At 38.7% G+C, this 72,089-nt stretch overlaps 1 protein-coding gene and 1 pseudogene across 1 annotated transcript; one reads left to right on the top strand and one right to left on the bottom strand.

Moving 5' to 3' along the window:
- The first annotated feature begins 16,076 nt into the window (after positions 1 to 16,076).
- On the top strand, positions 16,077 to 17,244 carry LOC147525641 (uncharacterized). The gene is made up of 3 exons (XM_086580189.1): positions 16,077 to 16,604; positions 16,709 to 16,772; positions 16,865 to 17,244. Exons 1-3 carry the CDS (start codon positions 16,077 to 16,079, stop codon positions 17,242 to 17,244), a joined length of 972 nt encoding a protein of 323 aa, XP_086436315.1.
- Positions 17,245 to 22,055: 4,811 nt separating this feature from the next.
- LOC147525640 (calreticulin-3-like) lies at positions 22,056 to 65,696 on the bottom strand (annotated as a pseudogene).
- Positions 65,697 to 72,089: the final 6,393 nt, after the last annotated feature.

Below are 72,089 nucleotides of genomic sequence, written 5' to 3'. Positions count from 1 at the left end.
TTGATTGGTTAACCATTCCGTTGTTTGTATTGTGTCCGAAAACTGTTTCACAAACTTTGAAGGGCAGTAGAAGGACTTTCATAGCTCCGATTGATCTGATATTTTACAGGCTACTTGATAGACGTCTTAGCAATTTACTGTAAAAATTTCAATTTTTTTGGAGAGTGCGACCCACCCCCTGGGCAAGCAAAAGTTGAGTGCCACTACGCGCCTATCTAGAATTTATAATTAGAGTTTCGTTTGCATATTAATTGTCCTAGAATATATATATATTAACAATTATGGCATATCAATATGTAGACGAGCAATCATGTGATTATTATAAAAACCCTTCACCATGTTCATGCTGTTGTAGTCCTGACCATTGGGCTTCTCATTGCCCATCATATCAAGAGTTTGAGCCTACTATAAGATATAATAATAATTATGAACCGCAATTTTCAAACATTCATAGTAACTCATACAATCAAGAGTTTTCTAGTCATCCAAACTATTCATTGAGTTCCACCAATAACAATCAACCAGCCATTCAACCTCAACCTAACCCATCACAGTACGATATCAACTAGAGTCACTCAAACGCCAATAACTATTACTATCAAGCACCATACCAACTAGAACCACACCACCAAGTTTCCCCTCCGCTAACAACATTTGACAAAACAATGGCCCAAAACAAAATAATACTTCAGAACCTAGAACGGACAAGATTGATGATAACCTCACATAACACAGAACTTTTAACCTTGCCCGAAATCGACACATAAGTAGAACAACCCATTCCCATAACCACACCATTCGACCTAGTTAAGACCCACCCTAAATTTCATGAACTATTACCTACCCATGACCCTCCCATTAACCATTATGTTAACTCCACACCCCACCTGGATGAGAAAATTCTTGAAGATGACTTTTTAGGACTTGTTTTGGATGACCACTCAAATTTGATAGATGCCTCCGAGGAACCTCCCACTGATCCATCTGAATATGAATATAATAATGACACATTAGAAGATATTTATAAAGATGCGACGGAGGAAGAATTTGATAACTATTGTCATTCTCTTAATATGGACCCTCCTGTTGAGCATGTCCAGGCTTTTGAGTTTGCTAACCGCACTCGGCTGGATGATTCCTCGACACATTCGAATGATGCCATTGAGGATACTTATAGTGTTTTAGAAGAAGAGGGTGAGGACATAGAGATTAACAATTCTAATCTAAGGCATGAACAAGTTAATATGCAAGAAAAAGAGGAATTAACTTCTTTAGTGCAATGTGAATCTCAATTTAGTTTGGCAGCTGAGGAAATAACAATGGAAGGAATAGATGACTTTCTTAAAGATAAAGCCACGAACCATAACCTTGTAGATTCAGCCAAGCCAAATGTAGAGTTCTTAAGAGCGTGTGAGGATCCAACAACTGATGAACCACCAACTGACCACCAACCACCTGAGTTACCACCTCCTAAAATCCAACCATCTACCAACACTAAACCATCCATTCACCCACCATTTCAGAGGAACCTCGAATTTGCACTTGAGCCTATTGCCTCAGAGACCCTCTATAATTTTTTCAACCCTCACAGTGATGAGTGTTTGCCTAGCACACACTCCCATGAGTACACCATTCCAGTAATTGAGAGCAAAACTTTGACCGAGTGTGGTGAGAAACCTAGTTTGTCTTATTTTTCCTTATCTGAGCTTCATGAAAGACATCACGATCCACACTTCATTCCCTTCGCACCTAAAGTATCGCTAATTCATCTTTTGGGTCATTCTAACTATTTAAAACAACTACAACATGATGGGTTGCATATGTTCTTTGATAGGATGCATAAGCTTTCATTCCTTCGCTTACATGTTTGCTTCCAATTATACAACATTATTCTGTTTGGGGGTGTTGTTAGTATCATGTTTTTATGCCTAGACCCCCAACTCTTTCGACTATTTGTTTATAGTTGACCACGCATCATCCATTTTGTGCCACCCCGGTTTCTTGTTTGTTTGGGGGTGTGCACAATCTAGGGGAATCTGACTTAAAACGACCCAACATTAAGTCTTGGGAATTCGACTTTAAAAGACCCACGTTTTAAAATATATTTTCAAAAACCTGTTTTCAAAAATTTGTTTGGGGGTGGGGTGTTTGGTTTTTCCATTCTTGATCACTAAACTTCCTATTCTTATCCCTTCCCCATCTCGTAGCTAGATTTCTTGTTGTTTGTTGTTTTGATGTTGTTTTTATTGTTTTTAGTAGTTTGGATATTAAGTTGTTAAATTCAGTAGTTAAATTTGAATTCGTTAGTTAATTGTAATTGAATTTCATTTTTTTAAGTTAAGTGGTTCTTTTCAAATTATGCATTGTTTTTATCGTTAATCCCACCTTCCCGAATTGTTTGTGGGTGGTATTATTTAGCCTAGCATAATTCGTTATATGATCATCTATTGTATACTTTGTTTTGGAGTGAGGATTGAGAATATTGCCAATATGGGCATCGCTATGAATAGATATTGTAGAAGGATGAAATCTCGATGAGTTAGGCAGTTTCTATCCTAAATTCAACCTAAAAGATATTAGGGTTGTTTTAGAATCAAGAATATGAGTTGTTTCCGTTTTCGGTTTTGGAAATTTTATTATTTCCGGCAATTGCCTTCAAGCTTTTTGGCAACTTTCCGATTCGTCGTAGCAATTTACAACCTATAAAAACTGCATTCATTCTACACTCACAACCCCAACTACATCTAACATTCATCTCTCACGTTTCACTCCCACTTTACCTTATTTTTCCTTCGCACTTCGGTATATCAGGTCCCTAAGCGCACTTGCACCCCAGAGGAGCCACCGCTTCTAAGCACCGTTAGAGAAATCCTACCTCGAAGCGACACACGCCTCTTCAGCCAAACTTGAAGCCACCCTGCGCCAAAAAAAACTGGAATTCTAGTTTTCATCCTGAGCGCACCCTGTGCCCATACCAGGCTAAAGGTGAGCGCACCCTGCGCCCAAGTGCCTGGAACTCGAAATTCACCAGAGCGCACCCTGCGCCCAACCCAAGCATAGCTGGAGCGCACCTATGCCCTAGCCCCTACGGGCACCAAAAATTTCTAGTTTTCTGAGGGTTGTTTCAGGATAATTGCAGCTGTTCTAGAGAGTAGTTTTGTGATGACATCCCCTCGTATCATACCGGAGCAGTCTTTTGACGACTTGTTCCAAAGTCACACCTATGGTGCTTGGTTTCGCGAGGTGATCATACAAGCAGGCTGGGAACCACTAATGCTAAGTCCTGATGAACTTTATTCTCCTGCACTTACATCTTATTTTTATGATAATTTTAAGTTCTTTGATAGACTGGAAGTGTTCTCCATCACTGTTGAGGATGAAATGATGGAAATTACTAGGTTTTTCTTAGCCTTTACTCTCGGACTTGCTACGCCCGCTGAAATACAAGACTTATTAGCCTATTTGGTAGATAATACGTACCTCTATAACTACGAGGATTTTCATGAGCATTATGGGGCAGGAATCTTTAGGATAGAGGACCAAGGGGAATATAACGTTGCCCTTAGTAGCCTGTCCATGAACGTGGGCACAGTGATGTTCTTTATAATGCTAAACATATTAGGGGAGTGGCATTTGTCTTCTGCAAATGATGCCACTTGCGACGTTTTCCTTGCTATAGCTGAAGGGACGTCTGCTATATAACTTTCCCAAGACATTAATGTCTAGTTTAGCACCAGCCCAGAACATGAGGCATAAGTATCTTCTTATGCCTGTTTTAGTTTGCCGTATTATGCTATGTTTCTTCCCTATTTTTTGTGCCCGTTACACGGATCGGATTGGGGTCGACACTGTGAGACCCACCAACTCAATTATTCAATCTTTCCATGCAATGACTTGGTCGGGATGGCAGGTGCAACCTCATTTGGTTGCCCCCTACACCCCATCCGACCAAGTGGCGCTAAACAGGTTAGCGATTGTAGATGATACATGGCGTGAAGCCTGGCAAGTTATCATGGCATGGCAGGACGCGCAGGAACCTCATCTCTTTAAAGATGAGTCTGATGAGGAGGAAGAGTAAGCGGGAGTGCAGGTAAGTTTTTAGTTTCAGTTAGTGTCTGTTTATGTCCCAAGCAAGTAATTTCTTATTACCCCATAACGGGTGGAACTCCTATAGAGTTACATCAGTTTTTATTTTCTATATTAGTATGTTATAACCTTGTTTTGCAAATGTTCTAGAATTTTACGCATTTCCATGGTATCTTTCTACCCTTTTTAATTAAATACTTTGAGGACAAAGCATGCTTCTTGTTTGGGGGGGGGGGGGGGCATAGAAACACGTGTAATTAAGGCATCTGTTAGGATATATATATGTATAATATGCACTTGTTTTCTAATAAAATTTCAAAAATTTCAAAAAAAAAAAATAAAAACTTATGCTATACACTTAGGAATATTGGTATTGTTTTCTTTCTCTATGCTCTTAATAATCTAGAAGTCTCACGTAGCTTTTGCATTAGAATAATTTTTAGAAACTTAGGTTAATATGTAGGTAATAATCTTTGCATCTATCAATAAATATATTACATGAGTATCTATGATTGTTAGCAGTAAGTTTCTGAAACCTAGGTTAGAGTACTTATTCTACAAATCCTGTGAGAATATAGCTTAAAGCCTTATATGAGCGAAACATTTGAGAAATGACACAAGGGAGAAGTAAAATCCGGATAGAGAAATCACACGTCCACTTGCTTGATCACTATACCATATCCTAAGCGAGAATTTAGGCCCTCTTTGGATCGATATAGCCAGAAATTCAACCCTTATGAAATTATTTTCCGCTAGTCGCCCTTCTAAGCCTTTCCTTAGCCTTTCATAAACCGCAAATCCTTTAACCTGTTAAGAAAACAAAAAAAAAAATCAGCCTACCCATTTTTCGAATAAGTCTGAGAATAAAGATGAAGAATAGAAAAGAGAAAGACTGTTGAAATCAAGAATTTGTCAGTCGCTTCAAATAAGAAAAGGAAGTTTCCATCCAAAAAAAAGGAAACAAATAAAAGAAAATAAAGTGTTAGAACTTCAAAACAAATAGAATCAAAGGAGTCAAAAGCCAAAGAAAAAGAAAAATATGGCTAAGGATGGAAACAAAATGTAGAAGCGAAAGTAAGGAACAAAGTCTTCTCTAGTTACATAATACGAAGATTCTATTATCTCAGACTTCTTCTTTTTGAATATCCATTTCCTTCCTTCTTAAACCATCTCCTAATCCCTGCAACACCTAATAAAGACCTCTAGCTCAATTAGGAATAGGCTAGTGTGATAGTAAGTGGCAGATGTGTTTGATCGACTCCGGCTTCCTTGTGTGTCATTGAGATTGTAAGGTAAAGTGTGCCCACGCATTAATCGGAGTAAATAAACTTGAGCGGAAAAATCATAGTGGTTTTTGTCTTGACATTTATGTGAGGACCTACTTAAGGACGTTATTCTGAGTTTTCATAAACGGACCTGCTAGTGCATTTCTTAGTATTACTCATTGTATATATGTTTATTATAGATGATTGATTATTATGCATATATTAGCTTAGGTTTCGACTTGATTATTCTGAATTCATTGCTAGTGAGATGTATAGTTAATTTAGAAAATGAATAAGGAAACAATAGTTTTATTTCTTAGTCGTTGTAGTATAGATGAAGTTTGTGAGTACCTTCACTGAAAAACTCTCACGAAGCTATAACTCGTCCACTAGGGAATTCCTAGTGGTTTAAGGCCTTGTTGCATATGGCAAATGCAATCGCACTCAGCGAAACGAGAGTAGTTAGAACTCCATTTTTGGTCACTTATTCTAATTTCTCATATTTGCATGAGGACAAGCAAAATGATGTTTGGGGGTGGTTTGATAATAGCCCAAAATTGTAGTTTTAACCCCTTAATAATCATACTTTTAGACCAATTATGCGAGTAATAAATAAGAGTTAATGCTGATTACATGTTTTTATGTATTTCAGGCAGTAAAGTCAATTATATGCAGAAATGTGCCACTTTGGTGAGATAAAGGAGCAAGGGTTGGTTGCTAAGAAGTTCTATGATAAAGGCCAAGATTCAAGGAGACAAAGCCTTTGTAAATCCCGGTCAAACGCTGAAAAGTCAACACGGGCAGAAATAGTGCACAAGTCGGCAGAACTTCCGAGACCATATCTTTGGACCCAGACCTCGCAATTGGGCCTACCTTATGTCAAAACGACTGGCTCAGAAAGAGCTTTCCAATGGTCCAAACCTTGGCCCAATCAGAGGAGCAAAAGTGGACGAAAAGTCTATTGAAGCCAAATCCAACTGAATAGCCCTTTTTGGACAGAAAGAATTGGGTTTTGGGCTCGACTTTCCGGCCCAAAACATGGCTCCAAGCCCATACACGATTTTTGGATCTGAAGCATATAAAAACAAAAGCTTAGCTCTTTGTTAATGGTAGATAGTTAGACCTAGATTAGAAATTAGATTAGTTAGCCTCCATTAATTAGGTTTAGAACTTAGCTTTAGAATTTCAATTAGTTAATTAATTAGTTTTTTTCATATCTTGCTTTAGATCTAGTTTCATGTTTAATTAATTACTTTAGAACAAAGTAGATTATTAATTTAAATTCATTTTGAATCATTGTTCTTATTGTTCTATTAGATTTGTAAAGTTAATTTTTAATTCAAATCATTACTCTCACCATTGTTCTTTGTGTTTGTTCAATTGAATTTGTTTAAGTCTTGAGAGTTAAGAGTGGAACGATTCCGTACTCGTTATATTGCATGAATATATAAGTGAGAGTAGGAAATAAATAGTTGATACTGTAAGAATAAGATTAGACTAATCTAATTGAGTTTTTACGGGTTATCAACTACTGGGATGAGCCCTACCTTTTTAAGTATTGTGCAGATCAGATTATTCGTCGTTGTATTCCCCAGTGGATATATTATGAGGTTTTATCCTTCTGCCATGACAAAGAGTGTGGTGGCCATTTTAGTGGTATGAAAACGACAACTAAAGTTTTTCAGTGTGGTTTTTATTGGCCTACCCTTTTTAAAGATGCTCAAGTTCATTGCAAGACGTGTGTTCGTTGCCAACAACTTGGGCGTATTACTAAACATAATATGATGCCTTTAAATCCTATTTTGGTGGTAGAAATTTTTGATGTCTGGGGCATTGATTTCATGGATCCTTTTCCTATTTCCCATGGTTTTGTTTATTTTTTTGTTACCGTGGACTATGTTTCCAAATGGATAGAGGTCATCGCTTGCCGTAGCAATGACCATAAGATAGTTGTGTATTTTGTTAAGGAATATATTTTCTATCGTTTTGGCTTTCCTAAAGCCATCATTAGTGATGGGGGAATGCATTTTTACAATAGAGTTGTTGCTTCTTTAGTTAAAAAGTATGGAGTTACCCATAAGGTGGAAACTCCTTATCATCCACAAACTAGTGGCCAGCTAGAAGTCTCTAATAGGGAAATAAAGAAAATATTATAAACAACAGTAAATCCTGATAGGAAAGATTGGTCTAAGCATCTTACTGATGCCTTATGGGCATATCGGACTACTTTTAAAACTCCTATAGGTATGTCTCCCTTTAGACTTGTGTTTGGAAAACTTTGTCACTTGCCCATTAAATTAGAGCACCATGCTATGTGGGCTATAAAAAGCCTTAACTTAAATTATGATGAGGCAGGTGTTAGGCGCAAATTGCAATTAAATGTGCTTGAAGAAATCCATAGCGATTCTTATGATCTCGCGAAAGATTATAAAGCTAACATAAAACGTGTTCATGATAAACAAATTTTGCGTAAGGAGTTTGTGGTTGGTCAGAAGGTCTTGCTTTACAACTCCTATTTGCACATTTTCCCTGGAAAATTAAAAACCCGTTGATCTGGTCCTTTTCTAGTCACTGAAGAACCCTTACAGGGCAATCACCTTATTAAATCCCAAGGACAACAGTACCTTTAAAGTTAATGGCCAACGATTAAAACATTTTCAAGAGTTAATGTCCCCAGATGTGGAGGATGTCCTTTTACAGGACCCTGTCTATGAGGACTGACATTTGTTGTTAGTGTACTTCCTTTCATTTCCATATTTTGGTGAGTGCACCATTCATGTAATCGGGCCCTCCCTTTGGAGTGTGTGGTTGTAAGTACCGGATCCTAAGTCCACGTTTAACATAATTTAAGTTCTCCACTCTTGCATGTTTTCTCGGTTTTTGAGTCATGTTTCTCTATGGTGTGAATTATGTCTTTGTTGCTTTATTGTTTTCCTTTATATTAAAACTTATTCATAAAAAATAGATAATGTTAAAACCATATAAATATGTAATCTAGCAAGTCTCGGGAATCTAACTTTAAAAGACCCACGTGTTTAAACAAATTTTCTAAACCATGTTTTCAAAATTTGTTTTGGGGGTGGGGTGTTGGTCTTTCTATTCTTGTTCGCTCAACTTCCTATTCTTGTTGTTTATGCCGTTTAGTCATATTTTGATTCGGGTTGACACTTATGAATTTAGATTCCTTATGCTCACATAACTTATGTCATGCACACACTTTGAGGCGTTTTCCATTTTCTTATATGTCACCCACTATTAGATTTGAGTTTTTTTTATAGATCATTGGATTGTACTCTCTTTGATGATCGTTTTCATAGCTCATTCGCAAAAATCATACCGTTAACTAATCAGGAATTCTAGTTTTAATTTTACGCGACATAGGACAGAATTGGTATTTCCAAATTTGTTCTAGGCTTGGGCCCAACAAGTTAAACCCACGCGCTTAAACCCCTTCGCGTTCTTCATCTTCTCCCCACCTCCAAGAACAGCATTGAACTAAAAAAAAAAAAAAAAAAAAAAAAAACCAATAAACCACCGCGACCCACTCCAGTTTTTTCAATAGAGTTTCAATTAAACCTCTTCCCCACCTAGCATTTACCCCAAATTTGAATTCCAAACCCCAATGGCTTCTCAAAACCGAAAAATTCTTCCTGAACAAACTTTTGCTTCTAACCAATTTTCACCCTTTTATGATATCGAGATGACTAGTAAGAGGTGGAAAGGGTTGTAATATTCGGTGAATGATTTTTATCACACCGATTTGGTGTTGAGTTTTTATAAGAAGAGGGAGATTGAGGTAGGAAGATTTTTGTGAAAGTTAATGGTAGGAGGAGGGAATTGTGTACAGGGGTGTTGTCTAGGATTCAGGCATTAATGCAAGACGCCTCACACTGACATTGCAAGAATCTCAGTTCAGAGGAATCGAGGCTTTAATGCAAGAGACTGTATTGGAAGGGCAATACAATATGAAATCGCATTGTGTTCGACAATCGTCTCTGTAAACCAACCAGCTTGATGTAGCTCAGTGGGTTGGTTGGAATGTCAGCTGCACTACGAAAGTCAGTGACATTAATTCAAACTGTCTGCACGTTCTCGGGTCTTGCAGGAGAAGAGGTATGATTTTTGCATCCTCGATTTTTTGTTAGCTTAGATTCGATGCTTTGGTAGTAATAATGCACCTTTCCCTACTTTGATTACAAAGATTATGATGCATTGAGGTTGTGTTCCGAAAACTGATAGGATTATGTTGAAGTTGCATGCAAATCCACGGATTTATAAAGACTGTATTCATAGGAAGTGGAAATTGCCTGAGGATAGGGGTGTTGAGATGGAATCGAGTGAGGATGAGGATGAGACATCATGTTTTGATGTCGGAGTTTGGGAAAAGGCTACTACGGATGAAGCTGTGCCTCCCTATTGCATCGTGGCATGCGTTCTCTTAATACCATCTGTGAGGATCTTTGGACTAGGCAAGTTACAATTCATGAGAATTTTGAGAGGATCAGCAATAGTCAACGGGATATATGGGCTAACATGGAGACTCTCGTGCAATGTGAGGATGAGCGTTGGGGAACCATGAATGCATTTATGGACCAACAATGCCGATTCCATGTAGAAGTTATACGATGCTTGCCACCTGTTGGTTCTTCTTCTGATACCTCTGTGAGGTATGAGCGTCGTCGGCGCAGGATGGATGACTCTGGCCCATCATCGTCGCATGGCTAGTTTATTTTTTATTCTTGTTGTGTTAAGACTTGTTTTCTTGATTTTCATAGATTTTGTGTCCGAATTGTTAGTTATGTAGTTAATATTTAGATTCTGTAATTGTTATTTTATTTTAGTTTAATTTGAAGTTATTTTAGTTTCCAGCATATGATATATTTTGTATCATGAATCCCACCCTTTCAACTTGTTTGGGGGTGGAATTATTTATTTAGAAATGCCTCTAATCATATCCATGTATTTTTTTCGAATTATTATTGTCTGCTTGATAATGATTGAATTATGTGAGAATGTTGCTAAATTGGTGTCGCTAGAATTAGCAAGTGTTGTTTGGTGCAACCTCAAGGAGTCATAACTAGATGATTGCTATTTTAATTCCAGTCAAAAAGCTATTGGTTTAGTTTTGGAGCATGCCTCTTGTCTAGTTCTATTTTGGTTTTAGAAATATCTTTTTCTATCATGTTACCTTAACTAGTTGGGAAGCTTGTGGAACTTAGAAACTAGTTCTTTATAAATCCTTGATGAACTCTCAACTTCACATCACACCTCTCACTTTGCATCTCTCACTATGCCTTTGAAATTTCACTTTATAGCACTCATCATACTCGGAGCGCGCACGCCCTCTGTTTTGCCTATACTTTGAGCGCGCACGCCTTACAATCAGTAGACATTGAACTAGGCAAGAGCATGCCCGCGCCCTCCCACAGACAAAATTGAGCGCGCCCGCGCTCTTTACCTCCACAGCCACTTCCAGTTCTAATTTTTTTGTAGGTTCTTCCATGGTTATTTCTAGTAGTTCTAAAGTATTTTGTGTGATATGAAGCCTCCCCAAGTCATACCGGAGCAGTCCTTCAAAGATTTGCTTGGGAGCGAGACCTATAGAGGATGGTTCCGCGAAAGGATCGTGCAGTCAAGATGGCAGAATCTACTGGTAAGCCCTGATGACTCGTATTCACCTAAACTTACTGAATATTTCTATAATATTTCTAAGTTCTTTTATAGACCAGATGGAGAACAAGTGTTCTCTGTCGTAGTTAATGATACGACAATGGATTTCAACAAGTTTTTGGTTGCCTTTGCTGTGAAAATGCCTATGCCTGTTCTTAAAAACTCATGGGGCTATCTGACTAATAATGTATACCTTTATAACTATGAGTACTTTCACAAGACTTATAGGGCAGGAATTTTTCATGTAGAGGATCAAGGGCAATATAACATAGCCCTTGGTAGCCTGTCCCTGAACGTTGGCACTACCATGTTCTTTATCATGATGAATATCTTAGGGGAGTGGCGATTTTCTTCTGCGAATAATGTCGCTGGTGATGTTTTCCTTGCTTTAGTTGAGGGACATTTCTTATATGACATTCCCTAAGTTTTACTGGGTAGTCTAGCATGAGGCATAAGTATCTTCTTATGCCTATTTTAGTTTGCCGCATCATGCGTTTCTTTTTCCCTGATTTTTGTGCCCATTTCACGGATTGGGTTGGGGTTGAAATTATGAGACCCACCAATTGTATTGTTCGTTCATTTCATGTTATGACTTGGCCGAGATGGAGGGTACACCCTCATTGGGTAGCTCCTTACACCCCATCAGACCGAGTAACGCTTGACAGATTAGCACGAGTTGATGATACAAGGAGAAAGGCTTGGCAAGTTATCATGGCGTGGCAAGATGCAAAAGAACCTCGTTTCTATATAGACGAGGAGGGAGACGAGTAAATGTGGGATATGAGGTAAGTTTTTTATTTTTGTTAGTGTTTGTTTACGTCCCAAGCAAGTTCATTCTTGTTAACCCCATAACGGGTGGAACTCATATAGAGTTGTGTCTATTTTTATTTATCTATATTAGTATGTTATAACTTTGTTTTGTAGGTGATCTTTAATTTTCACATATTTTTATGGTATTTCCTACCCTTCTTATTTTAATACTTTGAGGACAAATCATGTTCTTGTCTGGGAGTGGCATAGAAACACGCATAATTTAAGAAACCTATTAGGATAATTCATGTATAATATGCACTTGTTTTATAGTAAAAAAATCATAAATATAAATAAAAAGTTTATGTTATACACTTAGGAATATTGGTATTGTTTCTTTCTCTATGATGATAATAGTCTTGATATTTCACATTAGCTCTTATATTAGAATAGTTTTTAGAAATTCAGGTTAATATGTAGGTAATAAACATTGCATCTTTCTATAAATATATTGTATGAGTATCTATGATTGTTTAGAAGTAAGTTTCTGAAATCTAGGCTAGAGTACTTATTCTACAAATCCTATGAGAATATAGCCTAAAGCCTTATATGAGTGAAATATTTGAGAAATGACACAAGGGAGAAGTAAATTCCGAATAGAGAAATCATACGTCCACTTGCTTGATCACTATATCATATCCTAAACGAGAATTTAGGCCCTCTTTGGATCGATATAGCCAGAAATTCAAACCTATATGAAAATTTTCCGCTATTCTCCCCTCTGAGCTTTTCTTTAGCCTTTCATAAACCGCAAATCCATTACCCTTTTACAAAACAAAATAAAAATAAAAATCGGCCTACCCATTTTTTAATAAGTCTGAGAATAGAGATGAAATGAAGAATAGAAAAGAGAAAGACCTGTAAAACCAAGAATTTGTTAGCTGCTTCAAATAAGAAAATCAAATTTCCATCCAAAGAAAAGAAAAGAAAAATAAAATAAAATAAAAAGTTAGAACTCCAAAAACATAATCAAAGGAGTCAAAAGCCAAAAGAAAAAGAAAAAAATGGCTAAGGATGGAAACAAAGTGTAGAAACAAAGTAAGAACAAGGTTTTATCTAGTTACATAATATGAAGACTTTATTATCTCAGACTTGTTCTTTTTGAATATCTATTTCCTTCCTTCTTAAACCATCTCCTAATCCCCGCAACACCTAATAAAGACCTTTAACTTAATTAGGAATATGTTAGTGTAATAGTAAGTGGCAGATGTGCTTGATCGACTTCAGCTTCCTTGTGTGTCATTGAGATTGTAAGGTAAAGTGTGCCCACTACACACTGGAATGAGCGAAACTTGAGTGGAAAAATCAGAGTGGTTTTTGTCTTGACATATATGTGAGGACCTACTTAAGGACGCTATTCCAAAGTTTCAGAAACGGACCTGTTATTGCATTTCATAGCATAGTTCATTATATATATGTTTATTCGTAGATGATTGATTATTATGCACGTATTAGCTTAGATTTTGACTTGATTATTCTGTATTCATTGCTAGTGAAATGTATAGATATCTGAGAATAAAGTAGGAAACAGTAATTTTATTTCTTAGTCGTTGTAGTATAGATGAAATTTGTCAGTACCTTCTCTGAAAAACTCTCACGAAGCTATAACTCGTCCACTAGGGAATTCATAGTGGTTTAAGGCCTTGTTGCATATAGTCAATGCAATCGCACTCAGCGAAACGAGATTAATTAGAACTCTATTTTTGGTCACTTATTTTAATTTCTCATATTTACTTTAGGACAAGCAAAATGCTGTTTGGGGGTGGTTTGATAAGAGCCCAAAACTGTAGTTTTAACCCCTTAATATCATTACATTTAGATCAATTATGTGTATAATTAATATTAGTTAGTACTGTTTACGTGCGTTTATGTATTTCAGACATTGGAGTCAAATATGTGAAGAAACATGTCACTTTTGCGAGATAAAGGAGCAAAGATTGGTTGCTAAGAAGTTCTATGATTAAAGGCCAAGATTCAAGGAGAAAAAGTCTTTTTAATACCCGGTCAAAGCTAAAAAGTCAAAGTCAACGCGGGCATAAATAGAGCAGAAAAGTCAACAAAACTTCTACAAGCCGTATCTTTGGACTCATACCTTTTAATTGGGCCTATTATATGTCAAAACGACCGGCTCGGAAAGAGATTTCTAACGGTCCAGGCCTTGACCCAATATGAGGAGGAGAAGTAGACGAAAAAGCTATTGCAGTAATATTTAGTTGAGAAACTCTTTTTGGACATATATAATTAGGTTTTGGGCTTGATTTAAAGGCCCAAAACATGGCTCCAAAGCCAATGCATGAAAATATAGACCTAGTCTCTCTTATATAAAGAGGACTAAGGCATAACTCTAAATATCCGTAGACTTAGATAGATATAATTAATTAGAGATAGGTAGTTAGAACTTAGACTTAGTTTTTAGTTTAAACTTAAGTTAGTTATTGTTCTTCAGTATTCGTTAGATTAATAAAAGAAAGTTATTGTTCTTCATTATGTATTCCTCTTATTTATATGTTTATGATAGTCTAATGACTTCTAGCTAAACCTCCATTAGAGGGGTTTGATGAAGCTTGATGAAGACTTGATGTGTTAGTTAGGAATTATTGCTTTTAAGAGTTTCACTCGAGGCTCTGTTTGGTTGTAAGAGATATTGTATTACTTAACTATGATTAGGTGATACAAGTCATGAGATGAAATACTTGTGAGTCTGCCCCTTATCCTGTCACATGTTTTACTTGGCTACTGTTTGGTTGACATTCACACCTCTATACTCATTTTTGATATCATACCAAAAAAAACTAAAAAAAAAAAAATCATAAACAAAATTTGCAAATAAAAACTTAAAAACAAATAAAAACTCATAAACAAATAAAAGGAAAAAACTCTAATTAAATACTGAATACATAAGCACCCAATTGATTTATACAAAAAACATCCTAAAAAAAAAGGAAAATCCCAATTTGATGAATAATGTGAAGATTTAAACACCACTTTTTAGAAAAAAAAATGTTTTAATGTTAGAAAATAAATAAGGCGGAGAGAGAGAAAATACATAAGGTTATGGTTCTATTATTAGGATTCCCATGAAGGAGAGAGAGCGGGGGGGGGGGGGAGGGGAGAGAGAGAGAGAAAGAGAGAGAGAGAGAGAGCATTCTTTATGTGTTTTATTATTATTATTATTTTTTTCTCTCTCATGGATTGAAAACACATTTTAGCGAATCTGGGCTTTTCCTTTGGATTTGCTTATCCACACTTTTGTGTTCCCGTAATTCAAGAGGCTTACTAGAGTATCCACGTTTTAAACAAACCAAACACCTATAGAAGGTAAACATGACTGCCACATCACCAATTCCTGAATGTGGACTCTCTATTCACACTGCCAAACAGAGCCTCTAGTAGTATAGTTGATTCATCATGAGAATGGGTTGGACTTCCTCACATGCTAATTATTAGTTTGCAGAGATTGCCATGAGTAATTAGGAATCAAACACTTAATCTTATTTGATTAGGATTGCAATAATCTACACTAGTATATTAGGAGTACATCAAGTGGATTCAAATCCCCCTAATCTCTTCTCCATATTCACATTTAATATTCATTTATCATAGTATAAGTTAAACATCTTATTTAAGTTCAATTGCCATAGTAGTATAATTTCAAATCATTACTCTCATTCGTTTTGTTAAGATCGATTAAACTAGCGAAAACTTACGTTTAAAGGACTAGGAGTGGAACGAATTCTCTACTCCATATATTGCATGATTCAGGAGAGTAGAACTTTGATAGTTTAGAGTAAATTAGTATGTTTTACTTCTGTTTAAGTTTAATTAATTAAGTAGGAGTAAACGATACTTTTTACTTTTATCACTACATAACCATTGTTTACTAACAAATTCTATGTTTTATTCTTTTGTTAGTATTGTATGTCATAGAATTTCAAAAGAGAGGATTGCCACATGCCCACATTTTGCTTTTTCTACATCCGGATGTCAAGCCAAAAAATGGAATAGATATAGACAAACTATATAATATCAACAGAATTGCCAGACAAAGAAGCAGACCCCTTGCTACATGAAACTATAGTTCGTACAATGATTCATGGACCATGTGGAAACAAGAAAAGGGGTTCTTCGTGCATGAATGATAAGAAAAAATGTTCAAGACATTATCCAAAGGGGTTTTGCAGTGAAACAACATTTGATGAAAAAGGTTTTGTTGTGTATCGAAGGAGAAACAACAAGTGAACTGCTATGGTAAGTGATAAAAACCCTATTGAAATCGACAATGGATGGGTTGCCCCTTACAACCCAGTGCTTAGTAGAGAATTTCAGTGCCACATCAACGTTGAGTATTACAACCGCACACGAATGGTTAAATATTTGTTTGAGTATATAGGAAAAGGACAAGATAGGGCTACAGGCATCATTGAAGAAAATTTGAAATATGATGAAAATAAAAGAAAACCTATCCATGAAGTTGATGAGATCAAGCACTATCTAGACTGTCGTTATGTGTCTGGTTCAGAAGGAAGCTGGAGAATCTTCGAATTTGACATTCAATTCCGATATCCATCTATTGAAAGGATGAGTTTCCATCTTGAAAATGATCAAAATATTATATTTCATGATAATGAAGATACCTTTGAAATTGTTAAAAAAGACAAATCAAAGAGGACTATGTTCACAGAGTGGATGCGCACTAATCAAGCTATTGGGAAAGGAAGACATTTGACGTATGTTGACTTTACATTATTATTTTTGTGGCACAAAGATGATAAGGTTTATACAAAAATGTTTTCTAGCTTCTAAAATAGTTTTTTTTTTTTTTATATATTTGAACTATATTTTAGTCCTGATTTATTACAATTTATTACTTTCTATAGATCTGGACAGAAAGAGAACAGGGACTAAAGATTGGTAGAATATACTATGCACATCCAACACAAGGTGAAAGATTTTACATGCGTATGCTTCTAAATATAGTAAGGGTGCCAAAAGTTTTGAAGACATTATAATAGTGAATGGTAAAACTCATCTAGATTACAAATCAGCATGTAGTGTACTAGGCCTACTACAAGATGACGGTGAATGGAATAAAGCAATTCAAGATGCAGAAAAGTGGTCTAATAGTAACTCATTACGACAATTGTTTGTGATGCTTCTATTATTCTGTGAGGTATCAGATTCGGTTGAATTGTGGAATAAGAATTGGGAGCTACTTTCAGACGACATACTTAGATTACAGCAAGTAAAGCAAGGTAATGATAACCTGACCTTATCTCAAGAAGAGCTCAAAAAATTTACACTTCGTGAAGTTGAAATTCTAATGAATGAAAATGGTCAAACTCTAAAAGAATTTAGTTTTGATATTCCAAAACCAAATGCACTTGAGACTGATACAAGAGGAGTTAAATTATGATTGTACTACTCTCTCCACACAATTTGAGCAGCTTCATCTTGGATTGAATGTTTTGAATGTTGAATAGAGAGAAGTTTTTAATGTTGTCATGAATGCAATTCAGGAAAATACTGGAGGTCTTTACTTTGTATATGGAAGTGGTGGTACGGGGAAGACTTATCTATGGAATACACTAATTACAAGGCTGCGATCATAGTACTTGTTATGGCTTCATCAGGTGTAGCAGCACTTCTTTTACCAGGTGGACGGATTGCTCACTTAAGGTTTAAAATTCCAATTGAACAAGACCACTTCAGCACTTGCAATATTAGTAGAAACACCCACTTGGCATATTTGATTCAAAAAACTAATCTAATCATATGGGATGAAGCACCAATGAGTAAAAAAAATGACTTTGAAGCTATTGATGCCATTTTCAGAGACATAATGTCAGAGACTGATATAAGATTAAAAGATAAACCATTTGGAATTTGGAGGGAAAACAATGGTTTTTGGAGGTGACTTCAGACAAACATTGGTTGTTGAAGAGAAAGGATCAAGAGAAACAATTGTGTCTACTTCAATTAACAGGTCGTATTTATGGCGCCACTTCAGGATTTTTCGACTTACCATAAATATACGTTTGCATAACAAAGACTCTAGCAAATCAGATGTTGAATTCAACAAATGGATACTAGATGTTGGTGATAGAAAACTTCCAAGTCGATCATTGTGTGAAAGTGAAGAACGTAGCTGGGTGAAAATCCCTAATGACCTTATAATTCATTCAGCAGAAGATGGTATAAATGAAATTGTGGAAACTATCTACACAGATTTTTCAAAAAAATATTCTGAAGCTTGCTACTTGATAGATAGGTGCATTCTCACTCCTACAAATTAATCAGCTAACGAAATAAATTCATATGTTCTCTCTTCTGTTCCTGACGAAATACATGAGTTCTTAAGTGCAGACACGTTATGTGTAGCAGATGCTAGGATTGGAAATCAACACATTTTGTATGATACTGAATTCCTAAACACTTTACAGCTGGCATGTATGGCCAATCATTCTTTACAACTAAAAGAAGGTGCTCCTATAATGCTTCTCAGAAACATAAACCAAAGAAAAGGACTATGCAACGGAACAAGACTTATTATCACTACATTGTCAGATATTATGCTTGAAGCTATGATCATTACTGGAAGTAACATAGGAGATCGACATACCATCTCTCGAATTGTGATGAAGTCTGATAAAAAAAAATGGCCTTTTGGATTGCGGTGTGTACAATACCCAATAAAGCTTTGTTATTGCATGACAATTAACAAAAGCCAAGGATAGACACTGACAAGTGTTGGAGTTTACCTAAGAAATTAGGTATTCTCACACGGACAACTATATGTGGCTGTTTCACGTGTAACTTCATGTGGAGGATTGAAGATTTTATTAGATAATAAAGACGGTGATTTGTACGAACATACAAAAAACATAGTCTATCCAAAAGTATTCAACAATCTCCCATGACAAAAAGAAACAGGTAAACAGTACAAACATAAAAGTTTCTTAGCATATATTTAGTTATTTACACTACATACATGGTTATAAATGACAGAAAATTTCTACATGCAGGTGCCTTCATGGATACAAGACAGAAGACAAAGAATTGGAACAAAAAAAAATAGACAAAACAAAGAATAAGAAGGAAAAAAGAAGAAGAAGAAGTAGTGATGGCAGACTTACCTCTAAAACTCTTTATGAACTGATTAATTCACGGTCTTTTGTTTCTCCTGTTTCTTCACATTCCATTCTTTTCTTACTTTACATGTGCTGAATTTTATTTGATCCATCCAGACAGTTACTTCAATAAGCAGCCATTGAATTCTGCTTATGAGCTATAGCCAACAACATTAAATTCAACTTCAAAATGTACAATAGTCGATTGAAAGGCACCTGTGATACCTTGACAGTATTTAGAAAATAAAAATTAGTTGTGGAAAGGTATAATTGTATAGCAGATACTAACAAAATCCGATAACTTCAAACAAAAACATCTATAGTATACTATGATAGTCAGCATTCACAAATATTTCAAATAGATTGATAAACACCCCCCCCCCTATTAACATTTCAGTTTATTTTGTAACTTATCAACCAAGAGGAATTAATTTTATTCACAAATATATTTATGGTGTGTGTGTGTTTTTTTGAAAGTTTTTGAAATGTCTTCTTGAAACATTTTAACTGAATAACAATAACTATCAAATGGACTTTAGCAAATAACAAATATTGAGCCCATTTATCAAAAACAGCCCACGTTTCAATAGTCTAATTTGTTTGTGGGACCAATAATCACAAGTGTACATGTCCACTTCTTAAAGAGTTTTACTTAACTTCTAAGTCTATACATGTACCATAATCAATAGAATCCTAAAATAAATTGTGTGTACCCTACATCATATTTCCAATCCAAAGTGTATTCGGACAAAGGAACAGGTATGGGCCCAGCAGCAGACCTGCCTGGTAGATGTTAAAAACATTGTAGATCATCTAGTTCTTTAATCCGTTAAAGTTTACAACAGGTCCAGGGCCCATCCAGACTACCCAAGTTTGTGGACCCAATCTGTCCTGATCACTCGAATCCAGTTACCCATCCGGACTGCCCAAGTTCATAGACCCAATCTGTCCTGATCACTCAGATGCACTAATACGATCCGCAGAAGCAAGATATCCTAGTGCAATCTGAGAAGATCTTGCACAGGGATAGAATGAAATCTTGGGGACTGATCTTATTTGAGAAGTAGGATCGTACTAGGATTGATGAAGGAAGGCAATATCCGAGAATCACTTTCTTTGTCACCAAGGCAGGAGATTGCTATATATACGGAGGCTTCTGCAGCCTCCAGAACAATGTGTATACCCTACATTATATTTCCAGTCCAAAGTGTACTCGAACCATGGACCGGGTGTGGGACCAGTGGCGAACCAGTCCAGTGGCTGTCGAAATTAACACTTTTGGATCATCTGGTCTTCTAATCCGTCAAAGTTCACAACAAGTCCAGGGTCCATCCGGGTGGCCCAAGTTCATGGATCCAATCCGTTAGGATGATTCTGATCCAGTAACCCGATCCGTGGAAGTGAGAAATCCTAGTGCAATCCGATAAGATCTTGCACAATGATAGAATGAAATCTCGGGGAATGATCCTATTTTAGATAGGATCATACTAGGATTCACCAAGGAAGGCAATCTTCGAGAATCACTTTCTTGGACGCTAAGGCAGGATATTGTTATATATACGAAGGCTTTTGCAGCCTCCAGAACTACGTTTTAAGAGACTTGATCCCAGATTCCTCACTGGGTACGTAGGCAACCAGAATGTTGGTGCAGTCTATCTTCCTCAAAAACCCTAATCCCCATCTCTTTCGAGCTTACGGAAGCACCATCATAACGGGAGTGTCGAGTTAACTTTTTGCCCCGACATTCTTTGGCGCCATCTGTGGGGAACGACCGAGAAGTTCTTATTCTCTACTAGGCCAATTTGGTTCAAACTTCCAGTATGGCGGATTGGATGTTTAGAATCATACCAAAGAAAATCCAGTATAAATTTCAATTACAATCACGAGAGTGTGATGCGCGACAATGCTTTCGAAATTAAAACAAAAATAGCAACGTCAGAAGTTTTATAAGACTGATGGGGAAAGTTCCTGTTGCCATCTAAGGAATCATTGGCATGTAGAGAAGATCTAATGCTCAACCAATACATTATGGAGTTCATTCAAAACGTCAAACATCTATAATATTGTGTCATGGGAAAGCTAAAACCATATATAATCAAATCTTACCTCCAGACATTCAGATAAGTATTCCACTTTTAATTGTTAAGTATTTTCTCACAATTTACTACAATATAAATCTTAGACTATATTATTATGCCACAACTTTCACATACCCATTACATAATAAGTCTTATTCGAGCATTGACATTCATGTCACTCACTTATTTTTCTTCTTCATGCCCGCCACACCATGCGGTTCGAAGTGTTTAGTTCGTAAACTTTCTAATGTGTCAAAGCCTACTTGGGGGCATATTTTTGATGAAATATAGTTCATATGATCTGTTATTATTTGCTAACAAATTACTTGATGTCTCTACTAGCCGGTAACAATTTCATCCAACGTGCAACAGTTTCAATTCTTACACTTATTAAACCCGAGTGGCGAAGGCCATCTTGCACTTCAGTTTTAGCTTGCGTAGTGCAGTTGGCCTATGCCTAGTATCATGGTTGGACAATGCAAACCCAAGGACAATACTGTATCGTTTTTGGTCTGGGTGCGATTGCTTAGGTTACATCAAGCGTCTACCCTTGGTGGTGAAATCTAAGCTACACTCAGATTAATCAAACTAATGTGCCACTTCTGGTTGTCCTTTGGTCTCCACAAGGATCATCTCCTAGAGAATCTTTGCAATGTAACTATGCTTGTTCATCAAGTGACTTAGTTGCATTGATATAGTCGCGGCAATGGTAGACCACCGTCTAATATTTTATGAGGATGGTCACACATTCAACATATCCAACTTATTGACTGAGTTCAAGCACTGTTCAACATGAACACCAAATCTAAACCATGACAAGAATAGTTCAAGCACTGTTACGATAACGGGATAACTCCTCCTTCAGCGCATCAAGCTCCACATCTGGCATTGCAATATCTCTGGCTAAGCTATCATTCTCCTCCTTAAGGCTCTCATAGCGCATGTGGCTAACACCCGTAGCTGCATTCAATATAAATGTTAACATATTAACCCGTTTCTTTACTAATAAATTTTCAAGTTCAGGTGCATTTGTTTACCCAGTCTAAATCCCATTGTAGCGTGTCAATCGCTTCAAGAATCTCCTCAGATGGCGGCACAGGTGACTGCTCTCGGGGCGCATGATCAGGATTTGGAAATTGACGATAGGCAGAGTGGCGGCCACAAGATCCAGATGACGCAGAATTTAATACTTCTATTCCGGTATCAGATACATTGGGGGTTCGCTCTCTATGTGACGCCGAACATCCAATAGATCCACGCGACCTATCTGCAGCAAAGGTCGGTATCATAATACTAATAGGCACTATATCTAAGGGTACTCTCGAAGGCCCACCGCTCCAAACATGAAACCCAGAATCACTGGAACTAGTGGCAGCTGACCCAAAAGCTGGAACAGTATGGGGTGGTGTTTTTCCCAACTGCACACCCTTCCCTCGATCATTTCTGGGGACATCTGGTTCCTCCTCGTCCTCTGAGCTACTAACAATAAGATTCCTCCTGTGCGACGAACCAGGCACTGTTCCTGAAAAGAGAATTAGAGTCAGCTTTTGTTTACGAGTGGCAAAGTAAATTATTCTGAAGAAATGCACTAGTCGCACACCTATGAGTTACATGTGGTAAAGTTATGTCCAAGGGGAGTTCCAGCATTATTTTCAGAATTCAAATGGTTACTGGATGCAACATTAGAACTCACACTTTGGGTGTGCTCCCACGAGTAAACCGGTGGCACATACGATACGTGACAGGTAGCCAGTCTTCGGCGGGGCTTTCCACGCACCTTTGGCGTTACCTCCCTTGCCACGTTAGGAACTCATGCGCCACGGGGAGGGTTACTGCTAAAGGTTGCGCTTCCTGGAGCTCTCGGCACCCCACCAACAGTATGACCGGTACCCACCAGCGTTGGCATTCTATCACGTATCCACCACACCACCTCATCTGTGTATGACAAATCATATGCCATTGGTGGTAGGCTACACAATACATTCAAATGACTCCACATCTCTTTAGTCAATTCCCCTTTATGAGCACGAATCTCATCTACATCTGATCAGGAATGGTAAATTCGGTTATTTGACAACCATACATGATTTTCATTTAAAGGATCATTTTACCTTTAAACGTACAAGGGATAAATTCCTCGTACTCAGGTTGCCTCCAGTTGCTGATTATGTAACATGGTGTGTCCCACCCTTTATGGCTATAGAGAAATCCAGTAAATTCCACCCCCCCCCCCACTTGCGATGTCACCCTACTTATCAACAGAATTATTATCTCTCCCGATGTCGAACAAGCTAATTCATGAAATGATAGACGAACCCCAGAATCACTCACTGGAATTAGTGGCAGATTATCCTAAAGTAGGAACAGTATGGGTTGGTGTTTCTTCCACCTACACACCTTTCCCTCAATAATTTCTGGGGGCATCTGGTTCTTCCTCATCTTTTGCGTCAGGTGAAGAAAAGGTATACCAACTGGATATAGGAGCAAATGTGTATAAAATGCGAGACATCCCTTGCAAGTTTTGAATTCCTTGACTAGCGCAAGACTGTTTAGGGAATGCCTGCTAGAGCTTGAGCTTCTCACCATCTAATGAGGTGCTGCTACACATGTCATTCAGGTACCATCTAATGAGGCGCTGCTTCTCACCATCTAAAAATCCAGCATCTGCTTAGAAAAAGAGAAACTCTTGATCCAAACAAAAGACAATTATTAGGCCCATCACTACTAGAGAAAAGCTCATATACCACTGTTATTTACAGTGGTAAAAAGCCTTTAGCCACTGTTTTCATACTGTGGTAACAACCACCGTGACAAATACTTTTAGCAAAATCGTGGGGAAAAGTACCTTTTAAATACCATTGTTTTGACTAAAACCGTGGTTAATAGTCTGAACAGTGTGCTCTATTCGATGTGAACCGTGGGGAATAGTGATGCTAAATACAACAGTTGGATAAATACTGTGGGATATATAATTTGCTTATACCTCAATTCTTACCAAACCGTGGTTTATAGTCATTTTAAAAAAAAAATAAAAGCTCCTAATTATTTGATTCTAATCATATTCATTCAACCTACAACCTGCCCATTTTCACCATATATATCTGATAAACGATAAAAATGATAGTTTACCTACGAAATGAACGATAAAACTCAAAATGTAAGTAAACGAAAACTTTTTACGATGCTAGATTGCCTATCAAAGTTTTCTACTCTCAATTCTATCGAAATAGAGTGGAGTAACAAATTCGTTCTACTCCTAGTTCTCTAGCATGGAATGTTTTCTATGTCTAATTAATCGGTCTTAAGTCTAATGAGAGCTTTACGAAGAGTGTTATACTACGATACAATATGAAATTGATTATGTTGAATTTAAACTACGAATGCTATGGAAATATGATTGTTTTTTAATCTAGATAAAGAATTAGAGGGGAATTGATTCCACCTCGAATATAACTTAATAACCTAGCATAGATTCTTGTATCTCGATTCTTACGTTCTTACGGCAAGAAATTCGAATTCTAATCCCTAGTGTTCATGGCATTTCTACAAAATACTAACTAGCATGTGAGGTCGTCCACCCATTCTCATGGCGAATCACGACCTTCTAGAGTGGAATAGATTCTACAACGACTCTACACTATACAACTAAGTTTTCATCAAAGCTTCATCAACCCCTCTAATGGAGGTTTTAGCCTTGAGTCATCAACCCATCATTTCCCATTGAATTATAACTACACATCATATTAAAATTCTAACTTAACTAAATTAACTAACAATGTTTCAATCTATTTAAACTACGAAATGATAATCAACAAGAATTAAAACTAGATCTATAAATTGAAATGACAAAAATCGAAATTGACAAAATAACTATTTTATTTATCTAATCAATCAAGAACAATGATTAAAAGACTTAATCTAAAACAAGAATTGAAAATGGAACTAAACTTAATTAATCTACTGAAAACTAGATCTAGAATTAATCTCTATTTTTAGGTCTAACTAGCTACCATTAATAAAGAGCTAAGCTTTTGTTTTTATATGTCTAGATCCAAAAATCGTGCATGGGCTTGGAGCCATGTTTTGGGCCAGAGAATCTGGCCCAAAACCCAATTCTTTCAGTCCAAAAAGGCCTCTTCAGCTGCAGTTGGCTTCAACAGATTTTTCGTCTACTTCTGCTCTTCTGATTGGGTCAAGTCTTAGACCATTGGAAAGCTCTTTCCGAGCCGGTCGTTTTGACATAAGGTAGGACCAATTCCAAGGTCTGAGTCCAAATATACGGCTTTCGGAAGTTCTGCGGACTTTGAGTGCTGTTTCTGCCCGCGTCGACTTTTCAGCTTTTGACCGGGCTTTAGAAAGGCTTTGTCTTCTTGAATCTTGGCCTTTGATCACAGAACTCCTTACCAACCAACCTTTGCTCCTTTATCTCGCTAAAGTGGCACATTTCTGCACATAATGGACTTTGACGCCTGAAATACATAAAAACACGTAATCAGTATTAACTCTTAATTATTACTCACATAATTGGTCTAAAAGTATGATGGTTAAGGGGTTAAAACTACAGTTTTGGGCTCTTATCAAACCACCCCAAACAGCATTTTGCTTGTCCTCAAGCTGAGGTGCGATTGCATTGACCATATGCAACAAGGCCTTAAACCACTAGGGAATTCCCTAGTGGACGAGTTATAGCCTCGTAAGAGTTTTCCAGAGAAGGTACTCACAAACTTCATCTATACTACAATGACTAAGAAATAGGACTATTGTTTCCTCATTCATGTCTCAACTATCTATACATCTCACTAGAAATTGAATAAGAATAACCAAGTCAAAACCTAAACTAATATATGCATAATAATCAATCATCTATGATACAAATATATATACTATGAGTAATACTATGAAATGCCTAGCAGGTTCGTTTCTGAAAACTCGGAATAGTGTCCTTAAGTAGGTCCTCACATAAATGTCAAGACAAAAACCACTCTGATTTTTCCGCTCAAGTTTTGCTACTCCAGTATGCAGTGGGCACACTTTACCTTACAATCTCAATGACACACAAGGAAGCCGGAGTCGATCAAACACATCTGCCACTTACTATCACACTAACCTATTCCTAATTGTGCTAGAGGTCTTTATTAGGTGTTGCGGGGAGTAGGAGATGGTTTAAGAAGGAAGGAAATGGATATTCAAAAGGACAAGTCTGAGATAGTAGAGTCTTCATATTATGTAACTTAGAGAAAACCTTGTTATTTACTTTTGCTTCTACACTTTGTTTCCATCCTTAGCCATATTTTTTTTCTTTTTCTTTGGCTTTTAACTCCTTTTATTCTATTTTTTCGGAGTTTTTATTTTATTTCTATTTTTCTTTTTCTTTTCTTTGGATGGAAACTTCTTTTCTGAAGCAATTAACTAACTTTTGTTTACACCGGTTTTTCTCTTCTTCTTTCTTCCTCATCCTATTCTCAGACTTATTCTAAATTGGGTAGGTTGATTTTTTAATTTTTATTTTTTTTGTTTTTGTAACAGGGTAAAGGATTTGTGGGTTATGAAAGGCTAAAGAAAGGCTCAGAGGGGCGACTAGCGGAAAATAATTCATAGGTTTGAATTTCTGGCTATATCGATCCAAAGAGGTCCTAAATTCTCACTTAGGATATGGCATAGTGATCAAGCAAGTGGACGTGTGATTTCTCTATCCGGATTTTATTTCTCCCTTGTGTCATTTCTCAAATGTTTCGCTCATAAAAGGCTTTAGGTTATATTCTCACAGGATTTGTAGAATAAGTACTCTAGCCTAGATTTCATAAACTTACTGCTAACAGTCATAGATACTCATGTAATATATTTATAGATAGATGCAAAGACTATTACCTACATATTAACCTAAGTTTCTAACAATTATTCTGATGCAAAAGCTACGTGAGACTTCTAGATTGTTAAGAGCATAGAGAAAGAAAACAATACCAATATTCCTAAGTGTATAGCATAAACTTATTTATTTATATTTTTGAAAATTTTAACTTGAAAACAAATGCATATTATACATATCTATATCCTAACAGATGCCTTAATTACACGTGTTTCTATGCCCCCAAACAAGAAGCATGCTTTGTCCTCAAAGCATTTAAATAAAGAGGGTAGAAAAATACCATGGAAACGCGTGTGAAATGCGGAACATCGACAAAACAAGGTTAGAACATACTAATATAGGAAATAAAAATCTCGACGAACTCTATAAGAGTTCCACCCATTATGGGGTTAACAGAATTAAATTGCTTGGGACATAAGCAGACAATAACAAAACTTAAAAACTTACCTTATCTCCCGCTTAAATATCCTCCTCCTCATTAAAGAGATGAGGTTCCTTCACATCCTGCCAGTCCATTATAACTTGCCAAGCTTGCCGCCATTTATCATCTACTAATGCTAACTTGTTAAGTGTTATTATGTCTGATGGGATGTACGGGGCAACCAAATGAGGCTGCACCTGCCATCCCGGCGAAGTCATTATTCGCAATGAGCGAACCACCCAATTGGTGGGTCTCATGACTTCAACCATTTTCCAATCTGTAAATTGTGCACAGAATACAGATAAACAACTACGCATGATGCGGCTTACCAAAACAGGCATAAGAAGATACTTACGCCTCATGCTTTGGGCTCTCTTAAGACTAGCGACTAAAACTTGGGGAATGTCATATCGGCGATGTCCCTCAGCTAAAGCGAGGAAAATGTCACCAGCAGTACTGTTTGCATAAATGAACTGCCATTCCCCCAAAATATTCATCAGGATGAATAACATGGTGGTGCCTACCTTTAGGGAAAGGCTACCAAGGGCAATGCTAGATCGCCCCTGGTCCATTACTCGAAATACCCCTCCCCCATAATACTCATGGAAATATGTATAATCATAAAGGTATGCATTATCGGTCATATATGCCCATGTGTGAACAGGATCAGGTATTGGTAATCCTTAAACTAAAGCGACCACATTTTTATTGAATTTATGTGTCGTGTCATCGACTACGACGGAGAATTCCTGTTCTCCATCCTGATTACAATAGAATTTAACGTGGTTGTAGAAATAAGCAGTAAGCTGTGGTGAATATGAATCGTCATCACTTACCAGTAGATGACGCCATCCTAATCGCGTAGGATCCCGTAGCCGAAACCAATGTCCATAGGTCTCGGTTCCGAACACGTCTTCGAAAGACTAGTCAGGTATGACTATAGGAGATGTCATCTCAACGACTCTTTGAACAGTTCCAAAAATCCTAGAATAACCCTCAGAAAATTGGAATTTCCGTGTTTACAGATGGCGGCGGGTGCTTCGCTTTGGCGTGTCGCTCGTTGGTTTTGGAATTACGGTGTTTTTGAAGCGAAGTCAAAGGCGCTCAAGGAGAGGGCTGGTCGGCCTCGAGTAAACTTTTTGAAAGTGTAATGCGCAGCGCTGGCGCTCATAAATCCCTGAAAACGAAGTTAAGAGGAAAAAGAAGGAAAAGCTTGGAGTGAAAGGTGCGGGATGATAGTGGGGTGTAGTGTGGTTTGTTAGTGTAGAATGAAGGGAGTTTAAATAGGTTCTGAGCTTCCAAAACGAATCGGCAAGTTCCCAAATTGTTTTAAGGCAATTTCCGGAAATAGAAAAATTCCAAACCCGAAAACGGAAACAAACCATCTTCTTGATTTTCTAAAAATCCTGGTATCTTTCATACTGGATTTAGAATAGTAACTTCTAAACTCTCCTAGATTTTATGCTACCACCACACAAATCATAGATATGCCGATATCGGCCAAATTCTCAACCTTTCCTCCAAGACAACTTTACTGCCAGATGATCATATAGCTAATTATGCTCGGTATAAATATTACCACCCCAAACAAATTCGGGAATGTGGGATTAATGATAAAACAAGCGTAACTTCGAAAATAACCAATTATATTAAAACTAAAATTTAAAACCAAACAACATAAAACAAACACCTTAATATTTAAATTTAACAACTGAATTAAAATCCAACTAATAAAACAAAATCATGAAATCACAGTGAACACAACTGATGGTGAACACCTAGTTATGTGATGAAGATGGACCCTGAGATGGAGATTGGCCCTGGGATAGAGAATGGCTTGAACCATCTGTCATTCGGCGACGACGCTCATGCCTTTCAGACTCGGCTAAAATAGAATCCTCCACGGGTGGCATGCGTCATAGCATCTCTATTCGGAACAAGCGCTGTGCTTCCATCTCGATCGAAATCGCATCTTGGGCTTGGTGATCTTTGGTGGATAGTCTCCAAGTTAGACAAGATATCGTCCTGACCCCTTTCGAGCATTTCAAGTCTCGTCTCAAGGTTCGTTTGCTTATTTCGAACTACAATCTGTCTATCTCGGATATTTTCACAAATACCATAAACGCAACGCAAGGCAGTTTGCAACAATTGTATACGTTCTAAATTAGAATTACAACTATATAATGCATCGTCATCCAGACATGTCATATCCTCCCTTTCATCCTCTGACTCCACCACCTTTCCTTCAGACAACGGCCAAGTCTCTTGGATGCAATCCATTATAGATACTTGCATTAAAATGCAATTTGATCTTAATAGGAGCATTTTTTTGCGGCGACTCTAAAGGAGAGCATGATCTTAGTGATCAATACGGGGAAGAGGCCAAGCTCTTTCCCACTCCTCTAATCACATTAAACATTAAATCGAGGATGCAGAAATTATACTTATTTGTTTTCAAAATCCAGAGAACGTGCAGACATTGCAGACCGATATCATTGACTTTGTCTTTCAGGGGCGTTCCTACCAATCCACCGAGCTCTGACCCGGTTGATTGGTTCTCAGGGTTGACTGGCGGACACAATGAGATGTCGGATTATATTCACCCTCCACGACAGTATCTTTCATCAAAGCAGGAACTCCAGTATACTGGGATTCCTGAATGGTCATTTCTATGTTGCTTTCAGGCGTAATTCCTAACAGCTCAGCCAACAACTGTCTCGTTACTTCCCTCCTCGTTCCTGCTGCCTTAATGAAAATCCTATTCCCCTCCAATTCTCGCTTCTTATAAAACTGTTCTACCAAATCATAGTGATAGAATTCCTCAGTCGAGTACCACAGTCCATTCCAATCCCTCCTTATCATCTCCGCGTCGTAAAATGGTGCGAAGCTGTCGGCAGCAAATGCGTGCTCCGGCAAAATTCTTTGTCGTAGCGCCATTGAAGTTTCTGAGACAACTAATGGTTTGTAGACGGTGGGGGAGGCGAGTTTGATGTAAAACAACCACAGATATGGTGGTGGAGGTGGTGGCGGTGGTGGGTACTTGAATTGGTGGCTGTTTTCGGAGTTGGGGTTGTGGTGGTAATGGTTTGGAGAAGATTTCAAGTGGATTGAATTGCTTGGCATAGGTGTAGTTAGGTTTCCTTTTCTCTTTTTTTTTTTTATTTTTTATTTTGGTGTTTAAGGTTTGTTTTAAACCTTGGTAACCGGCAGGATTGGAAAAGGAAACAACTCTGTGTTTTTGGGAAGGAAGGAGACGCACAGACGTGCGTGCGGTTTGGGCCCAAGCCCAATTTGAATTCCGAAATTTTCCGATTTTTCGCGCAATTTCAAATTAAAATTGCCGCTTTGTTACTGGCCCGATTTTGGTGAATGAGTTATGGAAATGATCAAGAGAGAATTTCCAATCCAATGATCCATAAAACACTCAATTCCAACCATAGGTGACGTATAAGAAGGTGAAAAAACGCCTCGAAGTGCATGTGTGACGTAAGTTATGCGAACGAAGGAGATCTAAGTTTTAGATAACGTCAACCCAAATGAACTACACTACTGGGCCTAAGCAACACAAATGGGAAGTTCGAGCAATCCGGATGGAAAGGCCGACTACCCACCCCCAAACAAATTTTTAAACACATAATTTGTTCTAACGTGGGTCGTTTAAAGTTAGATTCCCAAGACTTGTTGGATTGCTATTTCTACAATTTAGAAATTTTTTTTTATTAGTTTATTATAAGAAAAACGAAAAAAAATAAATACATACTTCACTCCATAGAGGAACATGACTCAAAACCCGAGAAAACATGCAAAAGTGGAAAATGTGAATTATGTTAACTGTGGACTTAGGATCCAGTACTTACAGCCACACACTCCATAGGGAGGGCCTGGTTACTGAATGGTGCACTTACCATTATATGGAAATGAAAGGAAGTGCACCAAATGACAAAGGTCAATCCTCATAGACAGGGTCCTGTAAAAGGACTTCCTCTACATCAGGAGACAGAAGTTCGTGAAAATGTTTTAACCGTTGACCATTAACTCGAAAGGTACTGTTGTCCATGGGATTTACCAAGGTGATTGCCCCGTAAGGGGTGACATCAGTAACCAGAAAAGGACCAAACCAACGGGTTTTTAGTTTCCCTGGGAAAATATGTAGACGGGAGTTGTAAAGCAAGACCTTTTGACCGACCACAAACTCTTTGTGCAAGATTTGCTTATCATGAACACGTTTCATGTTAGCTTTATAATCATTCGCGAGATCGTAAGAATCGCTACGGATTTCTTCAAGCTCATTCAATAGCAACTTGCGTTTGACACCTGCCTCATCAATATTGAAGTTAAGGCTTTTTATAGCCCACAGAGCACGGTGCTCTAATTCAATAGGCAAATGACATGGTTTCCCAAATACAAGTCTAAAGGGAGACATACCTATAAGAGTTTTGAAAGTAGTTCTATACGCCCATAAGGCATCCGATAGACGTTTCGACCAGTCTTTCCTCTCAGGGTTTATAGTTGTTTCTAAAATCTTTTGGATTTCCCTATTAGAAACTTCTACTTGTCCTCTAGTTTGTGGATGATAAGGAGTTGCTACTTTGTGTGTAACTCCGTACTTTTTCACTAGGGATGCAACAACTCTGTTGCAAAAATGTGTTCCACCATTACTAATGATGGCTTTAGGAATGCCAAACCGACAGAAAATATATTCTTTAATAAAAAAATACAACGGTCTTATGGTCATTGCTACGGCAAGCTAGGGCCTCTATCCATTTAGACACGTAGTCCACGACAACTAGAATATAAATGAAACTGTGGGAAACAGGGAAGGGACCCATGAAATCAATACCCCAAACGTCAAAAATTTCTACTATCAAGATTGGATTTAATGGCATCATATTACGCTTCGTGATTCGCCCAAGTTGTTGGCAACCAATACACGTCTTGCAATGCACTTGGGCATCCTTAAAAAGGGTAGGCCAATAAAATCCACATTGAAGAACTTTAGCGGCTGTTTTCATCCCACTAAAATGGCCACCACATTCTTTGTCATGGCAGAACGATAGAACTTCATTATATTCCCACTGGGGAATACAACGACGAATAATCTGATCCGCACAATACTTAAAAAGGTAGGGCTCATCCCAGTAGTATAACTTAACTCTGGCCAAGAACTTCTTACGTTCATTTCTTGACCAATTATAAGGCATAACATCAGCCGCTAAATAATTTACAATGTCAGCATACCATGGTGCTGAAAAAATAGCATACAGATGCTCATCAGGAAAAGAGTTCGGTATGGACTCAGAATCACTATTATCGTCGTTTGTAAGTCTAGATAAGTGGTATGCAACTACGTTTTCGACCCTTCTTTTGTCTTTTATTTCTAATGTAAACTCTTGCAGGAGAAGGATCCATCGGATTAATCTCTGCTTAGCATCCTTCTTTACAAGAAGGTACTTAAGGGCTGCATGGTCCGTGTAAACTAAAGTTTTAGAACCAACCAAATAAGGACGAAACTTATCTAAAGCATAAATGACGGCTAAAAATTCTTTTTCGATAGTTGAATAATTCCGTTGAGCATCGTTTAAGGTTTTACTAGCATAATAAATAACAGTGGACTTATTATCTAGTTTTTGTCCCAAGATTGCACCAACTGCATAGTCACTAGCATCACACATGAGTTCGAAAGGTTTAGACCAATCAGGAGGCTGTATAATTGGTGCAGAGATTAGGGCGGCTTTTAAAGTTTTAAAAGCCTACTTACAGTTAAAATTAAAATCAAAGATTGCATCTTTCAAAAGCATATTAGTTAAAGGCCTAGCTATTTTCAAAAAGTCTTTAATAAACCGCCTATAAAAACCTGCATGGCCTAGAAAGGCTCTAATATCACAGACAGTCCGTGGTTTAGGTAGAGTCGCTATCTTATCTAGTTTGGCCTTATCTACTTTGATGCCATCACTAGATACAATGTGACCTAGTACTATGCCCTTTTTCACCATGAAATGACACTTTTCCCAGTTTAAAACGAGGCTCTTTTCTTCACACCGTGTCAAAACCTTAGACGGGTTAGACAAAATGATCGTGAAGGAATCTCCATAGATAGAAAAATCATCCATGAAAACTTCCATAAAAAGCTCTACCATGTCACTAAATATATGAAGCATACATTTGGAAGGTACCGGGAGCATTACAAAGGCCAAAAGGCATTCGTTTATAGGCATACGTTTCAAAGGGACATGTGAAGGTAGTCTTTTCTTGGTCATCAATATCAATAATAATCTGAAAATAGCTTAAGTAGCCATCCGAGAAAAAATAAAAGCATGACCAAAGGCGTTCGAGCATTTGATCTATAAAAGGTAAAGGAAAGTGATCCTTTCGTGTCATAGCATTTAAACATCTGTAATCAATACAGATCCTCCATTTCATAGGACCTTGTGTGACAACATAGTCACCCTTTCCGTTACGTACCATGGTAACTCCCGATTTCTTAGGAACTACATGAATGGGGCTTACCCATTCGCTATCAGAGATTGGGTATATGATACCCACATCGAGTAATCGTAAGACTTCTTCCCTAACCACCTCTTTCATGGCAGGGTTCAAGCGACGCTGAGGTTCGTGAGAACTCTTGCGTTATCCTCCAAATGGATACGATGAGTGCAAACATTAGGGTCAATTCCCTTAATGTCGGCTAGGGACCAACCAATCGCAGAGCGATGTTCCCTAATCACCCGGATTAAACATGTCTCTTCATCCCTAGATAACAGAGAAGATATAATTACCGGATGACTACCATCCGGATCAAGTTGAATATATTTTAAGTCCGGGGGAAGAGGTTTAAGCACTGGGGTGGAAGGAAAATCATTAGATGTTTCGTCTGGGTCCTCATTTTGTATAATGAATACTTGCTTAGGTAGCAAGTCTTCATAATCAGTATATGGAGCAACCGAAGGGTCTACAATTTGTGTAGACTCAAGGATGGTGTTGACTTCCTCTAAGTAGGAGTCATTTACAAAATCTGAAGTTTCAAAAGAAAGGAATTTGTACATATTGTTTTCGGGAAACGTGTTGTTAAAATAATCTTGAGCTAAGCTCTCGATCATGCTAACCTCCCCATCTATAGATGAATCTGGTAACTGTTTCATCATTTTAAAACATTTACCTCAACAAAGAAGATGGCCAAAAGATAAGGACATCTTACCATCGCGGCAATTTATAAAGCCGTGGCGTTGGCGATGTGGCCAAGAAGGGGCCCTAAGATGATCGGTACAGTCGTTAGCGACTTACGTATCGAGGATAACAAAATCAGCGAGGATAGTAGAAATCCTGAACCTTAACAAGCACGTTTTCCACTACACCCTTAGGATACTTAATTGACCTGTCCGCTAATTGCAATGTTATTTTTGTAGGTTGCATTTCCTGTAGACCTATTTGTTTATACAAATAATATGGGAGTAAGTTAACACTCGCCCCCAGGTCTAATAACGCGGTCATCGTGTGGGAATCTCCTGAGGTGCATTTTACAGTAGGACGACCAGGGTCCTTGTACTTAACAATTCCATTATTTTCGGATAAAGTTGGGAACTGTTAAGTTAGAAAGATGTCTTTAGGTATGTTCGTCTTACGCCTAGTGTGCACAACTCTTTAAGAAACTTAGCGTGGTTAGGTAGCTTTTTAATAGCTTCGAGAAAAGGAAGGTTTATCGTTAGATTCTTGAAAACGTTCCTAATCTCCTCAAAGTTTGTATCCCTGGTTAGCATGGCTAATTTTTTAGGGAACGGTGGTTTCGCTCTATATTTCGCGTATGGCTCGACTTGATGTGTAACCTTGGCTTTTCGGTTTCCTAGGTTGTGGTTTAACCGGTACCCTCGGTGGTGGTTGGCTCTTGGGTTTCTATTTCGTATCTAGTTCGATATCCGGTGTAGGAGAATGATGGGGTAACTATAGGCATAGTTACTTTGTTATCAACCACACTTTCAGAGCGGAGAGTGGTGATGGCATTTAGGTCACCTACGATTGTAGTTTCGTACTAGTATTACCGTTTACCTCAAAGGTCGCGGTTTGCCGTTTTAGGGTTTGGTATCGCTTTGTCCGGAAACACGCCTTTTGGTTGGGCTTTCTCTTGGGCTAACTGTTGTATGCCCCGATTTATGGATTGTAAGATCTATTGGTTTGATTGAGTCATTGATTGGAAAAGTTGTTGGGTAACTTTTGTATAAAGCGTCGTCGATCCGGTTGTGTAGGTGTAGTAGTCACAGGTGGTGCGACTGGAACTATCTGTCGTTGATTATTTATGGGTGGGTTGTGATAGTTACTATTGTTAACCGGAACTATACCTCTATTGGTATTATAACTATTATAATTACCCTGACCTTGTGCTAGACCTTGTCATGGTTGCGCTTGGTTGTTATAATTATTATAATTTCCCTGACTTTGTCCCTGTCCTTGCCTAGGTGGATCTTGATTATAGTTGTTTGCTTGCCTAACATTTTGGTTATTAAACCCTGGAGGTGAAACTTGTTGATTGTTTCGCCAACTAAAGTTGAGATGTTGTCTCCATGGGGCATTAGGAATAGGATAGCTATTAATGGAGCAAACATTGTCTTGCTCTAATTATTGTTGTCATAGGCGAAAGGACAATAGGAGTCAGGGTGCTCAGGACTCAAACAGACATTACATGGGTTGGAGTTGACATTCATGACGGGGATAGGCTTTTGTTGCACAGAAATAGCCTCAACCTTTTTAGTTAGAGATTCGATTAAATTTTTAAGTTCTAGATCGGGTTTCATCTCAAACATACCCGTGGCCTTAAGCTGTTGAAGAAGAACTTTGCGAGGCGGGGATATCATCACTACCCCCAATTGTTATTGCGTTTAGTTTGATCTTCTAAAAATTTGTAAGCCTCCGAGGCTCCTTTACTTAGGAAACTACCCCATTCATTATGTCAAGGACTTCTTTTATGGTGATGTTGAAGTCCTTTGAAAAAGGCAACGAACTAACGTGTCTTTTGCTAGGTTATGGTGTGGACACTCTATAAGCGGATCGATGAAACGATTCCAAGCCTCGAGAAAATGATTCATGAGGATTTTGTCGGAAAATATGAATCTTGGAAAGCATCTCATCCGTCTTTAGGGGTGGGTAAAAATGTTCCATAAAACATTTGAACAAGTTTAGCCCACGAGTCCTGAGAGTTAGGCGGCTTTGGGCGATTAACCAAGACGCGCTTTATCGGCTAAAGTGAAGGGAAATACCCCTCGGTTTAATTTGTTCCACACCAACCGTAGGATGATGGAATGTTGTAAGGACTTGTTCAATCCTACGCGATGTGTTGGTAAGGTTTTTCATGGTCTAAACCATGGAAAGCGGGTAACAAATTAAATATGTTTGGGGGAATTCGAAAATCCCCCACTGGGTCCGCTAGAACGATGCAAGATTTAGGCTATCGCTCAAGGCTTTGTAGAAGTCGGAGAGAGGAGTCTCTCTTTCTTCAGCCATTATGTCAGGTGTGGTTGGTGGGATAGTAGCTAGAGGTGTAGTGATTGGTATACTCGATAGATTTGTATGTTGACGTTGACGGTTAATTACGTTCGGTGTTTTTCTCTGACCAAACCCTAATCTCATGCAAGTCTAAATCTAAACACGACAACACTCCAAATAATCTTGATATTTTAGTATAAACCTCTAACTTGAGATGCGAGGTATGGAAGAAAGGAATACCTGATAGCGTCCTTGCTTCGCGTATGAATAGCATCTTGTTTACGTGTGTTCGGTGTAAATAACAAGTTAGAACACTGAAAAACTAAAAACTTCGAAGTTGAAACAAAACTGTAGAAATCGGAAAATTTTTTAGCTTAGGCGGTGCGCTTCGCTTTAGGGCGTGATCGCTCCGTGTAACTTGAAGTTACAGTGTTTAAGGCATGGTCGCTCAACATGGGGGTGGTCGCTCAAGGTTCGAGCTTATGGAGCACAAAAGGCGCTCCGTGCGGCGGTCGCGACTCCGTGTAATTTTGTCGCGGAACTTTTCAACGCTGAAACGGACAACCACAGTATGAATCAAACAAGGGTGGGTGGGTTTAATTGGACTTAAAAATGACTAATTATACCATGAAAACAATGCTAAAGTTAAACTAAGATGGCAGCGACGCCATTTGATAAACGGTAAAATGATAGTTTACCTACGAAATGACCGATAAAACTCAAAACGTAAGTAAACTAAAACTATTTACGATGCTAGATTGCTTATCAAAGTTTTCTACTCTCAATTCTATCGAAATAGAGTGGAGTAACAAATTCTTTCCACTCCTAGTTCTCTAGCATGGAATGTTTTCTATGTCTAATTAATCGGTCTTAAGTCTAATGAGAGCTTTACGAAGGGTGTTATACTACGATACAATATGAAATTGATTATGTTGAATTTAAACTACGAATGCTATGGAAATATGATTGTTTTTGAATCTAGATAAAAAATTAGAGGGGAATTGATTCCACCTCAAATCCAACTTAATAACCTAGCATAGATTCTTGTATCTCGATTCTTACGTTCTTACGGCGAGAAATTCGAGTTCTAATCCCTAGTGTTCATGGCATTTCTACCAAATACTAACTAGCATGTGAGGTCGTCCACCCATTCTCATGGCAAATCACGACCTTCTAGAGTGGAATAGATTCTACAACGACTCTATACTATACAACTAAGTTTTCATCAAAGCTTCATCAACCCCTCTAATGGAGGTTTTAGCCTTGAGTCATCAACCCATCATTTCCCATTGAATTATAACTACACATCATATTAAAATTCTAACTTAACTAAATTAACTAACAATGTTTCAATCTATTTAAACTGCGAAATGATAATCAACAAGAATTAAAACTAGATCTATAAATTGAAATGACAAAAATCGAAATTGACAAAATAACTATTTTATTTATCTAATCAATCAAGAACAATGATTCAAAGACTTAATCTAAAACAAGAATTGAAAACGGAACTAAACTTAATTAATCTACTGAAAACTAGATCTAGAATTAATCTCTATTTTTAGGTCTAACTAGCTACCATTAACAAAGAGCTAAGCTTTTGTTTTTATATGTCCAGATCCAAAAATCGTGCATGGGCTTGGAGCCATGTTTTGGGCCAGAGAATCCCCAAAACCCAATTCTTTCAGTCCAAAAAGGCCTCTTCAACTGCAGTTGGCTTCAACAGACTTTTCGTCCACTTCTGCTCCTTTGATTGGGTCAAGGCTTAGACCATTAGAAAGCTCTTTCCGAGCCGGTCCTTTTGACATAAGGTAGGTCCAATTCCGAGGTCTGAGTCCAAAGATACGGCCTTCAGAAGTTTTGCTGACTTTGAGTATTGTTTCTGCCTGCGTCGACTTTTCAGCTTTTGACCGGGCTTTAGAAAGGCTTTGTCTTCTTGAATCTTGGCCTTTAATCCTTTTTTTTTTTTTTTTTACCCCTTTTATTCTATTTTTTTGGAGTTTTTATTTTATTTCTATTTTTATTTTTATTTTCTTTGGATGGAAACTTCTTTTCTTTATTTTCTGAAGCAATTAACTAACTATTGTTTACACAGGTTTTTCTCTTCTTCTTTCTTCCTCATTCTATTCTCAGACTTATTCTAGATTGGGTAGGTTGAATTTTTTATTTTGTTTTGTTTTTGTAACAGGGTAAAGGAATTGTGGTTTATGGAAGGCTAAAAAGAAGGGCTCGAGGAGGGCGACTAGCGAGAATATAATTCATAGGTAGGAATTTCTGGCTCTATCGATCCAAAGAGGGCCTAAATTCTCGCTTAGGATATGGTTTAGTGATCAAGCAAGTGGACGTGTGATATCTCTATCCGGATTTTACTTCTCCCTTGTGTCATTTCTCAAATGTTTCGCTCATATAAGGCTTTAGGCTATATTCTCACAGGATTTGTAGAATAAGTACTCTAGCCTAGATTTTAAACTCACTCTGCTAACAATCATAGATACTCATGTAATATATTTATAGATAGATGCAAAGATTATTACCTACATATTAACCTAAGTTTCTAAAAATTATTCTAATGCAAAAGCTACGTGAGACTTCTAGAAAACAACTGCATATTATACCTATCTATATCCTAACAGATGCCTTAATTACACGCGTGTTTCTATGCCCCTCCCCCCCCCCAAACAAGAAGCATGCTTTGTCCTCAAAGCATTTTAAATAAAGAGGTTTGGAAAAATACCATTGAATCGCGTGAAATTCAGGAACATCTGCAAAACAAGGTTAGAACATACTAACATAGGAAATAAAAACTGACGCAACTCTATACGAGTTCTACCCATTATGGGGTTAAAAGAATGAAATTGCTTGGGACATAAGCAGACACTAACTAGAATTAAAACTTACCTTATCTCCCGCTTTGCTCATCATCTTCCTCATCCTCTTCTTCTATAAAGAAGTGAGATTCCTTCGCGTCCTGCCATGCCATGATAATTTGCCAGGCTTCCCGCCATTTATCGTCTATTATTGCTAACCTATTAAGAGCCCTTGAGTGTCGATGGGGTGTAGGGTGCAACGATGAGGTTGTATCCTCCACCCTTGCCAAGTCATTGCACGGAAAGATCGAATAATACTATTGGTGGGTCGCATGGGTGTCGACCGTAATCCAATCCGCGGAAAGCGTGTACAAAAAATAGGAAAGAAACATAGCATAATACGGGAAATTAGAACAAGCATAAGAAGGTACTTATGCCTCATGCTATGGGATCGAGCTAAACTAGACATCAAGGTTCAGGGAAGGTCATGACACATACGTCCCGTGGCTAAAGCAAGGAAGACGCTGTTGGTTAGATTGAGCCATGGTTTGGAAAAGATTTTGGCTCACTTGTATGAAGGTGTCAAGACGATCCGGTTGTGTGGGTGTAGTAGTCACGGGTGGTGTGGACCGAACTATTTCCGCGGAATTATTTATGGGTGGATTTTGATAATTATTATTTACCGAACGATACCTCTATTAGCATTATAATTATTATAACTACCTTGACCTTGTGCTTGACCTTGTCGAGGTTGCACTTGGTTGTTATAATTATTAAAATTACCCGACCCCGCCCTTGTCGTGGTGGAGCTTGGTTAAACCGTGCGTTGGCCTAACATATTGATTATTGTACCACGGAGGTGTGACGTGTTGGTTATTTCTCCAACCGAAGTTGGGATTTTGTCTCCAAGGGGTTAGGTTCACTATTAATGGAACAAGCCTGTTCATAGGCTATAGGACGATTGGAGTCGGGATTTGAGGGCTCCAAATGAAACTACATGACTTTGAATTTACATTCATGACGGGGATAGGCTTTTGTTGAGCAGAAATGGCCTCTACTTTTTAGTGAGTGATTCGATTAGAGTTTTAAGCTCGGGATCGTGTTTAATTTCAAACATACGGCGGCCTTAATCTGTATTAGAAGAACTAGCCGAGCGGTGGATATCGTCACCCCCCAGTTGTTATTTCGCTTTAGTTTGATCCTCTAAAATTTATAAGCCTCCAGAGGCTCCTTTGCTTAAGAAACTACCCCATTCATTATGTCAAGGACTTCTTTATGGTGGTGTAGAAATCCTTTGAAAAGGCAACGAACTAACGTGTCTTTGCTAAGTTATGATGTGGACACTCTATAAGCATATCGGGTGAACGATTCCAAGCCTCTCGAAAATGATTCCAGAGGATTTTGTCGAAAGAAATGAATCTTGGAAAGCATCTCATCCGTCTTTAGGGGTGGGTAAAAATGTTCCATAAACAGTTGAACAAGTTTAGCCCACGAGTCCACAGAATTAGGCGCTTGGGCAGTTAACCAAGACGCCGTCTTATTGGCTAAGGTGAAAGGGAATACCCTTAGTTTAATTTGTTCCGCACCAACCGTAGGATGGTGGAATGTTGTTAGGACTTGTTCAATCCTACGCATGTGCTGATAAGGTTTTAACCATGAAAAACGGGTAACAAATTAAAAATATTTGGGGGGATTCGGAAATCCCCCACTGGGTCTGCTAGAACGATGCAAGATTTTGGGCTATCGCTCAAGGCTTTGTAAAAGTCAGAGAGAGGAGTCTCTTCATCTTCAGGCATTATATCAGGTTGTGTGTGTGAAATAGTAGCTAGAGGTGTAGTGGGTGGTATACTAGATAAACTTGTTGGTTGACGTTATTGTGTAATTACGTTCGGTGTTTTTGTTCGACCAGACCTTAATCTCATACAAGGCTAAAACCAAACTTAGCTAAACACATCAACACTCCAAACAAATATGATATACTAGTATAAACCTCTAACAGGAGATCCAAGGTGTGGAAGAAAGGAATACCTGATTGCGTCCTTACTTCGTGATAAGAGCCCAAAATTGTAGTTTTAACCCCTTAACAATCGTACTTTTAGACCAATTATGTGAATAATAAGTAAGAGTTAATATTGATTACGTGTTTTTATGCATTTCAGGCTTTAAAGTCCATTATGTGCAGAAATGTGCCACTTTAGCGAGATAAAGGAGCAAAGGTCGGTTGCTAAGGAGTTCTGTGATTAAAGGCTAATTTTCAAGAAGAGAAAGCCTTTGTAAAGCCCGGTCAAAAGCTGAAAAGTCAAAGTCCACGCGGGCAGAAATAGTGCACAAAGTCAGCAGAACTTCCGAAGACCATATCTTTGGACTCAGACCTCGGAATTGGGCCTACCTTATGTCAAAACGACCGGCTCGAAAAGAGCTTTCCAATGGTCTAAGCCCCAATCAGAGGAGCAGAAGTGGACAAAACATCTGTCGAAGCCAACTATAGCTGAAGAGCCCATTTTGGACTAAAGAAATTGGGTTTTGGGCCCGATTTTCCGACCCAAAACATGGCTCCAAGCCCATGCACGATTTTTGGATCTGAAAGTATAAAAACAAAAGCTTGACTCTTTGTTAATGGAAGTTAGGTTAGGAAGCTAATGTTAATGGAGTTTAGGGTTAGAAAAAGATAGATCTAGATCTAGTTTTTTTACATTCATTCAATTAGTTAGTTTAGAATCATATTTTAGTTTTTAGAATAAAGTATTAGTTCTTCATTTCAATTTAGATTATTGCTTAAATTCTTATTTAGATTTAGTTGTCTTAAATTCATAATTAGTTATTCACAATCTTAGTTCTAAATTAGTTTTAATTTCAGTTTAATTTAATTATGTCTTATTGTTATTATTGTTCTTGTGTTGGGAATGGTAGTATAGAAATTTCACATCAAATCATTACTCTCACATTGTTATTTGTGTCGAGTAATTGAATTCTAATTAAGTCTTGAGGGTTTAAGAGTGGAACGAATCCTGACTCTCTTATATTACTTCGTTATTGAGAGTAGGAATATTGATATAAACACGTATTTACGTAACTTGATTATTTGTGTTTACGCATAGATAGTTAGAATACGTAAAATAACTTTTATCACTTCGCTTATGAATAGCGTCTTGTTTACGCGTGTTCAGTGTATATAACAAGTTAGAACACTGAAAGACTTGAAAAATCAAAGTTCGAATCAAAACTGTAGAAATCCGGAAAAATTTATCTTAGGTGGGTGTCTTCGGCCGGCCTAGGTGGGTCGCTTTCGTGTAAATTCAAGTTACAGTTGATTTAGTATGGTCGCTTCACATGGGGCGGGTCGCGCTCAAGGTTCCAGGCTTTTGGGCACAAGTGCGCTCCGTTTGGGCGCGGGTGAGCTCAGTGTAATTTTTCGCGGAACTTTTCAACGCTGAAACGGACAACCACAGTATGAATCAAACAAGGGTGGGTGGGTGAAATGGGACCCTTCGTTATTGTCCTCAAAGCATTTTAAATAAAGAGGGATGGAAAAATACCATTGAATCGCGTGAAATTCAGGAACATCTGCAAAACAAGGTTAGAACATACTAATATAGGAAATAAAACCGACGCCAACTCTATACGAAGTTCTACCCATTATGGGGTTAAAAGAATGAAATTGCTTGGGACATAAGCGGACACTAACTAGAATTAAAACTTACCTTATCTCCGCTTTACTCATCATCTTCCTTATCCTCTTCTTCTATAAAGAAGTGAGGTTTCTTCAAGGCGTCTGCCATGCCATGATAATTTGCCGGGCTTCCCGCCATTTATCGCCTATTATTGCTAACCTATTAAGAGCCACTTGGTCCGATGGGGTATAGGGTGCAACGATGAGGTTGTATCCTCCACCCTTGCCAAGTCATTGCATGGAAAGATCGAATAATACTATTGGTGGGTAAATGCGATTGTCGGGCCGTAATCCAATCCGTGAAATGTGTACGTAAAATAGGAAAGAAACATAGCATAATACGGAAATAAGAGCAGGCATAAGAAGGCACTTATGCCTCATGCCGTGGGATCGAGCTAAACTAGACATCAAGGTTCGGGAAGGTCATGACACATACGCCCCGTGGCTAAAGCAAGGGAAGACGGCGCAAGTGGAATCATTCACAGAAGAAAAATGCCATTCCCTAAAATGTTTAGCATGATCCAAAACATAACAGTTCCTATGTTCATGGACCCCGGGCTACCAAAGCGCGACGTTATATTCCCCTTGGTCCTCGATACGGAAAATGCCCAGCGCCATACGACTCATGCAAAACTTCGTAAGTGTAGACATACATATTGTCTACCCAATAGCACCATGGGTCTTGTATTTCAGCGGGCATAGCAAGTCCAAGAACAAATGCTAGCAAGAACACGGTAATTTCCATTGGTTCATTATCAATGTTGATGGAGAACACTTGTTCTCCATCTGGTCTCTCAAAGAAAATGTAGTTATCGTAAAAATAAGATGCTAGTGTTGGAGAATACAGTGCATCAGGTCTTACCATGAGCGGTTCCCAGCCAACGTATGTGATTGCCTCGCGAAACCAAGCACCATAAGTAGTGCTTTGGAACAAATCTTCGAAAGACTGTTCCGGTATCAATGTAGGAGATGTCATCTCAAAATTACGCTCTGGAATAGCTGTGAATGATTCGGAAACAACCGGCAGAAAACTGGAATTTTTCTGGTCCACGGAAGTCGTCAGCCGCCGAGCGCTCTCTTTAGAAGCGCAAAGTCGCTCAAGATTTTGGGATTCCAGTGTTTGGCCGAAGTCGCTCTCCTTTAAATCGCGAAAGTGTGCTCTGAACAAAAATTCTGAAAATGTGCGGTGAAAGGCTCCCTCTAGGGCAACGGGCGCCCGAGGTGTCAAGATTGAAAAATGACACGAAACGTGGGAATCGCGGGAGTGAAAGGTGAGTGGTGGAGGTTAGGTGTAGTGTGAGTTGTGAGTGTAGAATGAATGAAGTTTATATAGGTTTTACATTGCTAAAACGGATCGGGAAGTTGCCAAAAAGTTTTTACGGTAGTTTCCGAAAATACTAAAATTTCCAAACCCGAAAACGGAAACAACTCATTTTCTTGATTCTAAAACAAACCTAGTATCTTTTAGGTTAAATTTAGGATAGAATCTACCTATTTAATCGAGATTTCATCCTACCTATTTAAATGCCTGTTTACTACAAAATCCAAATTACATAAATAAAAAACGCAAAATTTAACAACATTAAAATAACTAAAACAATATTAAAAACTAAAAATAAAAACATCAAACTATACTATCCCTAACCACTTCGGCGGTCGGTAGCGGAGAGCACATGCTCGAGGAGATGGCTCTGTGCTCGGTGGCCAGCACCATTCGATCTTTCGGCGACGGCGCTCGTGCCTCGATGGTGTGTCCTCGGAAGGAGAATCCCCGAGGGAGGTGGGAATCGTGCAAGCATGTCGGCCGGAACTAGCCGAGCTTCTAGCTCGCCCTCATCTGTTCCCACCTCTCATCCTCTCTCTGCGGTACGGATCTCGGTTATGGTGGATAGTTGCCCGTCGAGTCCGGAGGTCTTCGCAGAGATAGTGTTGAGTTTAACGCATGCCACGATGAATCACAGCCATGCGTTCGTGATCGACCCAAGACCTCTCCAAGGCATCCGCGATCAAAACAAGTCAAATCCTCCTCATCCTCCGAGTCATTCCCATTTCCCCCATCCTCCTCATCATTCTCATTTCCACCATCCTCCTCGTCCTCTTCTCTATCCTCAGGCAACCTCCAAACTCGTTGGACACAATCCTTATAGATCCGAGGATTTCGGTGTAGGGTGATGTAAATCCTATCGAGCGGAGTCGCTTCTCAACTTCAAAGATGATCTTGGTTATTAAAGCAGGGGAGATGTGCCATCAACTTTCCCACTCCCCTAATCATGCTAAGCACAAACTCCAAGATCTGAACTTCGTTACTTCTGCTCCTAGAGTATCCATAAAATGTGGAGGCGATTCGGACCGATGTCGCCGACCTTCTCCTTCCCCAGGGCGCCCGACCAATCCATCGAGCTGCAGCCACCGGGTTGGTTCGAGGATGCTGGCGAACACAATGCGATCTCGCATTGTAGTTCCTTCGATAATATCCACGTTCATCAACGGCTCTACCCCATTATATTGGGACTCCGTAACGTGACATCGGATGGATTCTAGGCGGAATGCCTAGAATCTCGACCCAACAACCGATGAGTTACTTCCTTCCTCCTCTTCGCCACCATAACAAAAATTCTAGTCCCCTCCAACTCCCTCGTGTTGTAGAACCGTCGGACTAAGTCTTCATGGTAAAAGGCTTCGGTCAAGTACCACAAGCTATTCCAGTCTCTACTAATCATTTCGTCACCGTAAAACGGCGTTAAGTGGTCGCCAGTAAATGCTTGCTCTGGCAAAATTCGACGATGTTGAGCCATTGTAGTGTTTGGAATGTAGTGGGGGTTTAAATGGTATGTGGGGTTGGAATTTAAGTCAACCAAATGAAACAACCAGTGGTGGTGGCGCGGTGGTGGCGCGACAGCTTGAATTTTTGTAATTTTCGGTGGTTTTTGGTGATGTAAGTTGGTGGATTTGGTGGTGGTTTGGTTTTAGAGAAGATTTGAAGTGGATTTTTTATGGTTGGCGTGGGTTAGTTTAGGTTTCCTTTTAATTTTTTTTTTTTTTTTTTTTTTTTTTTTTTAGGTTTTGGAGCTTTGGTGGGCGTTAATGGCGGTTTGGAAGGATGAACACGACTGTTGGGGCAAAGGTAAGGGCGCGGGTGCGCTGCCGGTGCGCGCGGGTTGGGCCCAAGCCCAATTCGAAATTTTTAAATTTTTCGATTTTTCACGAAACTTCAAACTAAAATTGCTGCTTCGTTACCGGTCCGATTTTTGCGAATGAGATATGGAAATGATCAGGAGAGAATTTCCAATCCAATGATCCATAAAACACTCTATTCCGAGACTTCCTAGTGGGTCTTTTAAAGTCAGATTCCCGAGACTTCCTAGATTACTATGTTTATTATTTAAATTTATTTTTTACTTTTATAAGGAAAAACAATAAGCAATAAGGACATAATTCACCCCATAGAGAAACATGACTCAAAAATCCGAGAAAACATGCAAGAGTGGAAAACGTGAATTATGTTAAATGTGGACTTAGGATCCGGTACTTACAGCCACTCACTCTCTAGGGAGGGCCCGGTTACCTTAATGGTGCACTCACCAATATATGGAAATGAAAGGAAATGCACCAAACACAAAAAATTGAGTCATTTATAGTTAGATACTCGAGACTTTATCTAAGCATATGTATGAACATGCAGTTTATCATATATCAACAACCGAAATAGTTGAGGATCATTCTATAAATAAATATCACAGAAAACATATTCAAACACAATCAAGCACCAAGATTTCCTATGACGCAACCTAACATGCACCTTCTTTTTCATTTTTGAACGAGAGGGTGTCCTAGTGAATAAGTGTGGTAAAGTGAATGGTTGTGGAGAATATGGTGGATATGGATAAGTTGTAGAAGAAAACCATGGAAAAAATGAGAATGTGGGTTTAGCACAAAACTCATTCATAGTGTAGGTAGGGACTGTCTCAAGTCTGAAAATGAAGGTGTCAAATGGTTTGTCCTTCTGAAGTATTTGTTTACTAGGTGGATTTAAAAAATTATGAAGCACAGGAGAAACAAAAGGATCGAGTGCAAACTCGAGATTCCTTTGAAAGGGTGGAAGGAGGGAAGTCGAGGTGGATGTTGTGCAAAGTAGTTCTTGATAGAGTGAATCATCACATGCTCTAAGAAACTCATTAAATTCCTCATCTAGTTTGGTCATATCCACATTACTATGGTAGTCCTCTATATCTTTGAGAAAGTCATCTATCTCATCCTCATCAATAATATCTGTATCGACTAGTGTAAGGATGAAAATGTTGGAGTCTGAACTTCCAAAGAAAAGAAATTTGGGCATATGATTATCAAGGAACGTGTTGTTGAAATAGTCTCGAGCGAAACTCTCGATCATGCTAACCTCTCCATCCATAGACGAATCGGGTACATGTGTCTTTTTTTTAAAAACATTTACTTCAACAGCAAGATGGCCAAAAGACATGGACATTGAACCATCGCGGCAATTAATGAGCGCATTGGCAGTTGCCAGGAAAGGACGCCCTAAGATGATCGGGACAGAGTCGTTAGCGACTTCTGTATCGAGGATTACAAAATCAGCCGGATAGTAGAAATCCTGAACTTTTATCAGCACATTTTCAACCACACCCTTAGGATACTTAATAAACCGATTAGCTAATTGCAACGTCATTTTAGTGGGTTGCATCTCGTCTAGACCTATTTGTTTATACAAATAAAACGGGAGTAAGTTAACACTAGCCCCCAGGTCTAATAACGCGGTCGTCGTATAGGAATCTCCTAATGTGCATTGTACAGTAGGACGACCACGGTCCTTGTACTTAACAATTCCATTATGTTCAGATAAAGTTGGGAATTGTTCTGTTAAAAAGACGTCTTTTGGTATATTGGTCTTACGCCTAGTGGTACACAACTCCTTAAGAAACTTAGCATGGTGTGGCAGCTTTTTAATAGCTTCGAGGAAGGGAAGGTTTATAGTTAGATTCTTGAAAACGTCCCTAATCTCCTCATAATTTGTATCCCTAGTTAACATGGCTAATTTTTATGGAAACGGTGGTTTTGTCTATATTTAGCAATGGTATCACCTAGATGTTTAGTCGTGGCTTTCTATTTCTTAGGTTGTGTTGTAACTGGTACGTCTACAGTGGTAGGCTCTTCAGTTTCTATTTCGGTATCTAGTAAAATAGCAGGTGTAGGGGCTACTGGTTGGGTAACTATATGCATAGTTACTTTGTTTTCAACCACTCTGCCAGAACGGAGAATGGTGATGGCATTTAGCTCACCTACATTTTCATATTCATTACTAGTATTATCGATTACCTCAAAGGCTGTGTTTGTTGTTTTAGGATTAGGTATTGCGTGACCTGGCAACACACCTTTGGGTTGGGCTTTATCATGGGCCAACTGTTGGGTTAAATTATTAACGGATTGAAGAAGCTGTTGGTTAGATTGAGCCATGGTTTGGAAAAGTTTTTGGCTCACTTGTATGAAGGTGTCAAGACGATCCGGTTGTGTGGGTGTAGTAGTCACGGGTGGTGTGACTGGAACTATTTCACATGAATTATTTATGGGTAGATTTTGATAATTATTATTTACCGGAACGATACCTCTATTAGCATTATAATTATTATAACTACCTTGACCTTGTGCTTGACCTTGTCGAGGTTGCACTTGGTTGTTATAATTATTAAAATTACCCTGACCCTGTCCTTGTCATGGGTGAGCTTGGTTAAAAATGTGCGTTGGCCTAACATATTGATTATTGTACCCTGGAGGTGTGACGTGTTGGTTATTTCTCCAACCGAAGTTGGGATTTTGTCTCCAAGGGGCGTTAGGTTCACTATTAATGGAACAAGCCTGTTCATAGGCTATAGGACAGTGGGAGTCGGGATGCTGAGGGCTCCAACAGAAACTACATGAATTTGAATTTACATTCATGACGGGGATAGGCTTTTGTTGAACAGAAATGGCTTCTACCTTTTTAGTGAGTGATTCGATTAGAGTTTTAAGCTTGGGATCGTGTTTAATTTCAAACATATTGGCGGCCTTAACTGTATTAGAAGAACTAGTGGAGCGGTGGATATCGTCACTACCCCCCCAGTTGTTATTTCGCTTAGTTTGATCCCCTAAAAATTTATAAGCCTCTGAAGCTCCTTTGCTTAAGAAACTACCCCCATTCATTATGTCAAGGACTTCTTTATGGTGGTGTAGAAGTCCTTTGAAAAAGGCACGAACTAACGTGTCTTTCGCTAAGTTATGATGTGGACACTCTATAAGGAGATCGGTGAAAGGATTCCAAGTCTCTGAAAATGATTCATGAGGATTTTGTCGAAAGAAATGAATCTTGGAAAGCATCTCATCCGTCTTTAGGGGTGGGTAAAAATGTTCCATAAATAGCTGAACAAGTTTAGCCCACGAGTCCACGAGAATTAGGCTGAAGGCGAGTTAACCAAGACGCCGCTTTATCGGCTAAGGTGAAAGGGAATACCCTTAGTTTAATTTGTTCCGCATCAACCGTAGGATGGTGGAATGTTGTTAGGACTTGTTCAATCCTACGCATGTGCTAATAAGGTTTTTCGTGGTCTAAACCATGAAAAATGGGTAACAAATTAAAAATATTTGGGGGGATTCAGAAATCCCCCACTGGGTCTGCTAGAACGATGCAAGATTTTGGGCTATCGCTCAAGGCTTTGTAGAAGTCAGAGAGAGGAGTCTCTTCGTCTTCAGGCATTATATCAGGTTGTTTGTGTGAAATAGTAGCTAGAGGTGTAGTGGGTGGTATACTAGATAGACTTGTTGGTTGACGTTGTTGTGTAATTACGCTCGTGTTTTGTTCGACCGGACCTTAATCTCATACAAGGCTAAGACCAAACTTAGCTAAACACATCAACACTCCAAACAAATCTGATATACTAGTATAAACCTCTAAGGGAGATCGCGAGGTGTGGAAGAAAGGAATACATTGACAAGGCCCTTGCTTCTTCGCTTATGAATAGCGTCTTGTTTACGCGTGTTCAGTGTATATAACAAGTTAGAACACTGAAAGACTTGAAAAATCAAAGTTCGAATCAAAACTGTAGAAATCCAGAAAAATTTAGCTTAGGGCACGGGTGCGCTCGCCTAGGGCGCGGTCGCGCTCCGTGTAACTTCAAGTTACAGCGATTTAGGGCGGGTCGCGCTCAAGGTTCCAGGCTTTTGGGTGCAGGTGCGCTCCGTTTGGGCGCGGGTGCGCTCAGTGTAATTTTTCGCAGAACTTTTCAACACTGAAACGGACAACCACAGTATGAATCAAACAAGGGTGGGTGGGTGAAATGGGACTTTAAGAAAAGTACTTATACTACGAAAACAATGCGAAAGTGAAACTAAGATGGCAACGGCGCCATTTGAAACTATTTTTTGCCGGTCATACGAATCCTGACTTCATAATGATTGGGGGTAGTTTCCTAAGTAAAGGAGCCTCGGAGGCTTACAAATTTTAAGAAGAGCAAACTAAACGCAATAACAATTGGGGGGTAGTGATGATATCCCCCGCTCTGCTAGTTCTTCTTCAACAGTTAAGGCTACCGGTATGTTTGAGATGAAATCCGATCCAGAACTTAAAAATTTAATCGAATCTCTAACTAAAAAGGTTGAGGCTATTTTTGTTCAACAAAAGCCTATCCCTGTCATGAATGTAAACTCCAACCCATGTAATTTCTGTTTGAGTCCTGAGCACCCGACTCTATTGTCCCCTTCGCCTATGAACAACAACAATTAGAGCAAGATAATGTTTGCTCCATTAATAGCTATCCTATTCCTAATGCCCCATGGAGACAACATCCCAACTTTAGTTGGCGAAACAATCAACAAGTTTGACCTCCAGGGTTTAATAACCAAAATGTTAGGCAAGCAAACAACTATAATCAAGCTCCACCTAGGCAAGGACAGGGACAAGATCAGGGAAATTATAATAATTATAACAACCAAGCACAACCACGACAAGGTGTAGCACAAGGTCAGAGTAATTATAATAGTTATAATACCAATAGAGGTATTGTTCCGGTTAACACTAGTAACTATCACAACCCACCCATAAATAATCAACGAGAGATAGTTCCAGTCACACCACCTGTGACTATTACACCTACACAACCGGATCGTATCGACGCCTTTATACAGGTTACCCAACAACTTTTCCAATCAAAGACTCAATCAAACCAACAGATCTTACAATCCATAAATCAGGGCATACAACAGTTAGCCCAAGAGAAAGCCCAACCAAAAGGCGTGTTTCCAGGACAAGGGATACCAAACCCTAAAACGGAAAACACAGCCTTTGAGGTAAACGGTAATACTAGTACGGAAACTACAATCGTAGGTGACCTAAATGCCATCACCATCCGTTATGGAAGAGTGGTTGATAACAAAGTAATTATGCCTATAGTTACCGGATATCCTAACCGGAGATCGAACGAAATAGAAACTGAAAAGCCTACCATTGTAGAGGTACCAATTAAACCACAACCTAGGAAACCGAAAGCCAAGGTTACACATCAAGTCGAGCCATACGCGAAATATAGAGCGAAACCACTGTTCCCTAAAAAATTAGCCATGCTAACCAGGGATAAAAACTTTGAGGAGATTAGGAACGTTTTTAAGAATCTAACGATAAACCTTCCTTTTCTCGAAGCTATTAAAAAGCTACCTAACCACGCTAAGTTTCTTAAAGAGTTGTGCACTACTAGGTGTAAGATGAACATACCTAAAGACGCCTTTCTAACTGAACAGTTCCCAACTTTATCCGAAAATAATGGAATTGTTAAGTACAAGGACCCTGGTCGTCCTACTGTAAAATGTACCTTTGGAGATTCCCACACGACGACCGCGTTATTAGACCTGGGGGCGAGTGTTAACTTACTCCCATATTATTTGTATAAACAAATAGGTCTACAGGAAATGCAACCTACAAAAATAACGTTGCAATTAGCGGACAGGTCAATTAAGTATCCTAAGGGTGTAGTGGAAAACGTGCTTGTTAAGATTCAAGATTTCTACTATCCTGCTGCTTTTTGTTATCCTCGATACGAAGTCGCTAACGACTCTGTACCGATCATCTTAGGCCCTTCTTTGGCGCCAACGCCAGCTTTTATAAATTGCCCGATGGTAAGATGTCCTTATCTTTTGGCCATCTCTTTGTTGAGGTAAATGTTTTTAAAATGATGAAACGATTACCGATTCGTCTATAGATGGGGAGGTTAGCATGATCGAGAGCTTAGCTCAAGATTATTTTAACAACACGTTTCCCGAAAACAATATGTACAAATTCCTTTCTTTTGAAACTTCAGATTTTGTAAATGACTCCTACTTAGAAGAAGTCAACACCATCCTTGAGTCCACACAAATTGTAGACCCTTCGGTTGCTCCATATACTGAGTATGAAGACTTGCTATCTAAGCAAGTATTCATTATGCAAAATGAGGACCCAGACGAAACATCTATTGATTTTCCTTCCACCCCAGTGCTTAAACCTCTTCCCCTGGACCTAAAATATATTCAAATTGATCCGGATGGTAGTCATCTGGTAATTATATCTTCTCTGTTATCTAAAGATGAAGAGACACGTTTAATCCGGGTGATTAGGAAACATCGGTCTGCGATTGGTTGGTCCCTAGCCGACATTAAGGGAATTGACCCTAATGTTTGCACTTATCATATCCATTTGGAGGATAACGCGAAGACTTCTCGCGAACCTCAGCGTCGCTTGAACCCTGCCATGAAAGAGGTGGTTAGGGAAAAAGTCTTACGATTACTCGATGCGGGTTTCATATACCCAATCTCTGATAGCGAATGGGTAAGCCCCATTCATGTAGTTCCTAAGAAATCTGGGAGTTACCATGGTACGTAACGGAAAGGGTGACTATGTTGTCACACAAGGTCCTATGAAATGGAGGATCTGTATTGATTCTGAGGCGTTTAAATGCTATGACACGAAAGGATCACTTTTCTTTACCTTTTATAGATCAAATGCTCGAACGCCTAGCTGGTCATGCTTTTTATTGTTTTCTGGATGGCTACTCAGGCTATTTTCAAATCATTATTGATATTGATGACCAAGAAAAGACTACCTTCACATGTCCCTTTGGAACATATGCCTATAAACGAATGCCTCTTGGCCTTTGTAATGCTCCTGGTACCTTCCAGCGGTGTATGCTTCATATATTTAGTGACATGGTAGAGCGCTTTATGGAAGTTTTCATAGATGATTTTTCTATCTATAGAGATTCCTTCACAGACTGCTTGTCTAACCTGTCTAAGGTTTTGACACGGTATGAAGAAAAGAGCCTCGTTTTAAACTGGGAAAAGTGTCATTTCATGGTGAAAAAGGGCATAGTACTAGGTCACATTATATCTAGTGTTGGCATCGAAGTAGATAAGGCCAAACTAGATAAGATAGTAACTCTACCTAAACCACGGACTGTCCATGATATTAGAGCCTTCCTAGTCCATGCAGGTTTTTATAGGCGGTTTATTAAAGACTTTTCGAAAATAGCTAGGCCATTAACTAATCTGCTTTTGAAAGATGCAATCTTTGATTTTAATTTTAAGCGTAAGCAGGCTTTTGAAACTTTAAAAAGCCCTAACCTCTCTGCACCAATTATACACCTCCCAATTGGTCTAAACCTTTAGAACTCATGTGTGATGCTAGTGACTATGCGGTTAGTGCGATCTTTGGGACAAAAACTAGATAATAAGTCCATTGTTATTTATTATGCTAGTAAAACCTTAAACGATGCTCAACGGAATTATTCAACTACGAAAAAGAATTCTTAGCCGTCATTTATGCTTTAGATAAGTTTAGTCCTTATTTGGTTGGTTCTAAAACTTTAGTTTACACGGACCATGCAATTCTTAAGTACCTTCTTGCAAAGAAAGATGTTAAGCGGAGATTAATCCGATGGATCCTTTCCTACAAGAGTTCACATTAGAAATAAAAAGGACAAAAGAGGGTCGAAAATGTAGTTGCCCGACCACTTATCTAGACTTACAAACGGCGATAATAGTGATTCGAGTCCATACGGGACTCTTTTCCGATGATGCATCTCAGATGCTATTTTTCAAACACCATGGTATGCTGACATTGTAAATTATTTAGCGGCTGATGTTATGCCTTATAATTGGTCAAGAAATGAACGTAAGAAGTTCTTGGCCATAGTTAAGTTATACTACTGGGATGAGCCCTACCTTTTTAAGTATTGTGCGGATTAGATTATTCGTCGTTGTATTCCCCAGTGGGAATATAATGAAGTTCTATCGTTCTGCCATGACAAAGAGTGTGGTGGCCATTTTAGTGGGATGAAAACAGCCGCTAAAGTTCTTCAATGTGGATTTTATTGGCCTACCCTTTTTAAGGATGCCTAAGTGCATTGCAAGACGTGTATTGGTTGCCAACAACTTGGGCGAATCACGAAGCGTAATATGATGCCATTAAATCCAATCTTGATAGTAGAAATTTTTTACGTTTGGGGTATTGATTTCATGGGTCCCTTCCCTGTTTCCCACGGTTTCATTTATATTCTAGTTGTCGTGGACTACGTGTCTAAATAGATAGAGGCCCTAGCTTGCCGTAGCAATGACCATAAGACCGTTGTATTTTTTATTAAAGAATATATTTTCTGTCGGTCTGGCATTCCTAAAGCCATCATTAGTGATGGTGGAACACATTTTTGCATCAGAGTTGTTGCATCCCTAGTGAAAAAGTATGGAGTTACACACAAAGTAGCAACTCCTTATCATCACCAAAATAGCGGACAAGTAGAAGTTTCTAATAGGGAAATCAAAAAGATTTTAGAAACAACTGTAAACCCTGATAGGAAAGACTGGCCAAAGCGTCTATCGGATGCCTTATGGGCGTAATAGAACTTCTTTCAAAACTCCTATAGGTATGTCTCCCTTTATACTTGTATTTGGAAAACCATGTCATTTGCTCATTAAATTAGAGCACCGTGCTCTGTGGGCTATAAAAAGCCTTAACATCAATATTGAGAAGGCAGGTGTCAAACGTAAGTTGCAATTGAATGAGCTTGAAGAAATCCGTAGCGATTCTTACGATCTCGCGAAGGATTATAAAGCTAACATGAAATGTGTTCATGATAAGCAAATCTTGCGCAAAGAGTTTGTGGTAGGTCAAAAGGTCTTGCTTTACAACTCCCGTCTACATATTTTCCGAGGGAAACTAAAAACCCGTTGGTCTGGTCCTTTTCTGGTTACTGAAGTCACCCCTTACAGGGCAATCACCTTGGTAAATCGCACGGACAACTGTACCTTTCAAGTTAATGGTCAACGGTTAAAACATTTTCACGAACTTCTGTCCCCTGATGTAGAGGAAGTCCTTTTACAGGACCTTGTCAATGAGGATTGACCTTTGTCATTTGGTGCACTTCCTTTCATTTCCATATAATGGTAAGTGCACCATTCAGGTAACCGGGCCCTCCCTATGGAGTGTGTGGCTGTAAGTACCGGATCCTAAGTCCACAGTTAACATAATTCACGTTTTCCACTTTTGCATGTTTTCTCAGGTTTTGAGTCATGTTCCTCTATGGAGTGAAGTATGTATTTATTGTTTTTTGTTTTTCTTATAATAAACTAATAAAAAAAAATTCTAAATTGTAGAAATAGCAATCCAACAAGTCTTGGGAATCTGACTTTAAACGACCCACGTTAGAACAAATTATGTGTTTAAAAATTTGTTTGGGGGTGGGTAGTCGGTCTTTCCATCCGGATTGCTCGAACTTCCCATTTGTGTTGCTTAGGCCTAGTAGTGTAGTTCATTTGGGTTGACATTATCTAAAACTTTGATCTCCTTCGTTCGCATAACTTACATCACACACGCACTTCGAGGCATTTTTCCACCTTCTTATACGTCACCCATGGTTGGAATTGAGTGTTTTATGGATCATTGGATTGGAAATTCTCTCCTGATCATTTCCATAACTCATTCGCCAAAATCGGACCAGTAACAAAGCGGAAATTTGAATTTGAAATTGCGTGAAAAATCGGAAAATTTCGAATTCAAATTGGGCTTGGGCCCAAAGCGCACGCACGTCTGTGCGTCTCCTTCCTTCCCAAAAATGCAGAGTTGTTTCCTTTTCCAATACCGCCAGTTACCAAGGTTTAAAACAAACCTTAAACACCAAAATAAAAAAAAAAAAAAGAGACAAAAGGAAACCTAACTACACCCACGCCAAGCAATTCAATCCACTTGAAATCTTCTCCAAACCATTACCACCACAACCCCAACTCCGAAAACAGCCACCAATTCAAGTACCCACCACCGCCTACCACCGTATCTGTGGTTGTTTTACATCAAACTCGCCTCCCCCACCATCTACAAACCATTAGTTGTCTCAGAAACTTCAATGGCGCTATGACGAAGAATTTTGCCGGAGCACGCGTTTGTTGCCGACAGCTTCGCACCATTTTACGACACGGAGATGATGAGGAGGGATTGGAACGGACTGTGGTACTCGACTGAGGAATTCTATCACTATGATTTGGTAGAATAGTTTTATAAGAAGCGAGAATTGGAGGGGAATAGGATTTTCATTAAGGTAGCAGGAACGAGGAGGGAAGTAATGAGACAGTTGTTGGCTGAACTGTTAGGAATTACGCTTGAAAGCAACCTAGAAACGACCATTCAGGAATCCCAGTATACTGGAGTTCCTGCTTTGATGAAAGATACTGTCGTGGAGGATGAATATAATCCGACATCTCATTTCATCCCCGCCGATCAACCTCGAGAACCAATCAACCGGGTCAGAGCTCGGTGGATTGGTAGGAACGTCCTCGGGAAAGACAAAGTCAGCGATATCGGTCTACAATGTCTGCACATTCTCTGGATTTTGCAAACAAATAAGTATAATTTCTGCATCCTCGATTTAATGTTTAATGTGATTAGAGGAGTGGGAAAGAGCTTGGCGCCTCTTCCCGTATTGATCACTAAGATCATGTTCTCCTTTAGAGCTGTCGCAAAATCTGCTCCTATTAAGATCAAATTGCATTCTAATGCAAGTATCTATACAGATTGCATCCAAGAGACTTGGCCGTTTTCCACTCCTAAGTCCACAGTTAACATAATTCACGTTTTCCACTTTTACATGTTTCTCGGTTTTTGAGTCATGTTCCTCTATGGGGTGAATTATGTATTTATTGTTTTTTGTTTTTCTTATAATAAACTAATAAAAAAATAAAAAATTCTAAATCGTAGAAATAGCAATCCAACAAGTCTTGGGAATCTGACTTTAAACGACCCACTTTAGAACAAATTTTGTGTTTAAAAATTTGTTTGGGGGTGGGCAATCGGTCTTTCCATCTGGATTGCTCGAACTTTCCATTTGTGTTGCTTAGGCCCATTACTTGTAGTTTAATTGGGTTGATGTTATCTAAAACTTAGATTTCCTTCGTTCGCATAACTTACATCACACACGCACTTCGACGCATTTTTCCACCTTCTTATACGTCACCCATGGTTGGAATTTAGTGTTTTATGGATCATTGAATTGGAAATTCTCTACTGATCATTTCCATAACTCATTCGCCAAAATCGGACCAGTAACGAAGCGGCAAATTGAATTTGAAATTGCGAGAAAAATCGAAAAACTCGGAATTCAAATTGGGCTTGGGCCCAAACCGCACGCATGTCTGTGCGTCTCCTTCCTTCCCAAAAACGCACAGTTCTTTCCTTTTCCAATCGCGCCGGTTACCAAAGTTTAAAACAAACCTTGAACACCAAAATAAAAATTTAAAAAAAAAAAAAAGAGAAGAGAGAGAGAGAGAGAGAGAAGAAAACCTAACTACACCCACGCCTAGCATTTAAATCAAATTGAAATCTTCTCCAAACCATTACTACCACCAAACCCAACAATTTTAAAACTCCGAAAACAGCCACCAATCAAGTTTTCAAACTACCACCGTACCCACCATCGCCACCACCGTGTCTGTGGTTGTTTTACATCAAACTCGCCTCCCCCACTGTCTACAAACCATTAGTTGTCTCAGAAACTTCAATGGCGCTACGACGAAGAACTTTGTTGGAGCACGCGTTTGCTGCCGACAGCTTCGCGCCATTTTACGCGCGGAGATGATTAGGAGGGATTGGAACGGACTGTGGTACTCGCCTGAGGAGTTCTATCACTACGATTTGGTAGAACAGTTTTATAAGAAGCGAGAATTGGAGGGGGATAGGATTTTCATAAAGGTAGCAGGAACGAGGAGGGGAAGTAACGGAGACGGTTTGTTGGTCGAACTGTTAGGAATTACGCTTTGAAAGCAACCTAGTAGCGACAATTCGGAATCCCGATATACCGGAGTTCCCGCTTTGATGAAAGATACTTGTCGTGGAGGGTGAATACAATCGACATCTCATTCGTCCCTTGATCAACCTCGAGAACCAATCAACGGGTCGTAGCTCAAGTAGATTGATAGGAACATCCCGGGAAAGACAAAGTCGGGCGATATCGGTCTACAATAATCCGCACGTTCTCGGATTTTGCAAACAAATAAGTATAATTTCTGCATCCTCGATTTAATGTTTAATGTTATTAGAGGAGTGGGAAAGAGCTTTGGCCTCTTCCCGTATTGATCACTAAGATCATGCTCTCCTTTAGAGCTGTCGCAAAATCTGCTCCTATGAAGATCAAATTGCATTCTAATGCAAGTATCTATACGGATTGCATCCAAGAGACTTGGCCGTTTAATGCGAAGGAAAGGTGGTGGAGTCGGAGGATGAAAGGGAGGATATGACATAATGCGGATGACGATGCATTAGATAGTTGTAGTTCTAATTTAGAACGCATGCAAGTGTTGCAAACTGCCTTGCGTTGCGTTTATGGTATTTGTTAAAATATCCGAGATAGACAGATTGTAGTTCGAAATAAGCAAACGAACCTCCAAACGAGACTTGAAATGCTCGAAAGGGGTCAGGACGATATCTTGTCTAACTTGGAGACTATCCACCAGCATCACCAAGCCCAAGATGCGATTCTTCGGGATCGAGATGGAAGCACGCTTGTTCGAATAGAGATGCTACGACGCATGCCACCCGTGGAGGATTCTGTTTTAGCCGAGTCTGAAAGGCATGAGCGTCGTCGCCGAAGGACAGATGGTTCAAGCCATTCTCCATCCCAGGGCCAATCTCCATCTCAAGGTCCATCTTCATCACATAACTAGGTGTTCACCATCAGATTGTGTTCGCTGTTATTTCATGATTTTGTTTTATTAGTTGGATTTTAATTCAGTTGTTAAATTTAAATATTAAGGTGCTTGTTTTATGTTGTTTGGTTTTAAATTTTAGTTTTAATATAATTGGTTATTTTCGAGTTCTACTTGTTTTTATCATTAATCCCACCTTCCCGACATGTTTGGGGGTGGTAATATTTATACCGAGCATAATTCGTTATATGATCATCTGCTGTAAAGTTGTCATGGAGGAAAGGTTGAGAATTTGGTCGATATCGGCATATCTATGATTTGTGTGGTGGTAGCATGAAATCTAGGAGAGTTTAGAAGTTACTATTCTAAATCCAGTATGAAAGATACCAGGATTTTTAGAAAATCAAGAAGATGGTTTGTTTCCGTTTTCAGGTTTGGAATTTTTCTATTTCCGGAAATTGCCTTAAAATAATTTGGGAACTTGCCGATTCGTTTTGGAAGCTCAGAACCTATTTAAACTCCCTTCATTCTACACTAACGAACCACACTACACCCCACCATCATCCCGCACCTTTCACTCCAAGTTTTTCCTTCTTTTTCCTCTAAACTTCGCTTTCAAAGACTTACTGGCCGCTGCTGCAAGCACCGCTGTACACTTTTAGCAAGTTTACTCGAGCGACCAGCGCCTCCCTTGAGCACGAAGTTGCAAAAACACTGTAATTCCAAAAACCCACGAGCGCGACCCGCGTGCCCAAAGCGGCCCCGCTTTGCCATTTGTAAACACGGAAATTCCAATTTTCTGAGGGTCATTCCAGGATTTTTAGAACTGTTCAAAGAGTCGTTGAGATGACATCTCCTATAGTCATACGACCGGTCTTTTCGAAGACGTGTTCGAACCGAGACCTATGGACATTGGTTCCGACACAGGATCCTGCAGTTAGGATGGCGTCATCTACTGGTAAGTGATGATGATTCATATTCACCACAGCTTACTGCTTATTTCTACGACCACGTTAAATTCTATTGTAATCAGGATGGAGAACAAGAAATTCTCCGTCAGTCGTGTCGTCGATGACACGACACATAAATTCAATAAAATGTGGTCTCTTTAGTTTCGGGATTACCAATACCGATCCTCGTTCACACATGGGCATATATGACCGATAATGCATACCTTTATGATTATACATATTTCCATGAGTATTATGGGGGAGGGGTATTTCGAGTAATGGACCAGGGGAGATATAGCATTCCCCTTGGTAGCCTTTCCCTAAACATAGGCACCACCATGTTATTCATCCTGATGAATATTTTGGGGAATGGCGTTCATTTCGCAAAACAAGATCGCTGGTGACATTTTCTTCGCTTTTGGTGGACGTCGCCGATATGACATTCCTCGAAGTTTTAGTCGCTAGTCTTAAGAGAGCCCAAAGCATGAGGCGAAGTATCTTCTTATGCCTGTTTTGGTAAGCCGCATCATGCATAGTTGTTTACCCCATTCTCGTGCACAATTCACGATTGGAAAAGGGTTGAAGTCAAGAGACCCACCAATTAGGTGGTTCGCTCATTGCGAATAATGACTTGGCCGGGATGGCAGGTGCAGCCTCATTTGGTCGCCCCGTACATCCCATCAAACATAGTAACACTTAACAGGTTAGCATTAGTAGATGATAAATGGCGGCAAGCTTGGCAAGTTATAATGGACTGGCAGGATGCGAAGGAACCTCATCTCTTTAATAAGGAGGAGGATGTTTAAGCAGGAGATAAGGTAAGTTTTTAAGTTTTGTTATTGTCTGCTTATGTCCCAAAGCAATTTAATTCTGTTAACCCCATAATGGGTGGAACTCTTATAGAGTTGCATCAGTATTTTTACTTCCTATATTAGTATGTTCTAACCTTATTTTGCAGATGTTCTAGAATTTCACGAGTTTCCATGGTATTTTTCTACCCTCTTTATTTAAATGCTTTGAGGACAAAGCATGCTTCTTGTTTGGGGGGGCATAGAAACACGTGTAATTAAGGCATCTATTAGGATATAGATTTGTATAATATGCATTTGTTTTCAAGTTAAAATTTTCAAAAATATAAATAAATAAGTTTATGCTATACACTTAGGAATATTGGTATTGTTTTCTTTCTCTATGGTCTTAACAATCTAGAAGTCTCAATGTAGCTTTTTGCATCGAGAATAATTGTTAGAAACTTAGGTTAATATGTAGGTAATAATCTTTGCATCTATCTATAAATATATTACATGAGTATCTATGATTAGCAAGTAAGTTTCAAATCTAGGCTAAAGTACTTATTCTACAAATCCTGTGAGAATATAGCCTAAAGCCTTATATGAGCGAAACATTTGAGAAATGACACAAGGGAGAAGTAAAATCCGGATAGAGAAATCACACGTCCACTTGCTTGATCACTATGTCGTATCCTAAGTGAGAATTTAGGCCCTCTTTGGATCGATATAGCCAGAAATTCAAACCTATGAATTATTTTCCGCTAGTCGCCCCTCTGAGCCTTTCTTTAGCCTTTCATAACCCACAAATCCTTTACCCTGTTACAAAAACAAAACAAAATAAAAATAAAAAAATCAACCTACCCAATTTAGAATAAGTCTGAGAATAGAATGAGGAAGAAAGAAGAAGAGAAAAACCGGTGTAAACAAAAGTTAGTTAATTGCTTCAGAAAAGAAGTTTTCATCCAAAGAAAAGAAAAATAAAAATAGAAATAAAATAAAAACTCCGAAAAAATAGAATAAAAGGAGTTAAAAGCCAAAGAAAAAGAAAAAAAATATGGCTAAGGATGGAAACAAAGTGTAGAAGCAAAAGGAAATAACAAGGTTTTCTCTAAGTTACATAATATGAAGACTCTACTATCTCAGACTTGTCCTTTTGAATATCCATTTCCTTCCTTCTTAAACCATCTCCTAATCCCCGCAACACCTAATAAAGACCTCTAGCTCAATTAGGAATAGGTTAGTGTGATAGTAAGTGGCAAATGTGTTTGATCGACTCCGGCTTCCTTGTGTGTCATTGAGATTGTAAGGTAAAGTGTGCCCACTGCACACTGGAGTAGCGAAACTTGAGCAGAAAAATCAGAGTGGTTTTTGTCTTGACATTTATGTGAGGACCTACTTAAGGGCGTTATTCGAAGTTTTCAAACGAACACGCTAGGCATTTCATAGTATTACTCATAGTATATATATTTGTATCATAGATGATTGATTATTATGCATATATTAGTTTAGGTTTTGACTTGGTTATTCTTATTCAATTTCTAGTGAGATGTATAGATAGTTGAGACATGAATGAGGAAACAATAGTTCTATTTCTTAGTCGTTGTAGTATAGATGAAGTTTGTGAGTACCTTCCCTGGAAAACTCTCACGAGGCTATAACTCGTCCACTAGGGAATTCCCTAGTGGTTTAAGGCCTTGTTGCATATGGTCAATGCAATCGCACTCAGCGAAACGAGAGTAGATAGAACTCCATTTTTGGTCACTTATTCTAATTTCTCATCTTTGCTTGAGGACAAGCAAAATGCTGTTTGGGGGTGGTTTGATAAGAGCCCAAAACTGTACCCTTAACCATCATACTTTTAGACCAATTATGTGAGTAATATTTAAGAGTTAATACTGATTACGTGTTTTTATGCATTTCAGGCGTCAAAGTCCATTATGTGCAGAAATGTGCCACTTTAGCGAGATAAAGGAGCAAAAGTCGGTTGCTAAGGAGTTTTGTGATTAAAGGCCAAGATTCAAGAAGACAAAGCCTTTCTAAAGCCCGGTCAAAAGCTGAAAAGTCGCCGGGCGTAAACAAAGATTCAAAGTCGTGCGAGAACTTCCGAAGGCCGTATCTTTGGACTCAGACCTCGGAATTAAGCCTACCTTATGTCAAAATGATCTATTTTCATATTGCATCACTATTGTCCTTGACAATAATTTCCACAAAATTAGTGATAATTAACATTTTGCCCTAAATTTCCAAATTAACAGTAATATTCAACATTTTGCCCTAAGTTACCAAACAATCAGTAACAACATGAATTCACTAGATGGATTTAGTCATTATTAATTCAAATTGAAACCTAGATTACTTGATGAACTTGCAAACAGAGAACTAATCGAGTCAAACCTGCAAATTGACGAGACATAGAAGCTTGCTTGATGAATAAAGAGGATCTTTAATCTAGAAGAAAAACATAGAAATCGTCATTAGAGCTTGTAAGCTAAATCAAAGAAAAAATAAAAATGAGTACAGTGAAGTGAGCTGTAACCTATTTTTCATTTCTTATTTATTGAATGAAGAAGAAAAAATGTTGGCTGAACCCCCATTGACTTTCTGGGCTAAACTTATCAAAAGAAAAACTCTAAGTCAACCCACAACAAAAAAAATACCAAGTGATATAGAAGCATGGCCATCATACCTTGAGCTTCCATGGTCCTTTATAAGCTGGGTTAGGTACCTTCGGCGCTTTCCATATACCATCATCTTCTTCATCCTAGCTATCAGGCTGCTCAAAGTCAGACGGTATCCATTGCAAAGTTAGATACATTTTTTTGTTTTTTTGTTGTTGTTGTTGTTCGGGGAGGGGAGGGGAGTGCTTCATCCATTAAAAGGAAGTATAAATAAATACACTTAGCAACTACTCTTTTTATTTTATTTTATTTTTCAAAAAAAAAGAAAAAATAAAAAGGAGAAGGATAATAAAATCTACTCTTTAGAGAAGTTTTTCTCTATTATATTAGGCATATATGAAAGTAGTCTACAGGGGAACGAAAAAAGGCCTGACACAATCTATTAGTATCAAACCCAATAATGTGTGGTATCAACGTTCCATGGCTTATAGAACACAGTAATTAGTTAATTACAATTCATCTAGATGCTGACCTCTTTAGCTTATAGATCAGGAATTTCAACTAGGATAGATTGAATCATAACCCTACAGTTTCAATGAAAAGATTCCTGTCACCAGCTGATTTTAAATGAGACTTAAAACATTCTAATAAGGATTAAGAGTTTGTATTTGTTAGATACTTTAACCCTCAATGAAGTACCTATGGTTTGTTATCATTTGGATCATCGATATATTCCCTATCATCCCAATTTGCCGGCTGTGGACATAACAAGCAGATTCAACAGGATGGAAGATCGAATACTCAAATGCTAAATCTCTATTACTGAAGAGAAGCAAGTCTCTGAAACTAAAGGGAGTAGGATAAAAATGAACAGTGCATTTTGATACAAAAGTCTAAGGCCTTGGAAAAGTACATACCCTCTTTCCATGGACATCTTTAATTTTGCTAGGTGGAAGAATTTCCCAGTCTATATACATGCTCCCAGATTCTCTTTCTCGACCATCAATCCAAATGCTATAACTTGCATCAGGCCTAAGGATGAATGTGTAAAAATGTGTCAATTTATCTATTTCACACAGCAGGTCCTTCTTGATAGGATAATTCTGCCCCTGATAGGAAACGATGACATGGAGCTTCTTTGTCTGTGAGCCACATAAGTACACAGGACAATTGTAAGTAAGACAGGGTTATAAAGTTTACCGAGCAGTACACTCTTTACACAACTACTTGACTACTCCTCATTTCCGTATTAATGTAATGCAATGAATAATGAAAACAATACCTTTCATAATGTCATATAGCCTGACACAAAAATGCGACAATCACAGTTCTACACCCGAAGTGAGTGTTTAAAGTTTTTATTTTTGTTTTGGCAAGACTGCAAATTTATTCATAGAGAAGACAATAAAAAAATATACTCATGGAAAATTTTAACCAACCTGTAAGGTGTGTCACCACCAAACTTCTTTTGATTAACATAACCAGAATGAAGCTTGATATAAGCACCACCACATTCAATGTCTTGTTCAAATTTAACAGAGTACTGGAGTACCAAAGTTCTGTCTTTGTTGCTAAACTCAGGTATCTTGGCAGAATGCTTGGCATTAATGCTTGTCTGAATACCTGCAATATTTCCGTCCAAGAAACTATACATAAGTATGCTACTAATGCTTAGATCCGTTAAGACAGCGCTTCATGGATTACAATACAGAAATCAACTTTGACTGACAACATTCATGATTTAAGCATAACCCATGGGTATCCCATAATAGGTCTTTATCTCAATATTGTCCTTTCATAGGGTTAAATCGTAGAAATAGCACCTAATGTGCAATACACCTATCTTTATTTGTAAGTATTTGTTGTGTATTTGTTCCCCCTCAGTCCAAATCCTTACTTATTATGATCCCCCACCGCACAGGTCTCAGTCAAATTTCTTGGAGGGGGAGGTAGTGTGAATGGAGAACGTACGGTTTTCTTAGATCCTGAATGCAACCGCAGGCCACATGTAACGCCCGTATTTTTAAATACGTATTTTTATAATTATTAATTAATTTAATTATTTATTTTCAAAATTCGTCGGATTGGACTCGGGATACGTGGGCCTGGTTTTGGGCCCGAGTCGGTGTTGGGCTTGGGTTTCGGACCCAAGTATATAAACACATTTTTCTAGAAAATAGGGTTCCTGAAGAATAAAAAAATATTAAAAATGGAGGCAGAGATGAAAGCTGGATTTCTGGAGGGTGGAGCGCGACGGCTCGGACTCGGAGAAATTCGTAGGAGTTGTTCATACAGGTGAGTAGCTATTTTGCTATTTCACGAAAGTTATAGTTTTAAATATATCGATGTATAGGTTTCATTTTTATATTTTGGTTAAACTGTTAAACTGTTGAGCTGATTGATTAAATATGTTGGAGCGGTTCAAGCTTGAACTCTCTGTTAATGGGGCCGAGCTCCATGAACTTAACCGCTTTTTATTATAGTTGTGGTTTTGACTGTGGTAGCTCTGTTCATGCTCTGAATAGGCGCTAATGGCGTCGCAAGGAAGCGCCCAGTTTCTGTTTTAAAACCGTACTGATGGTGGTGGTGAAACCGTACTGAGGGCGGCGGGTTGAACTCATTTTTGGGTTGTGATTTGGTTGTATCGTGTGCTGTTGGACTGATGAGGGTCGAGTGGGGGCAGTGAAGCCTTGAGGGAGGCGTTAATGGCGTTACTGCCATTACTGGGACTTGGGGTTTTTGCATTTTTAAAATCGTTTGAACCATTTTTGTTTGGATTTCGTTGGTTGGTTATTAATGGTTTGAAGTGGGGTAGTGTAGGGTATGTGGGGCTGTCGATTGGAGTTTGAAACAAGCTTTAATGGAAGTCGAATTTTAGATCTAGGTTGATGTATAAATGGGGATTGAATGATTGGAGTTTTTGTTTTCATTAATGTTGTTGGGTTTGTTAGGGGGAGTAAAATCGATATGATAAAGAGGTGAGTGGTGGCCGATTTTTGGGTGGTCGGTTTTTGTGGAAGAGAGTTGGAGAAGATGACACTGTTCATCTTAGTGGGCTTGGGCCTGGGTCGATTTCTTTGGGCTGAAATTGATTTGTTTAGTTGGGCTTTGGGCCTTAGCAAATTTTGAGTTGTGTTGGGCCAGTTCATTTCTATTTGGTTTGGGCCAAATTCTTTTAGCTACTTGGGCCCGGTTTATTTTAGTTGGTTTGGTCCATTTTCTTTTAAGTCTTTGGGCCAGAACTTAGATTGTTTTGTTGGGCCCGATTATGTTCTAAAGTATTGGGCCAGTTCATTTCTATTTTTTTGTTTGGGCCCTTTTCCTATTAGTTGATAACTTGTTATGGGCCAGTTCTAATTTTTTGTAATTGTGGGCCGGTTTTCTTTTATTTTTGGACCGAACCACTTAACTGTTTTGGGCCCGTTTCTAACATTGCATGGACCAGTCCATTGGACTTAAAATAGATCTAATTGGGTCTTTAAACGTTTAGACTTTCGAGTTCTAAGGTTTGGGCTTGGCCAGTTGGGTCCGAACCATTACCCTTGGTCATGAGCCCATGAGCCATGCACCATTGACCTTAGCCATGAACCATGGCTATGACCCTGAACTTGTCGAACAGGGAAACGACAGTTTGACTTTGACCCTGATATGTTGAGTTTGACTTTGACCTTTGACCTTTGACCATGAGGTGTTGACCTTTGACCGTTGACCGTTGACTTTGACTGTTGACCGTTGACTTTGACCGTTGACTGTGAATGTGGACTTTTCCAGTTTTTCATATGTTTGTTTATATGGATATATGTAGTAATAAAATATTGTCGATATTATATAACTTGGTTGGTCATTATCTAATTTAGATTTGACGTGAGTAGTGTGTAAAGCATATTTATATTGGACTTTGATTGTGGACTGTGGACTGTTTATTTGTGCTACGTTTTATGTGTATATTATATGGACACATATAATAATAAAATGCTGTGGAAGCTAGTATATATTTGGTTGTCATTATCTAAGAAAGATTTGACATTGATGTTGTGTATTTTGACACGTGACGATATTGAGATGTTAGGAGACATTATATTCCTAATACGTTATAATAAAGATGTATGCGATACGTTGAAGCATTGTGACATGATATAATATGCTGGGATAGTTATATTAATGCAATATCTTGGAGAAATGTATATACACTCCATTATTTTATATGTGAGATGCTAATATAGTATTGGTGAATATTTGCCCACGGGAATGTGGTGTAGTGCAATAATATATTGGCACGTGAAAGAATGAAAGTGGTTATGAGATATAATTGAGATGTTTCTAAATATTATGGCTTAGTGCAATAAGGTAATTGACCTGCACGTGATATAGTGGAATGTTTATGAGTCATTAACGTATGACACCTGAATAAATTACATAACGAAAATCCTAGAACCTGACTACCACAACTCATGTGATTGGCCCTTCTGGCGTTTCAGTTAATTTGAATGGCCTTGGACGACCCTTCCGCCCGTTCGATTAATCCGAATGGCCTTCGGCGGCCCCCCGGCGTAACCCGAATAGTGGCTTGATTATTCCATTCGCAATATAGAACGATGATGCATAATATTTTATGCCGAATAGTGGCGGTGCTTACATAGATTTGGCTTCCGTGTGAGGATTTACGGTGTCGCGGCATCCATTTCGGGGTGGTTACGCCGCGGAGTGGCTCATTATGTAAGGGAGGCATGTGGATGTACATGTTCGGTTGGGTAGCGATTGTGGTAGCGGAAACTAGGTAAGACATAGATACGACGTGATTTTAGGGACACACAAAGAAAGTCCAAACTAATATAATTATGGTAATATGTTGGTAAATAATATATCTCTAGATAGATGATTGTATATGTTTGGCTGGTTAGTAGTTTAGTTATAACCTAAGGCGCCTCGTGGAGGAACTAAATGCCTTATTTATGATGCGTATAGTTTGTTGTGTGGTTAGTAGGAAGTTAAGGCGCCTCAGTGGAGGAACTACTTGCCTAGATTATTGTACTTAAGGATGTTGTATTAGTCGTTGAAAGTTAAGGCGCCTCGGTAGAGGAACTAACTGCCGTATGGATTGTGTATATTATATGCTGTATTTTAGGACTACTCACACCAGCATTGTTTATAATGCTGACCCGATTTGCATGTTTGCTTATCGGGTGTGTTCATTCAATGAACCTAGTTGATAAGTTTTGACAGGTTTAGTGTTGAAGAAGGTTGGCTGCTGCATGTGGTTTGCGTTAGCATTGCATTTCAGGATGTATTTTGTTTTCCCTTAAGGTGATATAGATTTTCAGTCTAGACAATGTATTTGTACTTTCATTTGTAATTTTAAATAAGGAGTTATTGAAAAGAGATTTGTAACCTAATCTTATTTGTAAATTTTTTGTAATGAAGAGGACATTTGTTTAATTGAAATTTTTATTGGTTTTTAATTATCCGCATATTTAAAACTATTTATGGGTTTTTGGAAGTTGAGAGTGCGTCACACCTCGGAGATCGAAGAGTCGGGAACAAATAATGTTTTTCCGAATTCTGTCGAAATTCGGGGTGTGACACCACACATACGATATGTACCTCGATGTCTTGGGCTGATACACCGAAGGTTTGGTCACATACTCAGTAAACCCCCTACCGAAATAAACTGCTATGATGAAAGGAAATCAAAACAAGGAGTTGATCTAATTGTCTCTTATCTTCACTAATCACCCGGAAGGGTTTTAATGATATCGGAATCACCTGGGTCGATGACACTGAGACAGCACACTCGATAGTGTTTCCCGCAGGCAGCTCCGAGATCCACATTGTTTCCACTGAAGTGATGAACCCCAACTTTAGCCAACATTACAAACTCTTCCTCACAGGAATTATATATCCAATCAAAATAAATCAAATACACATCTTATAATAATAATAACAAATTATTCTACAGAAAACAACAAACACACATCTAGCTTTATTCTTCCAAAATTCTAAATATCTAATAGAAGAGAGGATAAAGAAACCACAAACAAACAAACAAACAAGAAACCTGCATAAAGGATGATATAAGAGGATTACCTGGAAGTAGTAGCTACTGCCAACAAGTAACCTTTTTGTAGCAGACAAACGACAAAAGTGGGCTGGTTTAATCCTTCCTTGCGGTAATACTCACTTCGTTCGGGACTAACACAAAACAAGAACCAATTTTTTTTATCAAAATTCTATGCTTGGAGAAGAAAATCAAACTTTTAGAAAACCCTATTAACATCAAAACTAATTATATTACAGCCGAAATCGAGAGAGAGAGAGAGAGAGAAAAAACAAATACCTGATAGTTGAAATTGGGGAGAAATGAACAAAATCACTACTTCAAACCCTTGTACAAATCCCTAGTTTAAAAGAGAAACCGATAGAAGTTGAGACTTGAGAAGACTTCTAGACGTTGAAAAGACTATGTTTTAGCGCGAGACAGATTTTCGGGTTTTGCCTGATTGCTTTACCCACGGTAGGTCTATTTTTTCGCAAAGCATTAGCCACCTTTTCTGTAGAAACGGTGGGGTATATTAATGTGAAAAAACAAAATAGGAATTTTGGGTTGTACCGTAGTATATGGCATACTATATCCGACCGTTTTACGAGCCCAGTGGTATTTGCTTGTACTAAAATTAGAAAAGCCTTTCTTACCGTGGTTATTGACTATTAGCCACCGTTATTGTGAAAATAGTGGTATATACCATTTGGTCTACTGTGGTTAATGTGCATTTCTGTAGTAGTGCATCCAACAGCCCATCCGAAAATAAAGTCTAATGTTAGTCATTAATCATTATGCTGACCCTATGAGATCGGCACCTGCACCTGCACCGGCACCGGCACGGCAAAGGCCGGTTCATGCATTCTCCCAACCTGTTCAGGCGGTTTCAAGCCGGTTTAGGCATTTTTTCAGTCGGTTCAGGCGGGTTTCATTCGGCTTAGACATTTTTCAGCCAGTTCAGTCTTTTTCCAGCCGATTCAAGCATTTTCCAGCTTGTCCAGGCATTTTTCTTTCCGGGTCTAGCGTTTCCCAGCCGGTTCAGTAGGTATACATGCCGGTTCCAACAGTTAGCAGGCCGGTTCAAGCCTACTTATATCTGGGTCTGACAAATTTCCTCCATTTTCAGGCTGGGTCACCATTTTTTTCTTCCCAGGTCAATAGTTTGCTTGTCGGGTTAGCCTCTTCTTTGGCTTGGCCAATCATTTTACCTATTAAATTGTTCAAACTTTCAAAACTTTTTAGCCTATCTCCATTACATGTTCCTTCTTAATTCATTTTGGTTTTTTCGATACTTTAATTCTTCAACAAATCATCTTCATCTTCGTTTGCTCATCTGTTGAAGAGGGGGCAATATGTGTACCCAACATTATATTTCCAATCCAAAGTGTATTCGGAACAGGAAACAGGTATGGGCCCAGCAGCAAACCAGCCTGGTAGATGTTAAAAACGTTGTGGATCATCCAGTTCTTTAATCTGTCAAAGTTTACAACAGGTCTAGGGCCCATCCGGACTGCCCAAGTTCATGAACCCGTCCAGGACCCATCCAGACTACCCAAGTTCATGGACCCAATCTGTCCTGATCACTTAAATCCAGTTGCCCATCGGGACTCCCCAAGTTCATAGACCTAATCTATCTTGATCACTCGAATCCACTAATACGATCCGCAGAAGCAAGAGATCCTAGTGCAATCCGAGAAGATCTTGCACATGGATAGAATGAAATCTTGGGGACTGATCCTATTTGAGAAGTAGGATCATACTAGGACTGAGGAAGGAAGGCAATCTCTGAGAATCACTTTCTTGGCCGCAAAGGTAGGATATTGCTATATATATGGAGGCTTCTACAGCCTCCAGAACAATGTGTGTACCCTACATTATATTTCCAGTCCAAAGTGTACTCGGACCATGGACCGGGTGTGGGACAAGCGATGGACCAATCCAGTGGCTGTCCAAATAAACACTCTTGGATCATCCGGTCTTCTAATCTGTCAAAGTTCACAACAGGTCTAGGGCCCATCCGGGTGGCCCAAGTTCATGGATCTAATCCATTCGGATGATTCTGATCTAGTAACTCGATCCGCGGAAATTAGAAATCCTTGTGCAATCCAATAAGATCTTGCACAAGGATAAAATGAAATCTCAGGGAATGATCCTATTTTAGATAGGATCATATTAGGATTCATCAAGGAAGGCAATCTTCGAGAATCACTTTCTTGGCCGCCAAA

This window comes from Coptis chinensis, chromosome 1 (genome assembly GCF_015680905.1).
Source record: "Coptis chinensis isolate HL-2020 chromosome 1, ASM1568090v1, whole genome shotgun sequence".
Taxonomy (NCBI): domain Eukaryota; kingdom Viridiplantae; phylum Streptophyta; class Magnoliopsida; order Ranunculales; family Ranunculaceae; genus Coptis; species Coptis chinensis.
This window is presented reverse-complemented; position numbering and strand designations above follow the sequence as displayed.

Excerpts from the sequence above, each read along its gene's own strand:
- LOC147525641 (XM_086580189.1), top strand. The coding sequence starts at position 16,077 with ATGGTAAGTGATAAAAACCCTATTGAAATCGACAATGGATGGGTTGCC. Across the intron at positions 16,605-16,708 it reads TGTGGCACAAAGATGATAAG|ATCTGGACAGAAAGAGAACA; the intron begins GTTTATACAAAA and ends TACTTTCTATAG. Across the intron at positions 16,773-16,864 it reads CTATGCACATCCAACACAAG|ATTACAAATCAGCATGTAGT; the intron begins GTGAAAGATTTT and ends AAACTCATCTAG.